This window comes from Magnolia sinica, chromosome 1 (assembly GCF_029962835.1).
Source record: "Magnolia sinica isolate HGM2019 chromosome 1, MsV1, whole genome shotgun sequence".
Lineage (NCBI taxonomy): Eukaryota > Viridiplantae > Streptophyta > Magnoliopsida > Magnoliales > Magnoliaceae > Magnolia > Magnolia sinica.
This window is the reverse complement of record NC_080573.1, coordinates 28,630,762-28,702,850: the sequence shown is the minus strand read 5'-3', so window position 1 is coordinate 28,702,850 and position 72,089 is coordinate 28,630,762. Positions and strand designations below refer to the sequence as shown.

Below are 72,089 nucleotides of genomic sequence, written 5' to 3'. Positions count from 1 at the left end.
CTTGAGGTTTTCCTTAGTCCTTTCTAAGCGTGAGACAAAAAATAATAAAATTAATAATACACTAAATATAAAACACTTAAAAGAAATAAAAATATTAATAGAAAACTTTAAATTTTAAAATAAAATTATTTTTTTAAAAAAATAAAAATACAACATACCTGAACCACACCTGTCAATTGACATGCTAGTGCTGACCGCCAGCTGATCACTATGTTGAAGAGATGTTCACACGGTCGATTGAGAACCCGGCCTCATCTGAAGCCAAAAGTTAAACCCTTCCCAAATTTAGGGAGCTAACCCCATAGGGAGGAGTTGGGATCTGATTCCCCAACATTAGTTGTATATGGGGCCATCACCCAACTCAGGTGGACCACACCACCTTAATTTAGAGGTTTTAATCATGTTTTTACCCATCTTCCAACGGTGTGTGCTACCAGAGTTTTGGATCGGTGTGATATTCCGTGCCAAAACCAGATATTGGGTGGCCCAACTGACGGACGGTGTGGATCTCAGGTAGAAGAAATTTCCCACTCCACGCCATCAGGTCGTTGCCTTTGGGGGACCGAGAGGAGAAATTAGTGATAGAATCGAGATAAGTTTTTAAAAAAAAAAAAAAGGAACGGCTGATATTCCATCCCGATATAGCGGCGGTAAATGGCACCTCATTAAAGAGTGTGAACTGATGTACACGTTCTTCCGCCGCGAACGGCTAAATGTGAACTGATGTGAACTGATGTGAAATTTGGAAGAAATTGATTCGTGCTGAATAGTACTCCTCGGTCTGCACTCAGCAACCATTAACGTCGGACAAGTATACCTCCATCTGAACCGTCCATATTTTAGGTCCCACCTAGGATGGGGTATAACCCAATAATCAGACTAAACCGATTTTCTAAATATAAAATAAATAACCATCAAATTAACGGTTAAGAATGAAAATTTTTCCAGTCCCGAACCATCGAGTGGCAGGTGGTTATGATCAGACATCCAGTAAATCAGATTTAATGGATTTCCCGTGTAGGGCCCACTACTTGGATGGTGTGTATTCTGTCAGATATCTGCCAGCTGTGAACTGTATGCATGTATATGGACACGCGTTCTGAATAAATCCTTTTCTCGCCGATTTAATTCCTCATGTCATGCCGGATCCGTTGAATAGAGGCGCGAACTTTCAACGATGGTTGCGGCCAGCCCAGGCAACAAAAAGCTCTGTGGGGCCCACCGTGATGAATCTGCTCTGTACATCAGAACTCAGAAGTCGTTTTGCAAGTCAAAGGAAAGAATTTCGGGATGAGATTAGATATTTTGCCACGTCGGCAGATATCATGCACGTGCTGGATTCATCTCAACGGCTTGCTTTGGACCGGTCTTAGATCCACATGTGGCCTTATCTTAACCGTCCACTCCTCGGTGGAAGGCCTATTACATGGAATTTGAGTGGCCAGAAATTCTATGGTTATTTGCACAAGGAACGACTGATGATCTATTGGGAATCGTATGTGCTATCGGGAGTCACATATGTGAAATCCAAACCATTCATCAGGTTGGGCCCACTGTCTAAATTCTCCAGGTTAAAACCAAGATGATATGTTCTTCGATTTAGTGACACGTGTGAGAAATATTGACCATCAGTCTTCATTTAATATACACGTGTTGCCTGGTGACAGGCGAACCAACCTATATTCGCATGGTCATGGTGGGCCAACATGGTGAATGGTCCAGATCTTCTCGAATATGATAAGTTGACAAGTATGTACGAATCACGTAAGAATTTCTCTTGCGTAAATTGACGGTGTGGATCATTCGTTCATTTGTTTGTGGACGTATCTATCCACGTGTAGTGCGCAGTAGTGCGCAGTGGATAAAAAGGTTGACTTGGAACGAAAACGATCTTTTAATCTTTTCAATGGTTAGTCTACAATCGATTGTAGAATAAACTTATTCTACAACGTGATATGTGGGACCCACCCTGATCTGTGTACAGAATCCAATCCTTGCATCATCTGCACCGTTCATTGTCTCCTTATAACTAAAAGAATCAGGCCAATCCAAAACTATGGTGTTCAACACCATATAAAATTACTTGGTGTGGCCACCTGAGTCTTGGAATGGCATTATTTAGGGGCTATCCATTCATCTAGTGGGGCAAATCCTCTCAACGGATTGGATGGCATAATAAAGGCACGACGTTCCCCACACAAAGTTTGAAAGTTTCAACGGTTGGTATCTTCATCCTCACTGTTCCCTGTGGTGTGACCCATCGTTTTTCTTTTCAAGAGAAATTTTTTCTATACAAAGTAAAAATGAATGGACACACCTTATGGACGGATTGGATTTGAGCTTTACATCACGGAGAGCCCTACGCACCGTCGCTATCTCGAATAAACTTATTTTACAGATGTCCGAATGTAGTAACCGACACTCCCTCGTGAATACTTTCAACTTTCTTTGGTTATAAGATGATCATTTGACATCATGTTCATCATCTCTTTAGTTAGGCTCGTGGTTTTGTCAAGACTCTTGGTTTTGGTGGGCCCCACAGTCGATGGACTGTGTCCCATAAATATCATCCGTAAACAATCCTAGAAGTATATATGTGTTTTATTCACTTGTCAGTACATTTTTTCAGCTAAGTTAGGGGTGATTGATTTTTCAAGTACCATTTACTTCTATTTATTTCTGTAATTACAAGCATATATAGTTGTTAATGTGATAATGATCATGTTTCCATATCAAAGCGGAATAATAAAAATTATAGTTTTTTTCGAGCTCAAAAGTTTAGGATCAAGTTAATGTTTGTGTTTTCACTTTATTCACGTCTCTATTATCTTTTGAACAGGTTAGATAATAAACGAGTATTAATGTGGACGTTAAGAAAGAAATAACTTTTAACAGTTGACATCCTTTGAATAATTATTTCCTATATTATGGTCTACTTGAGCATTGGATCTGCCTCATTTTTTTGCTCTTGCCTTAAAATGTTAGCGTAAAATGGATGCATGGCATGTATATGTCACATAAATCATAGTGAGGCTCACAAATTTAAGTCAGCCTTTTTATATAGATTTTCAAGACAAAATTCCTTCTCTATTTTCTATTGCAAATTATACAGATTAATGTATTTCTGTATAATGTGAAAACCGAAAATTGTAAAATAATTAGAAATCAGGACAGGCTGAAGCACGTCTGAAACGCTGCCCTTAAAGCGTTATTTGCCCCTACTTAAGTGAATTGAGTATGCTGATAGGTTACAGGCAAACAGCTTCTAGGATACGACGAGCCTAGTGTGGGTCTGCGTTCAGCAAACATGAAGGCCCACCAAATGGAACTCAATTACACACTTTCTGACAGTATTACAGTATAAAGGAAAAAATCCCAAGAGAAGAAGAAAAGAAGAGAAAAATAGTTTTGACTTCTGCACACAGGTCAGTTCAAAACTTCAGCCACTGGTTCAGTTGAACCGTCCTAGACCACACCGCTGGTCTGTTCTTCAAGCTAAGGTTTAAGCCTTGCTACGTTGCTGGATACACTAGAATATATGAGTGGAGAAGGGCTAGCAGTCTCAATTCGTATGGGTTTGCTGGAGTGAGTTGAGATTGTTTGTAAACCCATTCAGGTCCTCCTTTTATAGGCTATGATAGCTAGGGGGTTATGGTCCAGAGACTTAAATTTCATTAAGTCATTTCTAGCTGTTGGAAAACTAGTCATTTTATGGCCGTTTTGACTGTTGTGCATGGGCCATTAAGCTGCTACATGCTGACTATTGCGAGACAACAGTTAGCCGTTTTCTAGCTGTTGGACTAGCCATGCAGCAGTTACAGCTGGACCTTACACTAATGGGTCAGCTGTTACAGTTTCTGCTGCAACAGCTCTTTTCAGTCCCTCTATTTATACTAAGAGATTTCTCTTACAGTCCTTTAGTCTCTCTGCTAACCAGGCACCCGCCATAATCACTTAGTCGCACCGCGACTCACACACGTCTCGCTACGGTTCACTCAAGGTTGCGAAGGAGCGACCCTCTGCGACACGATGTGAACGTGCGAAGTGCAAAGTGCACCATTAGTGCCTCTACAGCCACACTGCCTCACATGCCCATGTCATGCCCTCGCACCGAGCCCAAGACCGAGTCCGAGTCCGAGTCCGAGACCGAGCCTGAGCCCGTGCCCGTGCCCGAGCCCGAGTCCGAGCGCGGGCGCGGGTGTTCCAGTGCTACGCACTGGAACCCGTAAGGTCCATAATCCACGAACTAGGTAGGTAAATATTATAATACTCCACATCCTTCATATAAACCACAGTTTTTGTCTTCTCTTTTCCATGTGGGACTATTCCCAAAAACCTATAAAAAAGTTTTTTTTCAAAATAACTTTTTATATCATATATTATTTTATTATTGAAATATATTTTATTAAAATCAATATTTTTTGCAACAATCCCCCACTTGATTTTATAAAATTATTTTCTCGGTTAAACAATACTGCTAGAATAATCAGCTTATATGCATAAAGAAAGATATCTTTCGATTTTAATATTTCCTTAGTGTAAGTATTTCAAAACTCTGTCGAAATGACTGGTAGCCGCAACTTTAAACCAGTTATTCCTAAATAACAGAATTAAAAATACCACACACATATTCGCTATGTGTTTGTTAAAGTTTCCACAATCTTGCTCAGCACAATTAATGGCCATGTTCTTATCCTAATTCGTGAACGATCCCGAGAGAAAACTCCTAACTCTCATGAAAGGCGGCACCATCTCTACGTTCATATAGGTGAAATCCTTCCAGCATCTCCGTTACTATAAAATACTTGTCCTTACAGACTGGATTTCATTAAGAGTTATAAGACTCAACCCTCTATCGTAACGCTCAACACTTATCTATTATGGATGAGGTTTTATAATTTAGTGCTGAAAACTTTTCACATATCAGTGACTTGTTCTTACCCATTAAACCCAAAATTAGAGATTTTCTGACCTTAGGTTGGGTTACCATCACTGGTGGAACTTTGGTTGAAGAGTTTCAACCTCATCCATCTAGATGTATCCTTTACTACCTCTCTCGGTAGAGGTTTAGTGAAAGGATCTGTCAGGTTATTGCTTGATTTCACATAAGAAATATCAATGATTCCATCTCGAATCAATTGTCTTACATAATCATGTCGAAGACTAATATGTCTAGACTTACCATTATAAGTGCCGCTATAGACTCTAGCTAATGTGGCTAGATTCACTATCACAATGTAGTGACACAGCCGATATAGGCTTTACACAGAAAGGAATTTCTAATAGAAGATCCTTTAGCCACTTAGCCTCTTTGCCTGTTGCAGCCAGGGCTATAAATTCAGACTCCATAGTCGAATGCGTTATGCAAGTTTGTTTCTTGGATCCCCAAGATACAGCTGCACCTCCTAGGGTGAATATCTACCCTGTAGTAGACTTGTTGTCCCCTACACTCGATATCCAGCTCGCATCGGTATATCCTTCCAATACGGCAGGATACTCTGAATAAAATAGTCTTAAGTGTTTGGTTGCTTTTAAGTAACCAAAGACTCTACTTATTGCATTTCAGTGTTCAGTACTGGGGTTACTAGTAAACTTACTAAGTTTACTCACAGCATATGCGATATCAGGTCTAGTGCATTGCATAGCATACATAAGACTCCATATAGCACTCGCATATTCTAATTGTGCAACTATTCTTTCAGTATTTTCTTTTAGCTTGATACTTGGATCAAATGAGGTCTTTGCTTCTTTTATATTTAGATGGTTAAACTTGTTTAGTATCTTCTCAATATAATGAAATTGACACAAAGCATAACCCCCACAATATTTTTTTAACTTTGATACTAAGAATGGTATCAACTTATCCAAGATCCTTCATTTTAAATACGGAAGATAGAAACATATTTATTTCAGTCACACCTTCCATTTTATTACTTATTATTAACATGTCATCAACATACAAACAAATAATAACGATATAACTACCATCTACTTTAGAATATATGCATTTGTCAACTACATTATGTATGAAACCATGAGATAGTATTTTGGAATCAAACTTCTCATGCCACTGTTTTGGTGCTTGTTTTAATCCATACAATGATTTGACTAATCTACATACTTTGTTTTTATTTTCTGGTAGAACGAATCCTTCAGGTTGTTCCATATATACCTCTTCGTTGAGGTCACCATTCAGGAATGCAGTCTTTACATTCATTTGGTGGATGTGAAGATGATGTATGGAAGCTAGCATAAATAATATCCTAATGGATGTTATCATACCTAAAGGAGAGTATGTGTCAAAGTAATATATCCCTTCTTTTTGTCTAAAATTCTTAGCTACTAATCGAGCTTTAAAAGTTTGGATAGTCCCATCAGTGTGATATTTTTTCATAAATACCAACTTACAACCTATGGGTCTAGAACCTGGAGGTAAGTTAACTAGTTCTCTCGTTTGATTTGATAGTATAGATTCCATTTCATCGTTTATAGCTTCTTTCCAGAAAGCTGAGTCTCTAGATGATATGGCCTCTTTATATATTTTAGGATCATCTTCTATAGTCATTACTATATGTATTTTTCTTATAACATTTTCTCTATCTCCTTCTACAAGATGGAAAATGACACGTTGTAAGTCTATATAGTTATCTCCTAGACTCTTCTCTATTCTTGTCCTTTGACTCCTACGAGACTCAATAGGAGCTTCCACTATCTATGGAGCTGTGCTATCTGGTTCTCTATTAGGAGTTTAGATTTCATTATCCTTTGACTCCAAGGATAGTGAGTTCTCAAAGAACTCAACATCTCTTGATTCTATTATTGTATTAGACTTTATGTCTAGAAGTCTATAAGCTTTACTATTTTGTGCATACCCTATGAAGGCGCACTTAATAGCTCTTGGTCCTAATTTAGTTCTTTTTGGATCAGGGGTTCTGCAATATGCAAGACACCCCTACCCTTTTAGATATCCTAGGTTAGGTTTTCTATCTCTCCATGTTTCATATGGAGATATTTTATATTTTTTAAACGGAATTCTGTTTATTATATGGCATGCTGCAAGCAGTGCCTCTCCCCATAGACTTAGTGGTAACTTTGCTCTTATCAGCATTGAGTTGACCATTTCTATTAATATTCTATTCTTCCTTTCAGCTATTCCATTTTGTTAAGGTGTGTATGGCGCTGTACATTGATGTATCAATTCATGTTCTTCACAGAAGTTATCGAATTCATTGGAGAAGTATTCTCCTCCTCTATAGCTACGGAGAATTTTTATTTTTTTATTCAGTTGATTCTCTACTTCTACTTTATATATTTTAAACATATTTAATGTTTCATCTTTGCTCTTTAATAGGTACACATACATATACCTAGAGCAATCATCTATAAAGGTTATGAAGTACCGTTTACCTCCACGAGTAAGAATGTCGTTTAACTCACAGATATCACTGTGCACAAGATCCAATACTTGAGACGATCTTTCAACACTTGGAAAAGGTTTCTTCGTCATTTTGGATCTTATGCACACTTCACATTTTCCGATTTCATTATCTGTGTATGAAATTCAACTATTCTTAGCCATGAACTTCAAGGTACTATACCCTATATGGGCTAGCCTATCATGCCACAGTCCAGCAGATTCAACCATATAGCAGAAGTGCTACTTTCATTCAGAGAAAACTTAACCATTCCGTTATAAGCATATCCCTTTCCGACAAAATTTTCATTTTTAGACAGAATCAGTTTACCTGACTCATACACCAACCGTATGCCTGGTTTTCTCAGAAGATCCCCAGAAACTAAGTTTCGCCTCATGTATGGGACGTGCAGTACATTAGTTAGAATCACTTTCTTTCCAGAGGTGAATATCAATTCGACAGTTCCTTTGCTGACGACCTTCGATCGGACTTCATTACCCATTTGAACTTCTTGACCATCGGTCAATTCCTTATAGGTTTTGAAAGTTGATTTGTTGTACCACACATATACTGTAGCGGCAGTATCATACCACCAACCTGGAACTTTGCCTTGGATGGTATTCACCTCAGTGATCATAGCCACGATATCGCCTTCTTCTACTGCACTTGCCTCTTTTTTAGATTTGCGATAGCGGCATACTCAAGCATAGTGCCCGGTTTTTCCACAGACATGGCATGGGCCCTTGAACTTTCCGTTCTTCTTTTGGATGTTCTTCTTGAATTTTCCTTTATTAGGTTTCAGGGAATCGTCTTTCTCGGGATGTTTGTTATTAGTGTTTTCTACAGCATGTACCTTGGACGAGATATTCCCGTTATCATTTTTTCTATCGCGGTTACGGGATTCTTCCTCAATTCTGAGGTGTTTCTAGATTTGTTCCAATGTATAGTTCTCGGTTTTATGCAGCAACTTCTTTCTATAGTCTTTCCACATCGGTGGCAATTTGGCGATTATAGCCCCGACTTGAAATGATTCAGGAAGATCGATTTTTATCGCTTTTATTTTGTTTACTATTAGCTATAGTTCTTGGATTTAGGGCAGCAACGGTTTATTATCTACCATGCTGAAGTCAAAATACCTGGCGATGAGAAACTTATTGGTACCTTCTTCTTCAGGCTTGTATTTAAATTCCAGAACGGCCCAGATCTCCTTTGCTGATGATGTCTATTGGTACAGATCATACAGGCGGTCGGAGAGAGCGTTCAGAATGTGTCCTCGACACAAGAGTTCGTCTTCGGCTCTTTTGGTGCGGGCAGCTACTTGTTTAGGTGTGTCTTTATCAGATGCTTCAGGTAGTGCTTGCAAATTTGGATCTAATATGTAATAGATCTTCAGCGCCGTCAGGAGAAATTTCAGCTTGTCTTGCCATCTTGTAAAATTGGTTCCATCAAACCGATCAAGGCGTATCAAGTCCTGATTCATCAACTTGATGGATGAAACACTGTCGGCTTCCATCAGTAAAATAATGCTTTAAGATTGTTGGAAATTATATAGATTACTGTATTTCTGTATAATGTGGAAATCGAAAATTGCAAAATAATCAGAAATCAGGACAGGCTGAAGCACGTCTGAAACGCTGTCCTTAAAGCGTTATTTGCCCTTACTCAAGTGAATTGAGTATGCTGATAGGTTACAGGCAAACAGCTACAAGGATACGACGAACCTGGTGTGGGTCTGCGTTCAGCAAACACGAAGGCCCACCAAATGGAACTCAATTACACACTTTCTGGCAGTATTACAGTATAAAGGAAAAAATTCCAAGAGAAGAAGAAAAGAAGAGAAAAATAGTTTTGACTTCTATACACAGGTCAGTTCAAAACTTCAGCCACTGGTTCAGTTGAACCGTCCTAGACCACACCGCTGGTCTGTTCTTCAAGCTAAGGTTTAAGCCTTGCTATGTTGCTGGAAACACTAAAATATATGAGTGGAGAAGGGCTGGATGTCTCAGTTTGTATGGGTTTGCTGGAGTGAGTTGAGATTGTTTGGAAACCTATCTAGGTCCTCCTTTTATAGGCTATGGTGGCTAGGGGGTTATGGTCCAAAGACTTAAATTCCATTAAGCCATTTCTAACTATTGGAAAACTAGCCGTTTTATGGCTGTTTTCTGACTGTTGTGCATGGGCCATTAAGCTACTACATGCTGACTGTTGTAAGACAACAGCTAGCCGTTTTCTAGCTGTTGGGCTAGCCATGCAGCAGTTACAGCTGGACCTTACACTAATGGCTCAGCTGTTACAATTTCTGCTGCAACAGCTCTTTTCAATTCCTCTATTTATACTGAGAGATTTCTCTCCCAGTCCTTTAGTCTCTCTGCTAACCAGGCACCCGCCATAGCCACTTAGTCGCACCGCGACTCGCACACGTCTCGCTCGTGCGAAGTGCAAAGTGAGCCACTAGTGCCTCTACAGCCACACTGCCTCACATGCCCACGCCCTCGCACCGAGACCGAGACCGAGCCCGAACCCGAGCGCAAGTGCGCGCATGGGTGTTCCAGTGCGTAAGGTCCATAGTCCACGGATTAGGTAGGTAAATATTATAATATTCCACATCCTTCATATAAACCACAGTTTTTTGTCTTCTCTTTTCCATGTGGGACTATTCCTAAAACCCCACAAAAAAGTATTTTTTCAAAACAACTTTTTATATTATATATTATTTTATTATTGAAATATATTTTATTAAAATCAATATTTTTTGCAACATTTTCATGTCTTGAGAAATGCTTGTAAAAAATAATGATAGGTTATTTCTTTGTATTTATAGAGAAATTAGAAAATTAAATAATCATGGCTTATTTGGTTTTATTTACAGAGAAATTAGAAAGAAAAGTCAAACACCTTAAGTACCTCCTCAAAAATGAAGCATATTTAAATCTCAAGTGAGCCATGTAATAATTAATGATGATGACATCGAAACCTTCCTAAGGTTGGTTGTGATGTTTATTTGTCATCCCACTTACTTACGAGGTTATATATATCTAAATAAACAGAAAATGCAAATATCAACTTGATCCAACACTTCTACTGTCAGATAAAAAAAATTAACAACATGCAATTAATTCATGGGCTTGAAAAATGGAAGTGTGGTGAGCACCTCAAGACCACTTATGACATAGAAATCAGCACAATTCACTTATTAGGTGGACCATAGGTGTGTGAGAGAAATGGATAATTAAAGAGAAGATGACCAAGAATCTGCATTATCCAACCTATATATGTAATACTAAGGATAGATAAGATAATAAGTTAGGATTAGATAGGAGATTAAAAATAATATTTTAAATAAGGAAATGAACTAGATACCAAATTTATCTCACTTAATTTCAAATTTAAAATAATAATTATTATTTTTATTTTTATTATTATTTTATTAAAAATCACGTGCATTACAAATTTCAACCAACACTTTTATATTGACAAAAAAAAATCCAATGTTTCCTTATATACTTTAATTTGTTTTAAAACTTTGAAAAATGGCTAAATGATACTGATAAAACACATACATGACGATGAGCGGAGCTGTTCACAGTTTCCATGTAAAGGGTGGTGAGCGCCTGGAGATGCAGTTCGCATCTCGGGAAAAACAACACGATCCACTTATCAAGTGGATCGTAGGTGTGTGAGAGAAATGGACAATCAGAGATAAGATGACCAACAATCTGCATCCAGCCTACAAGCGTGATAATCCAGACGAGAAGACTAGCCTGAATTTAGGTATAGGGCACACTCACGGAGTTGCCTGCACACTCATGGCACGTTGGCATTTGAGTCACAAATTTCCTCTTCGAATTCTCTTCGCGCAAATCCCTTCATCTTTCTCGTTATTTATGCATTGGTTCCTTCTCTCCAAGTCAACCAGATTCAGGAATCCACCAAGCACACGGATTACGTCCTACCCCCACCCGGACGGTAATTCGTCCGGGCAGGGCTCCGTGGGGCCCACCGTGATGTAAGTATTTTATCCACACCGTTCATCGCTTTTCTCAGGTCATTTTAAGGTATTATAGGAAAAATGAAGCAGTACACAGCTCCAGTGGACCACATCAAAGCAAGCTGTTGTGATAATGACACCCACTGTTGAAACCTTTATAAGGGCCACCGTGATGTTTTTTTACCACCCAACCTATTAATAAGGTCATGCAGACTTGGATGAAGTGAAAACACAAATTTCAGCTTGATTTGACACTTCTCCAGCTCCCAAGAAGTTTTTAATGGTGGACATTCAATCCCCAGTTTGTGGTCAACTTAAGCCTTGAAACTACCTCAATATTTGGCTCATACCTTCAAATAATCGTATAAAAATGATTAACGGTGTGGATAAAATACCTACATCACGGTGGGCCCCACAGATCCCTGCCGGGACGGATTACCGTCCAAGCGGGGGTAGGACACAATCCGCGTCCATCTGCAAAATACTAAATCGTCACCAACCAAAAATATCCACCGGTTGATATGCGACAGGGAACGGTCGACATGATACGGCCCACCATGATTATGTGTCAAACAACCCGTTCACGAGGTGTGTCCCACCATGATTAAAAATTAAAAGGGCCCCAATAAGGTTTCAATGGTTGGTATTCCTGGACACAGTCTACGGTGGATCACTTACTGTGGGGCCTGCAGTGATGATGTACATTACATCCATGCCATCCATCCGTTTTCACAACTCACTTGAGAGCATGATCCAAAAAATGAAGCAAATCCAAATCTCAAGTGGATCGCATCATAGGAAACAGTGGTGATTGACCATTAAAAACTTCTTATGGATCACAAAAGTTTTGAATCAAGCTGGTATTTGTGTGTTCCGTTCATCCAAATCATTGTGACCTTATCAACAAGTTAGATGGCAAATAAACATTCTAGTGGCATCCAAGAAGATTTTTTATGGTGGCTATTCAATCACCACTATTTATTATGGTGTGGTCCACCTGAAATTTGGATCTGCTTCATTTTAGGGATCATGACTTAAAATGAGCTGTAAAAATGGATGGATGGCGTGGATATAAGTCATATAAATCATGGCAGGCTCCACGAGGATCCATCGAAGCCGGGTCCGGTATCCGTATCCCCACCCGTAACAATCCATTTTTTTTTGTGGGAACCAACCCCACCGTCCACTTGCCTGTGGCCCACCTGAGTTTTGGATCAGCTTCATTTTTTTACCTTATATCCTATCATGGCCAGGTCAAAATGATTGACGAAGTAGATTTATATCATTATTAGTGAGACCCACCATATCTAAAAAAAAAAAAAAATTTAAGGAGAATGAATTATCTTCCGCACGTCACCGCCGACTAACCCACTCTCTCCCTCCTTCTTTTTTGTATGGTAATAGGCACCGAAGCCTCCCACCAAATTGAAATCGTCCCATAATCTCCACTCTTCCATTTCATTACTCACCTCTAAAAAATAAATAAATAAATAAATAAAAGAAACAATCAAATCAAAAGGAGAGAGGGAGAGAGAAAACTTTATACATCAAGAGAGAGAGAGAGAGAGATTGGAGCAGGGCTGGATCTTCAGATTTTTTAAGGTAGGTGATCTTTACGAATCTAGAATTTTATATTTCTATGTTTTTAAATTTAAACTTCCATGTAATTTTATATATAATTAATTAATTAAAATTCTTATAATAGGCTAGTTAATCCTTTAATTTATAAATAAATTATTCTGTATTCTTGGTGTGATTTTAATTCATGTATAAAAATTTTAGATGTTTCCGTCTATTAAATTTTTATTATAAAAAAATAATATATAATTAATTTTAAGAATTATTAATTTTAAATTATTACTAAAAAAATTATTTACATAAATTTATGATTTCAATTTGTTGTAATTTATAGACTCATTTGAATTGAATTGTTTTACCATCAATAATATAAAACTCACTTTAAGTTTATGAATTTATTAATTAATTAAAATTCTTTTATATCTAACTTCAAATTAATTCAGAAATTTGTAAAAAAAATAAAATAAAATAAAATAATTTATGTTATAAATTAATTAACTTAAATACAAATGATAAGAAAATTTGATGTATATAAAATAAATTAATAGCATAAATCCTTTGAAGATTTTAAATTTTTAATTTGAGATATGATTAACATTTTGGAATAATTAATTCAATAAATCTAACATATACAAATATAGATCTAGGACTTTAAATTAGTTGATTTATTGACCTAAATCAAGAATTACCTTAAGGTGTTTAATTAAGTTATAAGTTTATATTATAATTTAATTGGTAATTACTATTTATAAAATTAATAATAATTACATTCACTTGGAATACGAATTCAATTTAAATATTAAGAATTAAATCTATTTGAAATTAATTAAATGAGATTAAGATTATTTATGGAATTGTTGAGAATTATATAATTAGGTATTTAACGATTAATATAAACTTTAGTATATATGGTTAAATAATTATTTAAGTTAGAATTTTAATATTATAATTTTAATATTATTTCAAATTTTAAAAATTAATTAGTTATATCAATATATAAAATATATTAAAAAAATCACAAATTAAAGGCTCAAATAAATTTTTGAGAAAAGTCAACGGCTTTGGCATAATTTTTACACTATTACGAAACACGGCCTGTACCTCAGAAAATCCAAATTTACTGTCGGTACAGTAAACAGTCTTTTTACAATTTTAATGACTAAATTTTTATTAGCATTAAATTTATACACCTTGTATAGATTCTGCATTGTAATATAGAAATCAGATTTATTAAATTATTTTATTACTGATTTTAGAATTGTTCATGTCATTCATGTTCTTCTATTTTTATTGAATTTTAAATTAAAAAAATTATATTTATATCAACAAGTATGGCAATCGTGTCTCTTGGGTAAAAGACCCTAAAGCCAGCAAGTAGGGCAATTGTGTCCCTTGGGTGAAAGACCCTAAAGCCAGCAATTAGGGCAATCGTGTCCCTTGGGTGAAAGACCCTAGAACTCGTTGGATCCTTCAGAGTCTTCTTTATGTACGGCGTATGAGTACAATTGTGTGCATAGACATACGTCAGCAGTATAACTGGATCAGTAGTCTGACTAGCTAACATATAAATGGGTCCCTCACCACGAGGTACCGATGCGTAGGCATTAATGCGACATGACCATACACTGAGTACGGTATTGTGATTGATCCTGGATGTTTATTTAATTAATTATGTTAAATCATCAAGTAGTATCGCTTGCATATCATTTTTACATTCATTTTACTTTATGTTAGCCTAAGTTTTGTTGTTATGTTTATTCCAAATATATTACTTCCTTAAAGACATAAGAAATTTAGAACTTCAGATTTGTGTTTGAGATGATCCTACTGAGTCATTGTACTCACGTTAAATTTAAACCATACAGGTACCGAGTTGGAATATTTCGAGCAGGCGGGCCTATATTATTAGTTGCATTAGGTATAGTTTGAAATTTCAATGTTAATGTAATAAGTTAAGTTACTTAATTTAATTAGTTGGTTTAGTTATGGATGTATGGACAATGTTGTTTAATTAACTTTAAAAAATAATAGTTGTCCTCCCTTATTTTATATACACATAGCCTTGTAGGAGTGAGTATTTATTTGTGCATTAATGATAACATAAAAATTGTAACTCATCTGCTTGGAATTTGGATATTGAGTAGCCCTGCTCAGGTACTCAAATTTTGGAGCGTGACAGTTTGGTATCAAAGTCAAGTTTAGATTAAAAACTATGAACTTAGGGTTGTCTTTCAAATTAGTGACCTAAATATAAATCTCTTTGCTTTTATGATAGGAAAACTAGAAATATAAACTTAAGGATCATTTACATTTATGTTGACATCAAATATGATCTTATTTATATTTTACATTGAACTAACAACCTAAATCTAGACCCTAAGAAATTTTTAAGAATTTTTAACATACTACGGTAAGTTGGACAACAATATTATGCAGAAAACACTTAACTTACAAAAATCATAACTAATTAATTACAACTCCGTTTAAGTCGATTCAAAATTTAAGTTGTAGATTAACAAGTGTATTTTTAGTAAAAAATAATTGAAAAATGTAAATATAGATTTCTCCTACACTAATGTTAAGTTATGTGTATACTAGTCAGAAATCGTCTGTTTCTGGATAGACCTAATTATCCGAATTTTAGAATTTTTTATAGACTTTGTATTATGCTAAAATTTCATGGAATTATAGTAGACTCATAGAAGTATCCTCATAAAAACTTTTACATCAATCTGACTCCTCTAGATATAAGAAACATTAGTGGGAATAATATCCTCAGAATCTAAATTTTCTACACTACAACCTTGATACATGTCATTGCCTAAATTCTCTTAACTTTCATGTGTAAGTTTTTTTTTTAGATTATGTAATCTTTCTTGCAATTTAATAAATTTTTCATACTCCTAGAGACCTTAAATAGTATGTACTCCCTTAATGACACTTAGAATTCAATTCTAGTTACTACAATCTACCTTGGTTGTCACACACTAAGCCTACATGTTTAATTAATCGTATATTATGGCGAATCACAACATTGATGTCGGAGCCTCATCAGGAGCTCCTAGTCCCGATGTCACTGAGAACGAGTCACTTATGGGTGAAATTATTAAAGCCATAAGAGATCTTACAACTCTTATAAGCTATCAGATAAGACAAACTCAAGCGCAAGGTCAAACCCAAACCGTTCATGTATCTAACGAAGGAATAGGAACTTTATTGGAAAGATTCAAAAGACAGAGGCCGCCTGTATTTAAGGGTGAGCCTAACCTATATAAGGTCGAAATGTAGAAGAAATAGATTGATAAGATTTTCACGGTTATAAGGTGCGATGATTAAAAAAAAAAAAATTGGCTATTTATATGCTAGAAAAAGAGGTAGACCGTTGGTGGGACTCAGTCATTAGGATAAACCCAAGAGTTGAAGCCTGGACCTGGGACCAGTTTTGTGAGAAGTTTGACAATAAATACTTTCCTTTGTATGTGAAAAATTAAAAAGTGAGAGAATTTATGAAATTAGAGTAGGGTGATACGACAATGCGTCAGTATGATGCTAAATTCATGGAGCTATCGCGATATGCAACTTTTCTGGTGTCCGATGAAACCCGTAAGACACAAAATTTTGAGGAAGGTTTGAGAGCCTCCATTCGTAGTCGATTATCCCCTTTCGTACAGAAGACCTATACCGAAGTGTTGGAGCGTGCCTTATCAGTGGAGAAAGACATCAACATATATTGGAAGAATCGTGATCAGAAGAAAGACGTAAAGAGTGGTGTTAGAACTGCTACACATATATCTCCAACCCAGCAAGATGCAGTTAAGAAGAAGAGAAAAACACCGACATCGATGGCCAAACCAATGGAAGCACTTCCTGCATCACGATTTTTGGGATTTTGTTATAATTGTGGACTCGAGGGCCACACTTCTCGTTTCTGTTCTAGACCACAACGCACTCAATATCCACAAAGGTCAGGACCATCACATCAGTCTTTCAGGCCTCCCCAGCAACACACACTGCCACTTATGTCCCAACAACCTTCATTACATTATTCTGCATCACAATCGTACTCGAGGCCACCATAGTAAGGACCTTCGTCGGTATATCAGAAACCACCTCAGCAACCATAGCCATAAGTTGTCCTCAACAGTATTAACAGTCGAGGCAGGGAGGTCAAGCGCCATGACCACAAGCTCAAGGCCGAGTATACGCACTAGTACAGTCAGGAGACGACACAGTGCAGTCATACGAGAACTTAGTGCAACAATACGAGGGCCTAATTCAGAGTTATGATGTTCCAGCACAATCTGAGGATGGAGCGACCCAGACTTATGATGATGTCACACTCTTTTTTGAGGATCCATCACTGCCAATAGATGATATTGTTCAGCCTGACAACGAGGCTAGCAGCGATGTAGTCAAAGGTACCGTCGTCATTTATTCATCTTTAGCTAGAGCGTTATTTGACTCTGGAGCATCGCATTCATTTATTTCTTACTGCCTTTTATGCTCGCTTAGGTTATCACCTACTCCATTAGATAAAAAGTTAATAGTAGCAAACCCCCTTAGTAATTCAGTGGAACTAAGTCAGATTTGTAAATCCTGTCTAATCATGATCGAGAACGTGAATTTACCAGCTAATCTTATAGTTATGCCAATGTGAAAATACGATATTATATTAGGGATGGATTGATTATTTTTATATCGGGCTAAAATCAATTATTTTAGGAAGATATTTATATTGAATATCGATGGGCGAGTACCATTACAATTTCATGGAATGCGAAGGAAGGGAGCACCGGTTAGTTTGTCAGACATCTCGAAAGTTAAACCTCAAGGAGTATAACAAATTCCAATTGTTAATGAATTTCCAAAAGTATTTCAAGATATTCCTGGATTACATCCAAAGAGAGATGTTGATTTCACAATCGATCTGTTACCTGAAACTGCACCAATCTCTAGAGCACCATACTGTATGGCACCTGTTGAATTGAGAGAATTAAGGGAGAAACTTCAGCAGCTCTAAGACCAAAGCTTTATTAGGGCCAGTACGTCGCCGTAAGGTGCACCAATATTATTTGTAAGAAAGAAGGATAGGTCTTTGAGGCTATGCATTGATAACCGTCGACTTAATAAGGCAACTATCAAGAACAAGTACTCGTTATCGAGGATAAATGATTTATTCAATCAGTTGAATGGAGCTAAATACTTTTCAAAGATAGACATACGGTTTAAATATCATCAGTTGAGGATTAGAGATGAAGATGTAACCAAGACTGCCTTTAAGACTCAGTACGACCACTATGAATTTCTAGTGCTGCCCTTCGAACTAATGAACGCTCCAGCAGTATTTATGGACCTTATGAACAGGATCTTCAAACCGCATTTGGATCAATTCGTGATAGTGTTTATAAATGATATTTTAATTTACTCCAAGACGCAAGAGGATCATGTTGAATACCTTCGAATAGCTCTTCAGACTCTAAATGAAAAATCAGTTGCATGCCAAAGCTTCAAAATGTGATTTTTGGAATAATGAAGTTTTTGAGACACGTGGTATCAAAAAAAGGAATGTCGGTAGACCCATCAAAAGTCAAGGCAATGTTAAATTGGGAGCAGCTCACCAATGTGACAAAAGTGTACAGTTTTCTCAGATTATTTGGTTATTATAGAAGATTCATTAAGGGATTCTCTAAGATAGCAAGGCCATTGACTAACTTAACTAAAAAGGGCACTTCTTTTAAATAGAATGAAAATTGTGAACAGGCTTTCTTTGAATTGAAGCAGGGTCAAATCTTCAGATTTTTTAAGGTAGGTGATCTTTACGAATCTGGAATTTTATATTTATATGTTTTTAAATTTAAATTTTCATGTAATTTTATTTATCATTAATTAATTAAAATCCTCATAATAAGCTAGTTAATCCTTTAATTTTTAAATAAATTATTTTATATTCTTGGTGTGATTCTAACTCATGTATAAAAAAATTTAAATGCTTCTGTTTATTAAATTTTTGTTATACAAAAATTGATATATAATTAATTTTAAAAATTATTAATTTTAAATTATTACTAAAAAAATGTTTACGTAAATTTATGGTTTCAATTTGTTGTAATCTATAAACTCATTTGAATTAAATTGTTTTACCATCAATAATATAAAACCCACTTTAAGTTTATGGATTTATTAATTAATTAAAATTTCTTTATATCTAACTTCAAATTAATCCAAAATTTTGTATAAAATAAAATAAAAAATTTATGTTATAAATTAATTAACTTAAATATAAATTATAAGAAAATTTGATGTATATAAATTAAATTAGTAGTATAAATCCTCTTGAAGATTTTAAAATTTTAATTTGAGGTATGATTAACATTTTGGAATAATTAATTCAATAAATCTAACATATACAAACATAAATATAGGACTTTAGATTAGTTGATTTATTAACCTAAATCAAGAATTACCTTAAGATGTTTAATTAAGTTATAAGTTTATATTATAATTTAATTGGTAATTACTATTTATAAAATTAATAGTAATTACACTAACTTGGAATACGAATTCAATTCAAATATTAAGAACTAAATCTATTTGAAATTAATTAAATGAAATTAAGATTATTTATGAAATTGTTGATAATTATAGAATTTGGTGTTTAATGATTAATATAAAATTTAGTATATATGGTTAAATAATTATTTATGTTAGAATTTTTATATTATTTCAAAATTTAAAAATTTATTAGTTATATCAATATATAAAATATAAAAAGAAAATCACAAATTAAGAGCTCAAATAAAATTTTCAAAAAAGTCAAGGGCTTTGGCATAATTTTCACACTATTACGAAATACGACCTGTACCTCAAAAAATCCAAATTTACTGTCGGTACAATAAATAGTTTTTTTACAATTTTAAAGACTAAATTTTTATCAGCATTAAATTTATGAACCTTTTATAGATTCTGCATTGTAATGTAAAAATTAGATTTATTAAATTATTTTATTGCTCATTTTAGAATTGTTCATGTCATTCCTGCTCTTATACTGTTATTGAATTTTTTTTAAAAATTATATTTGTATCAACAAGTAGGACAATCGAGTCCCTTGGGTGAGAGACCCTAAAGCCAGCAAGTAGGGCAATTGTGTCCCTTAGGTGAGAGACTCTAAAGCCAACAATTAGGATAATCGTGTCCCTTGGGTGAAAGACCCTAGAATTCATTAGATCCTTCGGAGTCTCTTTTGTGTACGGCGCATGAGTACAATTGTGTGCGTGGATATACGTCAACAGTACAATTACAGCAGTATTAGTCTGACCAATTAACGTATAAATGGGTCTCTCACCATGAGGTATCAGTGCGTGAGCGTTAAAGTAACATAACCATACACTGAGTACGGTGTTGTAATTAATCCTAGATGTTTATTTAATTAATTACGTTGAATCATCAAGTAGTATCGCATGCATATCATTTTTACATTAATTTTACTTGATGTTAGCTTAAGTCTTGTTATTATGTTTATTTCAAATATATTATTTCCTTAAAGACATAAGAAATTTAGAACTTGAGATTTGTGTTTGAAATGATCATACTGAATCGTTGTACTCACTTTAAATTTAAACTATACAAGTGCCAAATTGGAATATTTCGAGCAGGCAGGCCTATATTATTAGTTGCATTGAGTTTATTTTGAAATTTCAATGTTAATGTAATAAGTTAAGTTATTTAACTTAATTAGTGGTTTTAGTTATGAATATATGGACAATATTGATTAATTAAGTTTAAAATTTACAGTTGTCCTCCTTGATTTTATATGCTCATAGGATTGTGAGAGTGAGTATTTATCTGTTCATTAATGATAACATATAAATTATAACTCACGTGCTTGAAATTTGGTTATTGAATAACCTTACTAGGTACCCAAATTTTGGGGTATGACACCACCATTCCCACTTAAGTTTTGGACCGGCCTTACTTTATGGCTCACCTCCCGCGTAACATGAGCTGCAGTAAATGATGAACAGTGTGGATGTTAGATACGAATCTTCTTGGTGGGCCCGCAAACCATTTTTTTCCACAGGCTACCTACAAGTTTTGTAGGAATTCTCGACCGTTGGATAGGATTAGGAAAGCAATTGAAAAGGACAGACTGAGAGATTTTTTTTTTTTGGCAAAGGTACTGGAATCTTCAGCTGCACCTGTTTTACACTGGTTGTAAAACACCCAAGTGAGTGGACCCCACTGCGTTGTATATTCAAAATCGATTCCGTCTATCAGCTTCTATCCTTTATTTTTGTACGTAAGGCCAAAATTCATTGATATCTAGATCTTATGTGGGCCACTCCACCTGGAACAATGGGGATCCAACGCCAACCGTAGGTTTGTGTGTGGCGGCACCTTGTTGTGAATCTTCCATCAAACCTGCTAATCTTCTGTGAATCAAAAGGATGAAAAGAAGAGGAAAAATCAACCGGATATTATATAAGGTGGCCCACACGTTGTGAACTTAACAGTTTTGGAAGCAATTTTAGATTATTTCCATTGATGTGGGCCATATGAAATTTCAATAAAGTCTATCTTCTGTCTGTATGGTCCAATAATGATTTTTCAGCTGATGTACGGATTGGATTTTAATATACAACATGGTGGACCCCAAAGTTTTAATATCCTAGACGTTGCTTAAACTACGTGACCGTAGAGGATTCCGGAAGTTTGGAAAGTTAAGGAAGACTTTGCAAACAATCAAATTTTGCATAATTGACGGGGAAACAATCGAGGGTAGGCTTGGAGCTTAAAATCACGTCAATCTGTGTCTCGTGTGGGGCGCACCACACGCAAAAGTTGAGAGGGTTACTCTCTATTAAAACATTCATAATCATTTATTGGGCCACCAAAGCGTGGTTCACGAATCCAGCCCATCCATTATGTGTTTCCCACTTGGTTGAAGGGTCATTCCAAGTTTCAGATGCATCCAAATTTTAAGTGGGCCCCAACAAGTGCTTTTATATATTTAACCCAGTCTTCACATGATTTTTGATGGTGTGAGCCACCTAAGTCTCATGTACGGTTGATTTTTGGTTTATCCCATTTTTTAAAGGAGACCCATCAAATGCATGGTGCTGATGTTCGACGTACATCATGGTGGGGCCTGTGGTGGGGCCCACAGTCCCTGCCTTTGTTTCAAGCAACGTGACGCTTCCCCTGGACGCTGACAGCAAGTAGCGCCTAACCCTCTTGCTTATTTCGTTTTATAATTTTTTTCACGTCAGCTAATCTCGTGAACGTGCTCGCTTCATTTTCACGTGAGCAGATTAAGTGTTACCGGTGTTTCCTTGACTGTGGGGACCACCTTGAGTTATATTATGTATATCCACTCCGTCCATCAGTTTTTACAGATGATTTTAGGGCATGGTTCAAAAAATGAAACAGATCCAAGTATCAAATGGACCACACTACAGGAAACAGTGGTCATTAAACTCCAAATATTAAAAACTTCCTGGGGCCCACCGTAATCAGTTGATAAGGTCACACATGACAATGAAGGGAAAATACAATATCAATTTGATCCAAAACGCTTGCACCTCCAGGGAGTATTTAACGGTGGACATTCAATCCTTACTGTTTGGTCCACTTTAGATATAGATCTGCTTCATTTTTGCGTGGATATACTGCCCATATATCAAGGTGGGCCCACTGTCAGGGAAACACCCACTGGGTAATACCTGATCTGCTCTCCGTTTTAACTGCCGGCCTGTCTTAGTTACCCACGCGACCATGATCTTGACCGTCCGTTTCTGTAGTGGTGGGCCCATGACATGAAATTTGCGCCGATAGGAGACCCTTGCTAACGAAAGGCAGGATAAAAAAACCGACGGTTAAAAACAAAAGTATGCAATAAACAAGCAAAGTTTCATTCTCTGAAAATGATTTGAAAGAAATGCTATTGTTATTCGCACTAGGAAAGATTGAGGATATGTTGGGAGGCATATGTGAAATCGAGGTTCATGCATGTGAAATCTAATCCGTTCATCGTGTTTTTTCTATAGTGGAAAATCCCTCTGTGAAATTTTGGGGACACATGAAATTTTGACGGTCAGTATCCATTTAATGTACACGTGTTGGCATGCTGACGACCGCACCAACCTGTTGTAGGAAGATGGCATGTTCTGATAGGGCAAGCTGATGAATGATCCAGATCTAGCACAAGCATACCATGTTGGCATGTGTGTAAGATTCACCTAAGCATTTCTCTTGAGTAACTGGACGGTATGGATCATTAATTAAACTCTACCTGTAGCTATCTACCTTGTTCCGTTTGAAAAAGGCGATGCGGGAAGAAAAAGATCTGTTTTTTCCTTTCAGTGAGGCTGCTGATTGTCATCTATCTGTAAATAAACTTACTCTACAACGTGACCTTAATTTTTACATAAAATCCAACCCGTTCATCATGTGTAATCCATCATTTTATCATTGCATAAAAGAAATAAGGCAGATATAAGAATAAAATGGTTCACACCATGTAAAATCGTTACTTAAACCTTTAAAATCTCATTTTGTCTCTCATCTGAGTATTTTAATGGCCTGATTTTTTTATCCGTCCATTCAAACTGGCGAAGAAAATCTTCTGAGTGGATTGGATGGAATATGAAAGAAGAAGAGCCCCACAAAAATCAGAAAGTTTTAATGGTGAGCATCTCTATCCTAACTCTCACTCTTGATGTGACCCACATTTGATTTTTTATGGAGTATTTTTTTTAAAAAAAAAATGGTGAATACAAAAGGGTCCACCTTATGGACGGATTGGATTTGGGATCTACATCACGGTGAGTCGCATACCTTGCAGCGTTGTAGAATAAGCTTTTTTGTTTTTTTTAACACACGCACTCACGCATTAGTGGGATTTCACCGTCGTAGATTAAGCTTATTTTACAAACGTGCTAGGGTAACCAGCGTGCTTTCAATCATCGCTCATGGAAAATTTATATGTATTTTCTTTGGAGATAAGATGATTCAATTGACGTTTTGTCCATTATCTTTATTCAGTGTCCAAACCGTTGATTTTCGTGGGCCCCACCGTCGATGGAGCATGTCCAAAAATATCTTCAATAGGATAATCTAAATGCTCATAACAGTGTCCTCAGCTAAGCCGCACGAGTAAAGCTCCCCACCTGGACATCAGCATTATCCACTCATCAAGTGAGCCATCATACATGTACGAGAACCCATATGACGAGCAGACTGGCCTGGATTTAGTAATAGAGCATGGCCTCGATGGGCCCCACCTGATGAGTTATAGGGATCTTGCACACGTATGTCACGTGCCATTTGTGCCATGATTCTCCTCTTCAAGCTCCCTTCGCGCGAATCCCTTGATATCTGTCTATCTACAGCTTGATTCCTCCGTTGTCTTGCACGTCGACCTGATTCAGGAATCTGCCAAATGATGTATGGTCAACAACCGATAATATAGGACGGGAATCATTTCCACCACCACTGCAAAAGACACCCTAACTCTGTGGGCTTCACGATGTTTTATATTTAAATCAATCCGTCCATCAGATGAGAACCATTATTTAAACCGTTCAAAGAAAATATTAGCATGATCAAAGGCTTCGATGGGCCACAATCTCTAAATCCACCGTGTGTGGATTTCTAGAGCGTTGGATCAGGATTTTTTTTGGTATATTCATTTCAAAATGGTGGGTTAAAACCTAATTAACGACTTTGATAACGGGTTTGATAAAAGATACATATACATACCATGTATGGTTGCCATATTCTCCTTTGTTGGAGTAGTGTGACTGACCTGAGCTGTAGATCTGGCTCTTTTCCATCCTCCACCCTATAAAATCGAGGACAAGACCCGATGGACGGAGTGGATTTTACATTAGGTGCGCCCCCGACCTCAACCTAGACGGTGCATGGCCCTTACCGTGGGGCCCACATTGACGTGTTTATTCTATATCCACACCGTTCATTCGTTTTTCCAGATAATTTTATTACCTAGCATTAAAAATGAAGAACATCCAAATCTCACGTGGACCATACTATAGAAACAGTGGTGATTGAACGACCTACGATTAAAAACTTCTTAGACCTCACTTTGATGTTCCCATAAGTTTTATTTTCCATCCAACCTGTTCATAAGGTCACAAAAACATGAATAAAGGGAAGAACCACATATATTTTGATCCAAAACTTTTGTGGCCCATTTATCGTCAATCACCGCTGTTTTCTGTAGTATGGTCCACTTTATAATTGGATTTCTTTTTTTTTTCTTTTTTTTGTGTGTCATGCCCTAAAACTATCTATAAAAAAGGATGGACGGCGTGGATGTAGAGTAAAAAACATCAAGATAGGCCCCCCGTTAGGCCGGGGCCGCACGTAATCCTCTCCCGTATACGACATGGTGGGCCCCACAGAGCTTGGTAGTTTTACACGCTTGATAGAACAGGTACTGCGCTTGCCGTGTGATGGAGGATTGTCCAATAATATACGACGTTTGATATTTGCCCACCACGTTGCCATGAGAGCCGACGACACGGAAGCGGATTGCGTACCCCTGCCCGTACGGTAATCCGTCCGGGCGGGGCTCTGTGGGGCTCAAAGTGATGTAAGTGTTTTATCCACACCGTTCGTCGCTTTTCTCATGTCATTTCAAGGTATAATACAAAAACTAAAGCAGATCCACAGCTCCAGTGGACCACATCAAAGGAATCTGCAGTGATAATGACTCTCACCGTTGAAACATTTTAAAGGGCCACCATGATGTTTTTTTACCATCCAACCTATTAATAAGGTCATGCATACGTGGATGAAGTGAAAACACAAATATCAGCTTGATCCGAAACTTCTCCGGCTCCTAAGAAGTTTTTAATGGTGGAAGTTAAATCCTCACTTTGTGATCCACTTAAGCCCTGGGGCCTTCCTCATGTTTTGTGTCATACATTAAAATGATCTGAGAAAAATGATGAACAGTGTGGATAAAACACTTACATCACTTTGGGCCCCACAGAGCCCTATCCGGACGGAAGCGTGGATAAAACACTTACATCACGTGTATGTTGGAGATGTACTAGATTAAAGAAAACACAGAAATAACATCTACACTGCAAAGCTCAAATGTTCCAACGTTAGGATCATCCTATCACGTGCAATATAAAAGCATTGGCCGCCAATGCGTTTGATATGTACGCGGACTGGGTACTACCCGGCTGGTCCCTAGCTAGGAATGGACAGGGACTCTGAGGGCCAGTGTGATGTATGAGTTTTATCCACACCGTCCATCCATTTTTACATATCATTTTAGATTACAAACCCAAAAATGAGGAAGATCTCGGTTTTAAGTGGACCACACCACGGGAAGCAGTGGTGGTTAATGACACCCATCGTTGAAACCTTCCTAGGACCCACCGTGATGGTTAATCGCCATCCAACCTGTTCATGAGGTCACATGGGTCTAGATGGATGAAGGTCACACAAAAATATACCTTGAACCAAACCTTCTGTGCGCGCCCCCCCCCCCCCCCAAAAAAAGTTTTCGATGGTAAGTGTTTAATCCCCAATGTGTGGTCCGTTTGAGATTTAGAATTACCCCATTTTTATCGTTGTACCTTAAAATGATATGGAAAAATGGATGGACGGTGTAGATAAGATCCATACATCACGGTGGGCCTTTAAAGCCAAGGACGGGTGAGGGTAGTAACGAATCCGCGTCCTTTGGTCACTGGACCTTCGGGTCTGTTGTAACAATACCGATATAAATGTTTCATCTGTAGCCGTCCAATAAATGTACAACAATATGATAGTAGCATTATCATGTACAGAGTAGATTTTGTTTCATTATACATCTAAACTGGTCCAAATTATTTTAACAATTTTAAATTAATCTATAAGTGCCTGCGTATTAGCCATTACACTCTTCTAAAGTATCCAAGTAAAAATTGCCACTTGGCGCGATTTTCGAAGTCAAAGGCAAGGTGTCATTCCGTGAGACCCGTTGTTTTGTTTGCAAATTGCCTGTGCCGCCTGCTACGGAAAGTTATAACTACATGAGTTAAATCTGCTTCCCATATAAGTTTCCCAATATCAAAATATAGCATGAATCAAAAAATCAGATAGGTATGGTGTTGGCCATGGGACGAGTGGACTTGGCAACCTCGACTCGTCTGACTCGTTCAGACTCAAGTCAACCTTAACTTAGTAGGTGAGCCGATCCAAAGTAAGTAGACTTTGTTCAATTTAAACTCAAACTCAGTCGAGAACTCGACTCAATTCAACTTGAAATCTGACTCAAAAGTTACTTGACTCGATCCAAAAACTGATTCGACTCGAGTTCCAGTAGTATCTATAACTTAAATCTAATCTAACTTACCCACCACACCCAATTCAACCTGTCTCACTTTCTCCTCTTCTAAGCCGGACAGCCACCCTCTCTCTCTCTCTCTCTCTCTCTCATCCACTCCATACATCTCTCACATTCAATAGTCCCGACCCGACAGCCACCAACTCGATATCTTGGTCGCTTATTTCGATTGAGTAGCTCATCTGCACTCACTCACCACCGACTCTTAATAGTCACTCAACTGTCCAAATCAACTAATCAATGTAATTTTATATTAAGGAAAATTTATATTTCATGATTTTCATCTATTCTTATGAAATACATTATGATAAGAGTATTCTAATTTTGTAGTTTTGTAAAATTATAGTTGGATATGATTGAATAGACCCAACTCACCCCTAACTTGACCCGACTCAATCCCTATGACCGGGTCAGACTCATATTGGGTTAGTCCAAGCCAGACCCAGAGGATCAGGTCTATTTCAAAACCGGGTCGGGTTGGGTCAGCCCTAACTTAGTCCGACTCAACTCGATGCCCAGCTCGAGGTAGATCCAAAACTTCGGCGGGCCACACCAAATGAGACAGCATGGATTGAACGCCCATGGTTGGACACCACATGAGGCCCACAAAAGTGTTCTATCAGTATGATATTCATGCACACAGTTTATCAGAGTGGTAATAACCCTATGAATGGTTTGGATGGCATATAAACATCATGATCAGCTTCCGGCAGCTTCCAATGGTGTACGTTTCTATTCTCACTGTTTCATGTGGTGTGACCCACCTGAGTTTTCGACTCCTGTGCTATTTTGATCTTGAGAAAGTGATGGATCGGGTGGATTTCTCACCATCATCCCTGTAATCACACATGGATTCCGACCACAGTGATTTCCTGTGACCATGTTTACTTCTCTTTTGAATCGGATTGCGGAAGTGAATTAGGTGCGGTGAGGCCTACCTTGATTCATGTATTCTACATCATCCCGTCCATTCATTTTGCCTGATCATTTCAGGGAAGCAGATTCAAATCTCAGGTGGACAATATCATAAGAACAGGTGGTGATTGACCACTAAAAAATTCTTATGGCCACGACTCTTTTTTTTGAATCAAGCTGATTTTTTTTCCCCTTCATGACCTTATCAACAGATTGGATGGCAAACAAACATTATGGAAACATTACAGTGGGCCTTAGGAAGTTTTTAATGGTGGGGGCATTCAATTACCACTGTTTCCTATAGTATGGTCCAGCTGGGATTCATATCTGCTTCATTTTTTTTAATTCATGCCCTAAAATGATCTGGCAAAATGAACGGAGGTGGGCTACAAGGTAAGGCCTGCATCGTCTTGGGTGAGGCCCGGTCGCACCCATGACTGACCTCGGTACTGTGTATACATGGCAAAACAGTGGGACCCACCATGAGGTATGTGTTTTATCCACACCATCCATTCGTTCTTCCAGATCATTTTAGAGCATGAGCCCCAAAAATGAAGCAGACATAAAGCCCGAGTGGACTACGCCACAGGTATGTATGCACAGTTACTACATACAATATATAATGTTGTATAATACATACCCGACCTGTTGTCAACCTGCCTTCAGTTCAATAATTATTCAGCCATACAATACTAACCGTCCACTTGGGGGCATTCCCTATCTATAGTGGGCCACCATTGATTTTTTCCATATATAGTTTCTTACGATTTCGAAATCCAGGCCCAACGGTCGATTTGTGTCGCACCATGGATGGAACACGCCTGGAAATCTCAGACATTGGAGGATTGCCTAGTAGGACACAAATTGTAAGGTTAGGATTGTCCAATCAAGGAGATCTTTGGGCATGGCCAGTGCTGTAAAACATTAAAAACTTTGATACTCCGCAGGGTGTGATGGATGATACGCAGGCACTCAGAAATTACATACATGGAATAGAGGTAATTCAAATTAGACTATTCATGGTTATGGGTCCCAGTACAGATGTATCATCTCAAAACATTACCCTTAATTGATCATATCTAAGGATCAGATTGGAGGACACATATTGGACGGTTAAAAACAATAAATATCCAACAGTCCAATTTCAACAAAAAGGTGTCCACGAATCACAGTAAAATTGTTGGGGGAATCAGATACCTCATCTACAATTTCTGAGCACCCGCATATTTACCCACATGCAGCCAGAGTATCAAACAACACAAGAATTAATACCTAAATGATACCCAAAAACTGAAAGAGCGAAGAATTTTTATTTTTATTTTCAGAAGGAAAGAAAATAGAAGAAACGGAAAGGATAGGAGCTAAGGATTGGAGAGCTAGGATCTTTTGAATCTTTCATTACTGTTACAAAGCAGCATAAGTTACACGAACATCCCACAATAGCACATGACATTCACAGTTTTGAGTCTGGAATGTAATCAAGAGTTTTGCTCGTTCCACACGCACCTCCACACGATCCCAGCCGTTCATCAAGTGGCACCCCATTGTCCAGATGCACTAGCCCAAAAAAAGGGGCCATTCCACTCATTAGACGGGCCACATATGTGCAAGAAAATGGATGGTTATGAAATCAGCAAACTGTCCACATTCAATGCCCACTTGTTAGACGACCTGATTCTTGTTGCAGGTCAGCTAACCAATGCGGCCCACCTAATGATCAGCTTGGATCATGCAAATGCAAAGGTACATGTGGAATTAACAAGACTCGTGAATCAATCAATCAGCAAAAAAAAATAATTAAAAATCAAAGGTTTACCCATCTGGAGATAACTTCTTCTTCTTTTGCTTCCCTTGATGCCTGTCCTTCACCTTCTCAACCTTGCCATTTTTGGCACCCTGATCACTAACGGACCCTGCCTGTGCGCTACACATCTGCTTGAGCCCGAACTTTGGCCCGCTGGCCCACATGCTCCTACCCTTGCCCAACTTCTCAATCTCCTGCCGCATGCTCATGCACTCCTTCTCAAGCTCTGACACCCGTATCCTCATGTGGTCCATTCCCACCTTCAACGCCTGGTTCTCTCTTACGGCCATGGCCCACCCGCCACCTTCGCCAGGTCCCCCTGTGAGGCCGCCCCTCAATGGGCGCGACCCACCATCAAGGTTATCGGAGACCAGGAAGCACCCTGCGATCGACGTCCGTAGTTGGAGCTGTTCAAAGAACAGGACTTGGACAATGATTCTGAGTGGGAGCCTATCGTTCTGAGCAGCATGGGTGCAGGCTTCCAAGGAGAGCTTCTGGCAGTCCATCAGCCTGCAAAGCCGTTCCCTCTCAGGGTCCGTCAGCCATGGGTGGGCCTGCAAATTAATGGATGCAGAGCTTAACATCGGAAGAATAGGTTGAGAACAGGAAAATGAATTAACCAATGAAAGGCATAGATCGACAAAGATCATATATATGATACTTGATTGGAACATCATTTTCTAGTTGACCCTATATGGTAAAAGTGACAACTATGCGGCCATTGTTTCCATATCCTAAGCCATTGATCCATTGAGTCACATCATGGGAAAAGCCATGCTCCAATATCCTCCCCTATTAGACAATCCCAGCCATCCATTGAAAATAAACAAGCAGAAATGACAGTCTAAATTCAATGGGGCCCAACAGGATGGTAAAGATTCTCCAACATGGGAGAGCTTTGGGGTAACTACTGTGCAGCATAAGGCCCATTAGTTTAATAACTTGGATCACAAAAAAGGTGGGTCCACTTGTAAAGAGGTGTTTGGGTGGGAGCAAATGCTGGACAGAACAATGTTTACCCTGTATTAACAGGGGGCTGGAAAAGAGAGTCAAAACAGTAGTTCTAGCTCCAGTCTTCAAATTTAAATTATGGAGCAGTGTTACTTCTAAGTCAGGTCCTAAACGTGTTTCTTTTCTAACCGATTACATGGACATCAGGTGTTAGGCACGCGACTTGGGCAGGACAACTAACCACTTGCTCTAAAAGCTCGAACTGATAGAGCGTGACAAATCAATCCATTCATCTCATAGCTAATAGAGCATGACGGCGAATCAATCCCTTTAGCTCATAGCTAATAGCCCCTGTATTAATTACCCCTGGTGAGGAGTCTCGAACACGAGACCTCCCTGTCTGATACCACTTTGATGCAGAACAACTAACCACTTGCTCTAAAAGTTCGAACTGATAGAGCATGGCAAATCAATCCCTTTGTCTCATAGCCCAGGCCCCACATCCCATGGGTTAAGTCCTCGGCCGAAACCCCCTCGTGGGCCCCACATCACATGGGTTTCACCTCACAAGGGCCGCCCACACCGAGTGTGCCCCTGCACACCACAGGCCACCCCACTCAAGCCTGGTGTGAAAATACCCCTGCATTAACTAGCTCAATCCAAACTTATGCCAGAGCAGGTGGGGTTGGACTCCAGCTAGAAATCCTCAACGTGACCCTAGGAGAGGTTGGGCTTGGGTTGAACTCTCCAGCAACCCAACCCAACTTGCATAATTATATATGAGAAACACTAGTGGAGTAATGGCTTTAATACCTCTGGAACTAGAAATTTCAAAGTGTATCTTTTGTATTAGCTTACTAGTTGCTGGTGTTAACCCAACCTGACCTGAGTTGTGTTAGGGTTGAGTATTCGATACCTTAGGTTGGGCTCAAGTTGGGTAAGCTCAATTGGGTCTTGGGTCAGGTCAGGCCTGGGACCAACTCTTCACAATGGGTTGGGTTTGGGTTGACTCACCAGACGACCGACCCACCTGAGTTGCACCCATTATTACTATTTATACATGCATACGGCAAGCTTTACACTAATGTTACCTATATTGCTAACCCCCAATGCTTTCCTTTCCAAATCTGTGGCTCAGTTGTGATAGGAAACACTCTATTTACCGACCTGAGATTATGGTTCTATACTCTTAGTGGTGATTAAGTTGTAATGTAACTTTTATGTTTAGAATGTAAAGATTTATACTTTTTATTTAAAGCAAAAGCATGCCTATAATATAAAACTATGCATGTGGGATCTATAGCAATAACACTCATCATCTCATGTATAAATTACAATATCAATTTATGAGGCCGGGTTCTCTGATTGTTCCGAAGAGGGAAGTCCCTGTTTGGAACTTAGCTGGTAGATGTGTGATGCAGGACAATTAACCACTTGCTCTAAAAGCTCGAACTGTTAGAGTATGGCAAATTAATCCCTTTATCTCATAGCTCAGGCCCCACATCTCATGGGTTAGGACCTCAGCCAAACCCCCCAAATGGACTCGTGGGCCCCAAATCACATGGGCCGCCCACCCCGAGTGTGTCCCCGCATCCCACGGGCTACCCCACTTGAGCCCGGTGTGAAATGCCCTTGCATTAATCATCCCCGGTGAGGAGTCTCAAACACGAGAACTCCCCCGTGGGCCCCAAATCACATGGGTCACCCACCTCGAGTGTGTCCCCGCATTCCATGAGCTACCCCACTCAAGTCCGGTGTGAAAATGCCCCTGCATTAATCACCCAAGGTGAGGAATCTCGAACACGAGACCTCCCGCTTTGATACCAAATTGATGCAGGACAATTAATCACTTACTCTAAAAGCTCGAACTGTTAGAATATGGCGAATTAATCCCATTACCTCATCAACCCAAGCCCCACATCTCATGGGTTAGGACCTCGGCCAAACCCCACTTGTGGGCTCGTGGGCCGCTAATCACATGGGCCGCTCACCCCAAGTGTGTCCCCACATCCCATGGGCTACCCCACTCGAGCCTGATATGAAATGCCCCTGCATTAACGTGGGACTCATGGTTGCTCTATCTAAGCCATTGATCCGACAACCCCCATCATGGATGGCCCCAAAATCCCCCAAATTGGAAGATCTCACCCATCGAATCTTTGGTCTTTCCTCCATTGAATGTGGTTCATTTGTGCATTTCTTTTTAACCTTGCATGCCAACAGCAGGAAGGATAGAATTGACCAATTGAGAGGGTAGTCTAGGAATGTTCCATCCAAGATGGGGCGGTCAGACCAATGGCTTGTATAGAGCGACCATCGGCCTAACATTTACTAAGTTCCACGCAAGGAAGTTCCCTGCTCGGGATGAATGAGGAACTCAACCTCTCAATTTACTTCATCATCATCATCATCTAAGCCTTATACCAACTAATTGGAGTTGGCTACATGAATACTTTAACACCATTACACACTATCAAGGGCCATAACTTTAGTTAACCATAGGTCATCAAGTCTTTTCTTACCACCTCCACCCATGTTCTTTTGGGTCTTCAACTTGTACGAACTCCTCCTAATCGATGCAATTCTCAGTCTCCATTGCACATCACTAAACCATCCAAGTCTACTTCATCTTATTACCTATTGGTGCTACTCCTAAGTTCCCCTAACTGAATTCATTTCTACTTTTATTCTTCCTTGTCTTGCCACTCATCCATCTCAACATCCTCATTTCAGCTACACTCATCCTCTGAACATGTTGTTCCTCAACTGCCCCACATTCTGTCCCATAAAGTATGGCTTGTCTTATAGCTTTCCTACAAATTTTCCCTTTCAGTTTGACAGGTACACGATGATCAAATAAGACTCCAGAGGCACACCTCCATTTCTTCTACCCAACTTGAATTCTATGAGCAACATCCTTCTCAATCTCTCCACTCTCATGAATCATTGACCCAACACATTGATAGTGATCATTTTGGCAAACTTCTTGGTCAACAATCTAAACTATTCCTCATTTTTTACTCTATTGTTACTAAAATTGCACTCCAGATACTCTATTTTAGTCCTAATTTTAAATCCTTTATTGAAGAGAAGTTTGGATTTGGGAGAGATCTTGACTCAAAATGAGGACGGTCCAGAACTCAGAAGTGACAAAGAATCTATAGAAACTTTTTGTTTTTCAAAAATTAGCATGGATCGCAATGCAAATCCATGTATATGCATGGTTCTCATGCAATGACATGGATTTGTGGCGACAAAAATTAACATTTATGTAAGGAGTGAGAAATTTTGGTGAAATCCTAATTTTTTTCAGTTTTATCTTTAAAAATATATGTTTTTCCTTCTAAAAAAATATATGTTTTCCACTGTTAATTAATGTGAAAACGTTATACATTAAGGAGTGTTCACCAATCCATTAATTGTCTACAAATTTTATATATTTATTTTTAAACTAATTTTTTCGACAACATATGGTTAAGCCCTTATAAAATGGAAACTTACCGTGTATAGTTGTTTTTTGCAATATTGTGATTCCTAAATGTCTAACCATGCATCTTTTAACATCTCCTAAGGTTTCACTAAAAGATTCCACCCTTTTCCTAACATTTCCCCAATGATTCCCCACAAATAACAATATTTTTTCCAAGTATCGGTGATAATATCAACAATACCGATACATGGTTCCGTATCCCTGATCATTGATACACATAAGAATGCCAATACTCAAAGCAATATCCATAACCAATGTGAATAGGTATGGGCTTAATGACAACCCCTAGTGCAAGACTAGGGTAATTGGCAACTCACTTTTCTCTCCATTAGTAGTGGTCCTCACATTTGTTACCCCCTCATCATACATATCCTTAATCATGTCAAATATATCCTCTTGAAACTCCTTGAAACTTTTTTCTTTCTAAAACCACCAAATTAATTCTTTAGGGACCCTATCTTATGCTTTCTCCAAGTCAACAAAGACCATGTGGATATCCTTCCTCCTTTTCCTATATTTCTTCATCAAGTGTCTTACAAATATAGCATCAGTGATAAACCTCCCAGGCAAGAAACCAAACTAACTTTCTAATGCATTCATCCGATGCCTTAGTCTTTGCTCAATCACTCTCCTAATGTTATGGCTCAAAAGTTTAATACCACAATAGTTAGTGCAACTCTGTATCTCTCCTTTATTCTTATAAATAGGTACAACGGTACTTCTCCTCCATTCATCTAGCATTTTCTTGGTTCTCACAATCTTGTTGAACAACTTTGTTAACCAACATTACCCAGTATCTCCCATATACTCTCTATTGGAATACCATATGGTCCAAGGGCTTTTTCTGTTTTCATCTTTCTCAAAGCTTTTTTTCACTTAACTCTTTTTTTTTTTTTAAGTACAACGGTACTTCTCCATTCGTCTAGCATTTTCTTGGTTCTCACAATCCTATTGAACAACCTTGCCAACCAACATTACCCAGTATCTCCCATATACTCTCTATTGGAATACCATAAGGGTTTTTTTTTTCTTTTTTTTTTTGTTTTCATCTTTCTCAAAGCTTTTTTCACTTCAACTCAAAAAAAAATTAAAATTAAAATAAATTTTAAATTAAGAAAAAAAAAAAAAAACCCACTTCAATTGTGTTGGTTCTACGAAAGTATCTCTAGTCTCCAAATGTGATTTGAGTTTATGGTTTCCTCTATCCCTATGCTCTCAAAGTGTGTCATTTAATAAGTTCTAAAAACAGCTTCTCCAACTTTCATTGACCTCATTTCCTTTACTAGAACCCCCTGGTTATTGCTCTTAATGCATTTAATGTGATGTAGGTCCCTACCATTCCTCTCTCTCATTTTTGCAAGTTTAAAGACAACTTTCTTACCTTCTCTTGTCCCAAATTTATTGTAAAGATCATCATAGGCCTTAACTTTAGCCTCACTACTTTCACAACAATCTTTTGGTATTTTTATATTGTTCAAAATTTTCAGCATTTCTAGTCCACCAATAGGCTTTTGGAAAATGAATATTTCTCATTAATAGCTTTTTGTGCATCGTAATTCCACCAACAAGTTTACTTGTATGATTAATGTTTCTCTTTACGTAATACTCCTAGAACATCTTTTGCCACTTTCCTAATGCACTCAACCATCTCATTCCACATAATATTTACTTCCTCAACATTCCACTTTTCTTTTTCCATTAATTTATTTCAGAATAACATTGTTTTCTCTCCTTTGTAAATTCCACCATATAATCTTTGGACACCTATTACTTGTACTCCTTTTGTTCCATACTTTAATATAGACATCCATAACCATTAACCTATGTTGTGCAGTCAGAATCTCCTAATATAACCTTACAATCTTTACATATTGATCGTTTTGGTTACCTAAGTAGAAAGAAATCCATTAGGCTTGCATATGATCGACTTTTGAAAGTTACTAAATGTTCATCTCTCTTCTTAAAGTATCTGTTTGCTAAAGCTAGATTGTATACCATCAAAATCAAGAATAGCATCTCACATCTCATTTCTTTGCCCAAAACCATATCCTCCATGTACGCTCTCATATTCTCTACTTTCTTTTCCTACATAACCATTTAAGTCTCCTCCTACGAATATCCTCTCCCCGTCAAGAATTCCTTGCATTAGTCCATCCATATCCTTCCAGAATTGTCTCGACTTTATCCTCTACCCCTACTTGCAGTACATATGCAACAATAACATTAATCATCTCCTCTCCTAACACAAGTTTTATTAATATAAGTACTATCATTTGCTCTCCTAACATCTACAACTTTATCCTTTAAATCTTCATCTACCACTCTCCTACCCAATTTCTACTATGGTACTTTCCTATATACCAAAGTTTATATCCATCAGTTTCTCCAATTTTGACCCATTTCCACCTAGTCTCCTAAAAGCAAACTATATTAACTCTCTTGTGTTTTATCGTATCTACTAACTCCATACTCTTACTTGTCAATGTTCCTATATTCCATGCGACGAGAGAATAGGGACTAGCTTCTTTACCTGGACACATCCAAAATGATGCAGGAACCCTTGCCTACTTCTCACAATAATTGAGCATTGTTATGGCGTGTCACTTCCGAGGAATGCCATAGCCAACTCTTGCCTATTTCTCTTAACACCAAACTTCTAATGCAACACGTTGCATACAAGGAAAGTCCTAACCAATGTTTGAAAGATCGGTATCGGGTTACATATCGCACCCATGGGATATAGATAACGGATACGTGTTGGTTATCGCATGAGATATATCGGTTGTATTGCATATGTATCGTGGTTGTTGAAAACATGGGGAAACATTGGGAAATTGGTCGACTTTTTCAATGAAGCTTGAGGGATCGTTAAAAAGATATCAATACACACTTATAAATCAATACATAACAGGAAAAAAAAAAAAGTGCACATAATGAGTTTTCTTTGTATGGGGTCCTAATCTATACGCTGTCTAATTGAATTGATGCAAGTATGTTCAAAGTCTATTCATATAATTTATAAATGTAAAAAGACGTGTGGAAACACAAGCAATACTTTCAAAAGCAAAAGAAGAATCGTTAGATCAGGTTACATACATGTTTGATTTTATGTTTGGACACACATTGCAACTGATTTACGCAAAATTGGAAAGTTATTTTTATTTTTTCAATTTTTCGCAACTCGGCCCATCTTCTCCAAATCTCGAAATTGAAGCTCTCAATCCATGATTTTTCATGTGAAACATGAAAGAAAAAAAAATCATGGATTTTTAACAATTTGATATTGATTTAACAAGATTTACAGAAAAATGATCGAAAATCGAAAATGCTCACCGGATTGAACATGTGGGATATATCCTACTACTTGTGTGTTTCATATCGCACAGGTGGGATACAAGATATATCGTGCGATATATCAGCCGATTTCGTCAATACTTAAAACATTGGCCCTAACATGAGTTTGGAATGCCATATTATTTGGATTCATGATGAAAGTTATGGCATAAGTTTGACACCTAATGCAACCCTCCTTTATCCAGGCTAAGGACAGGCAACAACAACACAAAACTCACATAGGCACAATGTAATAGAGTACAACTACATAGGTTGATAACAATCAAGCGCTATCTAATAGTCTGTTACAAAACTCCCCTTCTTTCAATATTTCTCAATATGGTCCACTCTGCTTCGGTTCATTGAATATCACTCAAATTTTGTGTTTTGATCCCCAAAATTGGCCTAGATCTAGTTTATTTCTAAGATTTCCAAATGGTTGGAATGAATAAAAAATCGAAAATGAGATAAAATTTCAAAACAGGCCTTCAATGGGCGTGTCGGCCTGTAACAACATATTGGCTCCATAACAGTGCCGATATCGCCCCTTTTTTCGTAACAGAACAATTCACCCTTGTATTGCATAATGGGGGTGACTAGTTTTTTTTTTTAAGGATAATGGGGGTGACTGTTTCCTCTGCATAATGACCGAAATAGGCATAATATGAGCTTCTTTCTTTTCTTTTTTTTTAATACCACGGGTGCAGCAATTCAAAAGGCCAAAAACTCAACTCAATGTTGAGGATGACCATTTCCTCAATGTAACACCTGATATGGTGATAACATAACTATTTTTTAATACCATGGGCGCAACAATTCACAAAGTTAAAAATTCAACTCAATACAATCTCTAGCTAGATCGGGCTAACTAAAGAAAATTCAATAGTCTTCACTTGACTCGGTATTTAATGATTAACAAAATATATTTAAAATAGTTATGAATAACAAAATAAGAATGCTCTAGTGCTCTTGGAGCATTATAATTCATAGTGCTCCGAATGTTCTAAATATCAACGATATTATTGATAATATCACTAATATTATTGGTATCCCTAGGATATCAAAACCGTTGCCATTTTTAAATTTACCAAACATTGCTGATATTTTTTATGACATCGGTGATATTTTGCCTTTTAAAAAAATATCATCAATATTTTGATGATGTTATCAATACTAGTGATATCTTGAGAAGTATTCCTTATAAAAGTTCTCTAGTATTGGCGATGCCAACAATAATATCCCTAATACCAACGATAATATCCTCAATGCCAACGAAACATCCATAAATAGACGAAAATATATAGGAAATTGGGACAAATTTAAAAAAAAAAAATAATCTCCATTTTTGTTGGGGGGGGGTTGTTCCTTAAGTAATTTCAATCACTCTTGATTTTCATTGAATTAGAGTTTGGATTTGGGAGAGAAATCTTACCTCAAATTAGAAATGGACCAGAACTTAAAGTTGACGAAAAATCCACAGAAACTTCTTCTTCTTTTTTTTTTTTCCAAATATTAGCATGGATCTCACTGGAAATCCATGTCTAGGCATGATTATCATGCATTAACATTGATTTGTAGCGAAGAATATTAACATTTAAGTGGAAAATAGAGGGCATTAGGTTAATCCCATTTTCTCCATTTTTATATTAGAAAATGTGTTTTTCATTGTTAATTAATGTGAAAATTTTATATATCGATGAGTGTTGGCCAATTTATTGATTGGCTAAAAATTTAAATATTTAGTTTTGTACTGTTTTTTTTCTGACCACTTTTTTTCTTTGAAAATTAACTATTTCTTTATTAATGTGAAAAGCCCAGAGGCTCCTACTTACAACAATATTACATTCCAGCTATGATGGGCCCATCATCTAGATACAAATCTTTTAAACAAGAAATCCACCAAACTACATTCATTTTTGCCCTCTTATCATCCATTTCCAATTCACTTTGGTCTTGGAAGTGTAGCCATAATACCGCCATTGTCATTAGTTTCCACCATTTGACCTCTTTTTTCTTTAGTTCTTCGCTAGGCCATGTAAATGGGACCTTTGGTAATCAAACCCGACATCACCCAAGGTGACCCAAAGAATACGATAAATCTTCCCCATACTATTAGGGCCTGTTTGATTTTTGAAGTAAATGGTAATTCCCTGGTAAATAAGTAATAATTACTTGCCAGGAATTACCCCATCGTTTCCTGTGCCAGTGTTGACGGCTTAGCTTTTTGGCATTAAAATTGAGGATGGCTGCCAAATGAATATAGGGCCCACTGTGATGTACGTGATGTATCAACACCGTTCATCCTATACGCCAGCCTGATTTAGGCCATGAACCCAAAAATGAGGCAGATCAAAAGCTCCAGTGGACCACACCACAGGAAACAGTGGAAATTGAATGCTTGCCGTATAAAAATTTATGTGGCCCGTAGAAGTTTTGGCTGAAGCTGATATTTTTTGTTACCCCTTATCAATGTTTTTATGACCTCATGAACAGGTTAGATGACAAATAAACATTAATGTGGGCCCAATAAACAAAATAACTTTTAATGGCGGACGTTTAAGGCCATTGTTTCCTATGATATGGGCCACTTGAGCATTGAATTTGTCTCAATTTTGGACTTGGGCCCTAAAATCTCCTGATAAAAAAGATGGATGGTGTGGATATGTCATTCACATCACAGTGGGGTCCAAAAATGCAAGTCAGCTTTTTCGGACCAATTTTCGAGAAGAAAATGCATTTGAAATTCCAAACATGGGAAAAAGGTAATAATGACCTTTTTCAAGGGTATTTCCCTATTCCCTCAAAATCAAACAGGCCCTTAAGGCGAATGGGGAATAGAGTAGGCGATCTACGTCTCAGCCCCTCTCATGCACCACACGTAGCACTTAGGAATAAAATGGAAACTCATTATATGTGTGTGTACACATGTATCTCCTCAAGTTTCAATAAAAAATTCCACCTTTCCCCTGATGTTTCCCTCAATTAGCAATATTTTTTTCCGAGTATCAGCAATAATATCAGTGATATTGATGCATGTTTCCGTATCCCCGCTAAATGATACATATAACGATACTGACACTCTAAAGACTAAGGGCGTGTTTGATTTTTCAGATAACATGTAAATACACTGTAAATAGGTAATAATTAATTACCTAAGTAATTACCACATCATTCCCAATGTTGACGTTGACACTTGCTTTTGAAACACTTAAAATCGAGAACAGGTGTGAAATAAATGTAGGGTCCACTGTGATGTATGTGTCTTATCCACACCGTCCATCCGCCATGTCAGCTAATTTTAAGGCATGAGCTCGAAAATTAGGTAGATCCAAAGCTCAAGTGGACCACACAATAGGAAATAATGGGAATTGAATGCTTATTGTTAAAAACTTCTTGGGCCCCCTAGAAGTTTTGGATCAACCTGGTATTTGTGTTTTCTCCCTTATCCATGTTTGTGTGAACTTATGAACAGGTTCGATAACAAATAAACATCAATGTGGACCCAGTAAAGGAAATAGCTTTCAACGGTGGACATTTTAAGGCCATTATTTCCTTTGATGTGGGCCACATGAGCTTTGGATCTGCCTCATATTTTTGACTCAGGCCCAAAATATTTGGGTAAAATGGATGGACAGTGTGAATATGCTACATATATCGTGGTGGGGCTCACAAATTTAAGTCACGCCTTTTGCAGCTGTTTTCGAGGTGGAAATACCATTGGATTTTCAAACAAACTCATATAGCAATAATTACTTATTTACAGCATATTTACAAATGATATGAAAAATCAAACAGGCCCTAAGTGCTCCTAGTTGCATCTAGACATCTAGATAGTACAATAAATTGATCTGTACTGTTCATTAGGTCCAACGACATTTCCAAGGTAACCATGAAAACATCACATTAATATGACATATACTAACCATTTGAATAAGGGCCTTTAATATGGACGGTCAAGATCATTTGCACAAAAAATAGGTCGAATCAACAATTTGGTTCATCCATTTGTTAGCGACTTAGGGCCCATCATGGATTGCTTATGATTCCAAAGAATTACTTTTGTTAGGCAATCATAACCATCCCATCCACGGATCGCGAAATGGATGGATATAGACATAAGGCCAAATCACAGATGGATTGGATCATCTTACCAATGCAATTTTTGCATGGTAGTGCAGGAAATGTGCTGTGGACATCGATTGGACTGTCTAAGTGAAACCTGTACAACTAGGAGCACTATAACTTATAGTGCTCTGACTGCACTGGAGCATCTCTCTAAAAAAATAGTTAAATAAACTCATCAAGACTTAGTCCCAGAGATGAGTGAGTTTGCTAGTGACTCGGCTTGAATCTCGTAGGGTCAAGTTGACACAGCCAGTTTCTCACCGAATGTTACAACTATGACCAGATTGACCCACATGATCCTACCGGATACCACATATTAGTAGGGCTGTCAAGTGAGTCAACAGGCTGGGCAAGGCCTGGGGTTGACTTAGGCCCAGATTTTGAACTGTTCAGGATGGACCTATTCAAAATTTTAATTTTGCTTGGCCTGAGCCTGGCCCATTGGCAGCCCGACATATTGGAGGAAGTAGGGTACCACGTAGCTGTTCCCATAGAGTGACCGGCCCTCCAGGTAGCCCTACATATTGGAGGAAGTAGGGTACCATGTAGCTGTTCCCATAGAGCGACCAGCCCTCCAGGTAGCTTTGCCCTACCCTTCATCTAATTTCATGTCAAAATTCAGTGCATCATATGCACCTAGAGTCTGTGTAAACCAAATCTCCCACCATCCGGGTGTCAAACTGGCAATTGAAAATGGATTCTCAAATTCCATTTTGAATGTGTTGCAATTCCCAGCCTTCTTTGGATGAGAGATGGGTGTGCACTAAATCCCAGTGCATGTCATGTGGTGTGCACCTAAAGCTTTTCCCTCCTATCTATAAACTACCAATGCAAGCTTTAAATGATTCAAAATACAAGGTATATGAATGATTACCTTCAAGTATATGTCAATTGCACGATAAAGCCCATCATCCAACGGCCTCGCATAATCTGGGACAGCTGCAGCCAGAGCCTGAAACTTCATCGGCTTCAAATTAACGTCTGGTGCAACCTCCGCTAGGTACCCATCAATGAGCTTGGCGACCATCGTTATGGGCGTAAGAGAAGGAGAACCCATCAACTGCCCATCTTCAACTGAACATGGAGATGCCCCTCCAGTTGACTGATCGATGGCTAGGAAATGCTCGAGGATCCGCTGAACACAGTCAACATTGTATAGTGTTTCTATCGAGTAAGAGAAGTTGGGCATCAAGAGATCTTCCAAGGTAGCCTGGTCGAGCTGCATTCCAATCCTCTTCTCCAAGTTCGACACGCATGACGGCCCCACATGCAGAATCATGGCCGTACGAAGTAGCCCAACAAGGAACTTAGTCGACGCCACACCCTTTTGCACGGGCAGCATGCTATCAATTTCTTCAATCAGATGCTTCTGCTCTTCTTCAGATGGGGCGGCTGCTAGGCGGATGCTAGATTCGCCGAGGCTATGACGTCGATTGAGGCCCGGGAGATACTGTTTCGCATAGAAAGCAAGCGAACCTGCAATGGTCTCCTGTTTGATGCGGCGCGATTCCATGGCCGAGATCAGCCTCTTATAAAGGGGGAAGCTCAAAGAGGAAACATCTTCGTACCACCAATCGGATCTAGCATTTCTCAAGCGAGCCCCCGTGCTTATCCCGTTCCATAACACGCTCCCGCCTGGGCTTTGCATTGGACCCCGCTCCATCATGGGCCAACCAAATAGGTTTGGGTCTGTGCATGCTCTCGTGGCCAAGGACTCGATGCATCTTTTCACAATGTGAAGATCTTCGGCGTGGGGGAGAACATCCTCGCACGTTTGAAGGGCCTTGATCGAATCTTTCCAGCTGCGGAGAATAACCTGGTTTAGAAAGAGCTCGGTCTGGGAAATCAAATTACCCTCTCCATATTCTTCCGTCATCTCAAGATACTCGGAAGCACATCGTAGATGAACAACATTGGCACAGGTGAGTTCTAGTTTCACGCCATAGCAGAACTTGGCAACTAGTTCGAATGCTTTTACACCCCCGGGAATGTCTGGAAGCCGTATAATGGAGTCCTCTTCTCCATTGTCGGATGCCTCTCCAATCAGTCTTTCGAGAACGCCACTCCTAGACATCAATGGGAACTGCAAGGGAATGAGGTAGCAATGTCAGCTACGAGTAGTTTGCTGGCAATCCTAATTTGTTACATGCGAAGTGCATGGATCGGCAATCTAGACAGTTGATCAGATGTCAGATGAGCCTCACCGTTGATGAGTGAGCTCTCCAAAACCTCCGAGACTCGGGAACCTAAGTTTCATAAGGCTTTCATCTTTTATCTTTTTTTCCGAGAAAGAATACTGTATTATGATTTTAACTCTATTTGTAGGCAACCAATCAAACGGTTGGGATCTTCCAGTCTGGGAGACTTTCTGGGCATCCCATATCCATTCACAGATGAACCGTCTTGGATCACCAAATTATGGGCCTCACATGTATGGATCCTGCTCATCAGCAAAAAAATTTTGCTAACTCTCAGGATACAATAATTCATCTCTACGAGAACAATGAGAAAACTCATTAACTTCAGGACAAAAAGGAAAGGATACGTCCAAACATGCTATGCCTATGAGGGTGATTAACTGTGCTCGCTTTTGGAAATAAGCAGTATCGCTCTTAAGCAAAAATGAGATTTTCAACGCAAATTGATCAAAGCCAAGCATATAATATCATTTATTCAGAGAAGAATCTTCAATCTGCCATTGACCAGCTAAACTTATACTGCTTAATCACAATTTTCAAGAAAGTGCCACTTTCACAATGCAAATATTGCATGGAGGGCATGGGGCCCACCAAGTAATCTTGGTTTTCAGGATCCCCTGCCCAAACAGAGCCTTAGCAATTCAGTGCGTGCTGCGAGTTGAGACAATTTAGTAAACGATAGCAACCCGACAAACTGGTGATTAGTTCAGTTTGGGCATGGAGTCAGACCATCCAGTCAGTGGACCACCTCTTTGATGAGCCATAGCCCCGAACACACCAATTGGAAGTTCATAGCAACTGATCATCATACTTTTGAATGGTCAAGAGAAGTTCAGATTACCAGTCTAGAAGAATGATCTACAGATCAAAATGGTCAGAAACAGGTAATTTTTACATCAAGGATTGCTTGTGATTCTAAAGATGGGATCTAATAATGGGTTATTGATAAGTTTCATAAAATGGATGATAAGTTTCAGTTTGGAATCTTTGGATTGATCAATGGATTTGCAGATCCTATCAATAATGGGTTATTGATTTGATTTATTAAACAGTGCTTGACCCACTAGATCCAACCTCTTTAGAAAATATTAACTTTCGGTTTACTTCATAAAACATAGAGCATTGCTTTCATCTCACATGGACGTGAAATTCTGGAATATTTATATCACACAGCTTTCTTGAATGGGTTTTTGGAGCACAAGCCCTTAGATACAAGAGAAATCACTTCCACATACAAGTTTTATTTTCATGAATACTTCTGCATATAAGTTATTGAGTTAGAGAGATGTTCCAGTGCTCTCATAGCACTATTAAGTTACACTGCCCCTTGTTGCATTGGGACACTTAAACAGTCTAATCAATTAATCTAGACTGTCCATTAGGTCCAAGTCCAACACACATTTCATGGGCCACCATTAAAATATCACATCAATCTGGTGATCTTAACCATCTGATCAATGGCCTTTAATATGGACGATCAAGATCATATGTACAAAACTACTAACTAACAATTTGATCCATCTATCTGATAGTTCCCATCAAGGATTGCTTGTGATTCTAAAGAATCATTTAGGCAGTCCTATCCATCCCATTTGTGGGTTGGAAAAAGGATGGCCACAAAAAAAGGGCCAAATATAGGATGGATTTGATCATCCAATCAGTCTTACTTTTACATAGCCCTTGAGATGTGCCCTAGACTTAATGGACAGTTTAGATCTATCTGTTGGACTGTCCAAGTAACCCGATGCAACTCGGAGCACTATAACTAATGTTCTGAAAGCATTGGAGCATTACTTATCAAGTTATCAATAACTTCCATATAATTTATTATGATATGTTTCGAGATCATCATATTAGTCCAAACAACATTATAAGGGGCATGCACCTAAAGGCCTAAAAATATGATCCACATGATACATGGAAAAGAACTAACCTTGTGAAGATGAAAGGACATCTCTCCAACTTCGACAATAACATCGCTAGGTAGGCCAGTTGTACAGAACCTGCAAGATATAGAAGACCAAAGATATGAACCACATGGGTAACACCCCAGTAGAAGAGCAATTATCAAGTATGAGTTCTTGGTTAATATGCTTAAGGGTAGTGATAGGCCAGGCCAACCAGCTTTGGGCCAGGCATGGACTTGTTAGCTAGACCAGTGGCCTGGGCTCGGGCTGACTTTATGGTATGCATGCGATGTACATTGATTCTGAATCCCCTTCTGATGGCACGTGCGAATGAGGTTCAAACCATCCATCAAGAGGGCCTCAACAAGGACAGTCGCAGAGTATGGCCCAAAAAGACAAAAAGCAGACCATTAGATGATCCTAACCTTCCTGTGTGGAGGCCTGCCTGCAGTGTTAGGTGTAAACATTTCCTCACTAGACTCAAAGTTTTAGGTTGGACCTTCAAGAGTTGCAGCAGGAAAAGGCCTTTGAGAAGTTCTTTTTTCCCCTCATTTTTTGTAAAATTGGGACCCCATCATTAATTGATCAAGACCATAGATGTTATAATACCAAATGCAGATGGGGGATGATCCAAAAATATCCCAGATTTGAAGATCCAAAAGACAAATATGTGACCATTGATGCATTTCTTTCTTAACTGTTTGTTTGTGGGTTCTTGATCAAAGGGTTAGGAGCATCTAACCCCGGATATTTTTTTGGAATTCTCCATCGGACAAGTTCAGCAGTCTGGATGACTGAAACATGGGCCCCATTGGTTGACTTGGCCAGGTAAGGCCCATGCATGCCTTGAGCCTTGGACCTAACAGCCTGTTGCCACCCCTAAATAAAGTAAAACTTCTCGTCTTGGGGGGGGGGCTCTTGTGGGCAATCAATGATTACTAAACACCATTGGATAGGAGGAATCCACCATGGATTGCACACACCACAAAAATCAACCTGACTGGATGATCAGGGCTATTCTTCAAAATGCTGCAAAACAGATGCTAAGCCCATTTTTTACTCTTGCCATCCATTCTTCAGTCAATAGAACTTAGGAGTACCACCGAATAGGTAAGAAGATACGGGAAAGTAGACTTCGATGGTTTGGTCAATGTAACAGAGACCAAGAACGGCACCAGTTAGGTGTGAGTGGCTTCAACTTGAAGGCTCTACAAGGGCAAGGGGAAGGGCCAAAAGGATGCGAGTGGAAGTAGTAACAAAAGACTTGAAAACCCATGGTGTTAATGAGGACATGATCTGCGCTAAGTGAAATGGTGGAATAGGATTCATGTAGTTGAACCCAATTAGTTGGGATAAGGCTTACATGATGATCATTTTGCAGATCATTTTGCAGCCACTTGTTCGAATGGTTATGACCATCCAACCAGGATAATTTCTGGGTCATATGCAATTCATGGTGGAACCCTCCCATCCAATAGTCACAATCATGGTGATTGTAGGTGGGCCCCACATAAAAATTTTCACCATAATAAGGTACAGAAAATTCTTACCAGTTCATAGCGTCACAGTAGAATATGGAATAGGATTCGGAGCAATGACACATCTTGCAATCCAAGCCTTATACTTGTATGCAGTATGCTAGACATGGACAGAGGCTCACATGACAACCTCAGAAATGGCAATATGAAGATGGTTCCATAGCTATACGAGAACAATTCTTGGAATCAACACGTCTACCTGTCCGAAGCTGGGGTAAGGTAGGAAGAGTGAAGTGATGTGGGCAGAAGGCCATTAAACTTTTTTTTCTGACCAAATCATCTCTTCTTGCTTCGGATCTTGCGATGGAAACGAAATTTGAAGAAGCGGCCCCCAAACAGCTAGGCAAAAGCTAGGATGATGATATGATGAAAACCAATGATTTACTATTATATGAGTTTGCTGATTCTGGACATGTGATGCCATCGCAACCCAATCCCACACATGCACGCTCCACACATGTGCACAAGAAAAGGCCGAATTTCCTTTTTTAAATTGTTTCTAGTCTCCTTTATTGTTTCTATGTTAGGAAATATATTTTATTAGATTTTCTACTTATAGGTTTATTATTTTAGAGATCTTGGCTAGCAAGGAATTCTTTTTTTAGATTCCCTAAATTGTGCTAGGGATTTTCTCAATAAGAAAATCTAGCAAGCTTCTCCTTATCAATAATTCACAGGTCATAAGAAGTAAGATAGTTGAATGAGATTTCTTCTTTGAGAAAAATTTATTCGCTTCTCTACAGTAGTGGTGTTGAGGGGCATTTGTGATCTCAAGCACAATACTAGAGAGTTATTGAGCTTCTCATAGTCACTGCTTCTTTCTCATGTGATTCAAACTTTCAATCTGGTATATTGAATTTCATTACAATTAGTTTCTTTATTGACCTAGTTGCATCAATGTGTCTATAGCTCAACCACTGCACTCCCGCATGTGCCAACATAGCCCATCCCTACCATAACACTCATCACAGTTCCAAATGAACACCAAACAAACCAACACCACAAAGGAGGAGAATAGCTCTGTACCCAGAAGAGTGCTGCTATGGCACTCACAGGAATTCAATTTCATATGCCACTCTCCCCACATATACCAACGTGGCACGTGCGTGTGAGAGCCAGGCCATTCATCAGGTGGGCCCACCATGATTGTGCAGTGGCCTGAAAATCAGCCCATTCAGTTTATAAAGTGGGCCACAAGCAGATGACAGATGTATACCACTGTCAATTTATTTTGACCGGCGTTCATCAGGTGGGCCCACCATGAATGTGCGCTGGCCTGGAAATCAGCCCATTCAGCTAATAAAGTGGGCCAGAAGCAGATGACAGATGACAGATGCAGACCACTTTCAATTTTTATTTTATTTTTTATAATGACGGGTATCCCCACCCCTTTTTTTAAGAAGAGACTAATCCCTGTGGATGCACGCAATCTCCCACAAACCACGTGCATTAGGTAAAGAATGAGGACGGAAATCAAACTCGCGTCAGTGAATTTATTTTGACCGTCCTTTTTCTTTGAGATAAATTGCCCACAGCCCACCTGATAAGCAGACCAGCCTTTTTTCTCTTCTTCTTTTTTTATCTTTTTTGTGCCACAGCACATGCATATGGGCCACACCAGATGAAGAACAAAGATCTCATGTAGGCAGCCATCGTGTGTGTCTACCTAGACCGAATACATATGCAGAACAAAATCCAAAAAACAGAAGGGCATGCAACTCCAAGTAAAAACAATCTCATCTCAACATAGAAGTTAACATAAATTCAAACAAATAAGAAAACATAGATCGAAAAGATGCAGGGAGGAATCGACATACCAGGCCTGCCCCTGTCGTCGGAATGCATCAGCTTTCGATCCCAACTTCATGCAAGCCATTTCAACAAAATCCAGCAAATACAATGGATGTTTAAGGCCTATAAATTCTACAAAAAGAACTGACCTCAGGCCATAAGAGCCCCTGAAGTCCTGAAATTCCAACCCCAATTCAATCCCAAGAACAAACAAAAAAATTTAAAATCACCAACAAATTCACCCCTAAACCCATCTTTAAAAAGACATTATCTCACTCTAACTTGTAGCAAAGAGCATGCCCTGTAAATCCGTTCTCAAAAAATGTCAATCTAATCCAAACTGCACAAACCCAACACCAATTTCGAGGGGAAAAACTACAATTTTCAGTCTTAAAACCACCCTAAAACTCAAAGCCCACTTCTAAAAAACCAGAAAACCACCCAAACGCTTCTCCCCAAAACCACCCAAAAGACTGCCAATCTCAGCCCAAAACACCCTTACCCAATACCAAATTCAAGACAAAAGCTACAAATTTCAGCCCCAAAACCACCAAAACTTTAAAACACCCAAATACTTCTTCCAAACACCACCTTACCGAATACCCAATTCAACGCAAAATCTACAGATTCCAACTATAAAACCACCAAAAAACCAGAAAAACCACCCAAATGCTCTTCAAAACCACCAATCTCAGCCCAATACACCCCTACCCAACACTAAATCCAATCCCAAAACTGCAGCTTTCAAAAACCCACTTCTAAACCACCCAAAAAATGCAACTTCAAAATCCAAGGGTAAGAACAAAGCCATGAAACAACTCTCCCAAAACCACCCAATAAAGGAACAAAATCCACTTCCAAAACCCTCAAAAAACCACCCCCAATAGAAAACCAGATTCAGGTCAACCCCTGCGAACTTCTACCCCAACAAGCCACCTGTTTGCCCAAAAACCCACCTTTTCTTTTTACCAAAAACACTCCAAAATCCTTGAAATTGCCGATTTTAATACAAACCCCTCCCACATATTCCAACTTCCGCCCCTGAGAAGAGAAAACATCAAAAACTCCTCATAAACCCCCCAAGTATTAGAATTACCAAAACACCCTTGGAAAACGATGAGACTCTTTTCTGTTACTGCCCCCGCAGCCCCACGACAGAAGACCGTGAGAAAATGGGCATTTCAGCTAACTAGAAAATAGAACTCCATACGCCCCATCTTCAAGCGCCAAATACAAACGCACCACACGTGCCAATTTCAGATATAAGTGTTAGATCCAGGACGTTCATCAGATGGACCCATCAATTCATGTCATTTTTGTAAATTTCATACTGGCCTTCTGATCAGATGAGATATAAGTGGATGTGTGAATGTAGACTAGTTGGTTCTTTTTCATTTTTGTAATGTATGCACGGAGGACCGGATTGTGATCTGATGAAAATTAACTAAAGGTCCTCGTTGTTGACGCGCCATGTCCTACACACGTGTCATATATTGTGCATGTGATGCGTTTTGTATCGTTCGCGTAAGATGGAGCATTTGGAATTAGCATTGGTGTAAAGCATTGGAATATCTAGTCTACATGCATTACTAGCTGTGCCAGCCTACTCTCCTAGTGCCAAATTCAGCATGTTCGTGCAAGATTTGATCCGTTCATCACGTGAGAATTATTTGGTAAATGGTGAAATTTTCCTATGAGGATGGTTAGTTCATCCAGTGGCCACACATGTGTAGACTTAGATCCGTTGGTCAATTTTATGATCGTAGTTCTTCTTACACATGTTGTCCATCTAATTACTATTGTACTAGTATAAATTTTGGGTGACGGCTTAAGTATATCGGGCCAATGTATGAACGACCAAGATTGCATAAGCACTTTCAAATGGAATTTCTTGTAAGACATGCAGAAAGTTCATACAAGACTTCGATTAGGTACTACCCCCTCCCGTCCATCTCTGAAGGGCCACCGTGATGTATGGATTTTATCTACACCGTCCATTCGTTTTTTCTCCTATCATTTTATGGTATATTTTCAAAAATAAATTAGTTCCAATGCCCAAATGCACTACACATTTGGGATTAAACATTTACCATTGAAGTTTTTTAAGGGCTACAAAAGTTTTGGATCAAACGGATATTTGTATTATTCCCTTCATCCTCGTCTACGTTACCTTGTGAACAGTTCAAATAGCAATTAATCATCACAACGGGCCCTAAGAAGGTTTCAACAGTGGGTGTCATTATCACCTCTACTTCCTGTTGTGTGGTCCACTTGATCCTTGGATCGGCCTATTTTTTAGTCTTTTTCCCTAAAATTGATATGGAAAAATGGAAGGACGGTGTATATAAAACCCATGCATCAAGGAGGCTCCTCGTATATTCTGTCAGCTCCTGGCTAGTACACACATGGCAGTACCCAAGCCCCGTCCTCCTAAAACACAAAAACCCATATCCCCGCCTCAATGTCAGTGTGAAATCCACTCTTTTGACCTGCTCCCATTAGGGAAAGGAGTCAAAAAGAAAAAAAAAATGCCCAAATCAAACGTAAGTGGGTAACACCAAAAGAAATATTGAAGAAAAAAACACCCTCTTTAGAACCTAAGCTATTTTCATCCCCACTGTTTCTTATGGTGTGGCCAGCTTGGGTCTTGTATCGTCTTCTATCTCTTTCAATCTTTTTGTATCGATTTCACACGGAGATCGTGGTGGGACGCAGGAAAGTTAGGATCCCAGGAGATTGTGCAGCGGGGCGCTCGAAACCTAGGTGGGACACACTGTGATGTCTTTAAAGAATCCACTCCGTCCATCCGTTTTTTTAGATCATTTTAGGCCATGGGGTCAAAAATCAGCCGAATATAATACTCAAGTGCACTGAAAACGTGAGAACTAAACTTCTACAGTTGAAATATTCGAAGGGCCACAGAAGTTTTGAATCAGGCTAATATTTGTATTTTCAGTTCATCTCAGTTCATCCCAGTAGGAATGACGTTATGAACGGTATGGATGGCAGGTAAACATCACTGCTGACCCAGGGATATTTCAACGGTGAGAATTTCCCTACCCATCTCTAATACTGGTCAATTTTCGTCTCAAGGCCTAATATGATCTCAAAAAACGGATGAACGTGTTGGATTTTTTACAAACATCACAGTGGACCCCACCCAAGTTCCTGCCAAAGGCTTTCCCAGGACATCCGCATCCGTACCGCGGGTAGCCATCGCATTTATCGAGAACAGCTCATTTGCTTCTAGAATTGGCTTTGTTCCGAAGAATCCGTAGAAACGGGTACATCCAAAAAGATACTAGCAATCAATTCAGAATACTATATAAGTGTCTAGAAAGAACGGTTATCTGTTTTGTCCAGTTGGGCCATGTGTTACTTGATTAGAAATATCGAAATTAATTAAAGGAAGATCTATTTCGTAGCTTCAAGTGCCACCTGATTGGTGGACCGCTCGTTTTTTACTCAGGTGGGCCATGCATACAGTTCCAATGACCGATCTCCATCTTTGGATTACTTGTCCAGTTTTAGGCCATGAGCATATTAGGTTTGTCTGGTCGGCATGGATCTTGTGTGTGGCACATCCATGGTGGACCCCACTTCATGAATGATACAGTCGTTGCATGCATCTAGATGGACGTTATGGATTGTGAGATCCATGGAAGCGGATTGGCTGGTGTACCACACACCACCGACCTGGTTGGTTTGGGCGCTTACGTTCCTCAAACTCCGAGGTGTACGAACGGTTCAAAGGAGATCAAAGTTAAATGGACCCCAAAATGATTTATTTATTATATCCACACCGTTCATCCATTTTTAGAGATCATTTTAGAGAATAAGCATAAAAATCAGTCATATCCAAATCTAAAGTGGACCACACCATAAATAGCAGTGAGGACAATGATTCTCACCGTTAAAACTTTCTAAGGTCTCACATAACGTTTATTTTCCATCTAATCTGTTCATGAGGTCACAAAGATCTGCATGAAGAGGAAAACCAAATATCATGTTGGTCCAAATCTTCTATGACCACTAAAAGGTTTTCAATGGTAGATGTTCAATACTCCACTTCTTTTTGTATTGTGGTCCATTTGATCTTTGGATCTGTTTTGTTTTCTGTTCAAGCCTTGCGACGAGTTCTAAAAATGAAGGGATGGTTTGGATGTAACACATACATTATAATGGGGCCGACAGAACTTGGTGACGTACCCACACTAACCAGGTCGGTGGTGTGTGGTACACCAGCCAATCCGCTTCCGTTGTGTTGCCAGCCACCGGGTTTGTAGCTTTCCGAATTCAGGGTTAAAAAAAAAAAGGTATGGCTGATTAAAACAAGAGAATATGCAATAAAACGGGACCTCAAATTGCAGGCATGGTGACAAATCTCTTTGCACGAGATATTTCTCATTTTGATGTTTGCCTGCGATGTTATCGTGTGTATATATATATATATATATTATACATTAGTAAGTGCATTCAAATATATACAATTGCAAAATGAATTATTTTAATTTCTAAATAATTTTACATTGAAAAATGCAATAAAATTAGAACTCCCAAGATTTTTAAATAAATAATATAAATATGATCAATTTTCTGCATAAAAAGCAAGATATTCGAGACATTGGCAACATTTGAGAGGAAAAAAAAAAGAGAGAGAGAGAAGAACTTTAATACTCCCCCAAAGTGCAAATGATGATACACAGGCATTTAGAAATTAGTTTGAAATTGTGTATATTTCAAATTAAATTACCCAAATTTTGGATCTTAATTTAGATTTGTTATGGACGAAAAACCATGCTTATTTGATTTATTTTCTTATTAGAAGACATTTATTATGTAGCTAAAAGTAAAAACGACTAAAGTCCACCTCCAACAGGATATTGTCCAAGAACCAGACGTTAGGATTGTTCAATAAATCCAATATCGAGGTTTTAGCTAAAATCAAGTGTGTTTTTAGATTTAGGGCCATTTTGTTAAATTGGAAGTTTGAAGCCTGAATCTAAAGTTTGAATATGAAGTTGAAAACCTAATATTAAATTTACAACAACATGTTTGTTAACTAACGTATAAAATGTTTGGAATATGTTAATTTGACACATTTGACTTTATAAAACAATCATGATTAAATCTCTACCATTAAAATATTCATGGATTCAATCAAAAGGTTTATTTACCAACCTGCTAATAAGGTTAAAAAAACAGATGAAAAAACCACAAATATCATCTTAATCCAAAGCTTTTGGAGCTTGCAAGAAATTTTTAATGTTCATTTACCACTTTTTCCTATACGGCCCATATGAGATTTGGATTTGCTTCATTTTTTGGATTATGCCCAAAAATGAGCTTTCAATATGAATGCATAGCATGAATGTAGTCACATACATCATAGTAGGCCTCACCTCATAGATAAGGTCCCACCCACCTTTGTGGATCCAGATTGCATTCTATTGACGTCAGCAGACCCTAGTTATTAGACGATATTGTGTGGCCCCCATCATAATGTATATGTTTTATCCACACCATCCTCCAATTTTCAAATCATTTTAGGGATTGATTGCAAAAACAAGGATAATCCAAATCTCATGTGGCATATAACTTTCTTGGCCCATTAATGGTCACTTACCACTATTTTCTATAGTATGGCCAACTCGATAATTGAATTTGCTTCGTTTTTTGTATAATGTCTCAAAATGATTTTAAATAAACAGATGGACAAAAGTAGATATAGGATACATACACCAAGGTGGGCCCACAGTTACGGCCAAGGTTGGTGGCATGTGGCACACCATGCAACCGCCAAACCCCATCACTCAGGAGCCGATTAGGTGAGATCCCGGATCCACCACTGTGGGTGGGACCCCTAACTGTGGAGTTCACAATGATGTGTGTACCTTAAATCCACACCATCCGGTCATTTTGAAAGTTCATTTTAGGACATTATCCCAAAAAATGAAGCTGACACAAATTTTATGTGGACCACACATGGGAAACAGTCATGATTTAATCATCACCATTAAAAATTTCACAGATTCCACCAAAATGTTTATTTGCCATCCAACCTATTGATAAGGACACAAACACCTAGATGAAGAGACCATACAAATATCATCTTGATCCAAGACTTTTATGGCCCACAAGAAGTCTTTAATGGTCAATCACCATTGTTTCCTGTACCATGGGTCCATATGAGATTTTGAGATGCTTCATTTTTCAGACCATGCCCTAAAATGAGCTTTCAATATGGATGGACGGTGTCGATGCAGTCGCATACATCATAGTAAGCCCATAGTCAGGGGTCCCACCACCTCTGTGGATCAGGTTCTCACCTAAGCCGCCCCCCAAATCCGTACTACCCCATTCGGTCTAGCTAGAAATGGACGGTTCTGTCAAAGGGTTCTATGGGGCATACCTTGATGTATATGTTTTATCCACACCGTCCATTCATTTTTCCATATCCTTTTAGGGAAAAGGACAAAAAACAAGCTAGAGTTAAGGCTTAAGTGGGCCACACTACGAGAAATAGTGGGAGTTGGGTGCCTACCATAAAAAAAAATTATTGGGGCCACATAAGCCTCTAATCAAGCTGATTTTTGTGTTTTCCCTTCGTCCTAGTTTGTGTGACCTTGTGAAGAGGTTAGATAGCAAATAAACTCCAAAATGCACCCTAAGAAGGTTTTAATGGTAGTCATTCCATTCCCACTGGTTTCTATGGTGTGGTCAACTTGAGGTTTGGATGTGCCTCATTTTTTTTAGATCGTGATCTACAATGATATAAAAAAGTTGATGGGTGGTATGGATCTAACACATAAATCATAGTGTGCTCAGAGAAGTGTTACACGTTAAAAGTTAAGTTATGTTTCACGCAAAGGAGAAGGTGCAGGGCAATTTTATAATTTTTAAAAAGAATACACAGAGCGCATTCTCCATTCACCATTAACCTAGACCTTCATTGCTAAAAAAAATTCAGCCAAAATACACAGAGCACTTTCCATATTTCATGTTAACAAACAAAACTAAATGTCGAGTGCTTTCCGGATTTCGCATTAAGTCAAAATTTTCAGTGTTACCACACAAGCCCTTAGTCTATATAATTTGAGTTAATAAATAGCAAGTTGATAATTTTATGAGTGTCGATCTATTCAATTTTATGAGTACCTGCAAGTTTTCAAGATCTCCTAAATATCTATAGAATTAGCAAATTTATAAAATAGACAACTCTTTTATTTAGAAAATCCTATTATATATATTTTCCTTCTTTGATTAGGGATTTTATTCTCTTTTCTCTATGTGTATACTTTTTATTGTATAGATCCAATATATACAAAAATTCAATCCCTAAATTCCTACCTCAATCCTTAGTTTCTTGTCATGGTACCATAACGTCTCCCATTACCCGATCCGGCATCACCATTTCGAACCCATCGCGAATCTCATACCTTGCCAATCCATCACCCTCATCCCTGACCCACTATCGGAATCTCAACCTCCGACTGTGAGGCTAATTATAACTATGTACAATTGGAGCAAGATTATCTAAGGACACCAGGATATCTCATGGATCACGAATTGCCTTACGGGGTGGATCCATAAGATATTTTCCAGCCACTAGGATATCTCATGGATCACGAGTTGCCTTATGGGGTAGATCCATGAGATATTTTCCAGGCATGCCATCTACTCTAACACCCCCCCGCAAGTGTAACGGTTCTGAAAGAACCGAGAGCTTGGACTTGAGAAGAGAGAAACGGGCGGAACTTAACGGTTTAGTGAGTACATCAGCAAGTTGGTCTTCAGTGGAGACGAACCGGACATTAAAGGCTCCATTGGCCACATGATCACGGACAAAATGAACATCGATCTCAACATGTTTCGACCGAGTGTGACATACCGGATTGACCGATAGATAAGTTGCTCCAAGGTTATCACAAAGCACTGTAGGAGTGGATAGGGGGAGTCCTAACTCACGAAGGAGAGACTGAAGCCAGAGAACTTCGGCGGCTACATTGGCAACTCCCCGGTATTCGGCCTCGGTGCTGGATCGTGCCACTGTAGATTGTTTCTTTGAACTCCAGGAGATAAGATTTTTGCCAAGAAAAACACAATACCCATTAGTGGATTTTCGATCATCAATAGATCCGGCCCAGTCTGCATCAGTATAGGCTGTAAGACCTAATGTGGACTGAGAGGAGAAATAGAGACCATGTGTAATAGTAGATTTGAGATAACGGAGAATCCTCTTGACCGAGCACCAGTGATCCTCTGTAGGAGATTGCATGAACTGGGCGACCTTATTGACGGAGAAGGCAATGTCTGGTCGAGTGAAACTGAGGTATTGGAGGGCCCCAACAGTACTTCGAAAGAGGAAAGGATCGGACAAGGGAGTACCTCCAAACTTTGATAGCTTGCAGGACGTGGCCATGGGAGAGTTGACAGGCTTCACACCATCCATCTTGAGTTTGAGTAAGAGATCGCGAATATACTTTTGCTGAGATAAGAACATACCATCCGGAGTACGGTGACACTCGACTCCCAAGAAATAGTGAAGTGGGCCCAAGTTTTTTAGAGAAAACTCCAAGCCAAGATCCCTAATAAGATGATCGACTGAGTCGGAGTTATCCCCTGTGATGATGATGTCATTCACGTAGATGAGAACCAATTAGAGATTGGACCCAGACCGTCGGATAAATAGAGAAGTATCAGACTTGGATCCCACGAAGCCCATGCGAACCAAGTAACTACTGAGATGAGAGAACCAGGCCCGCGGGGCCTGTTTGAGGCCATAGATGCTGCGATGGAGTCGGCAGACATGGTTGGGCCGAGCCGGGTCAACAAACCCTGAAGGTTGTGCCATATAGACGGTCTCTGCAAGAAAGCCCTGTAGAAAAGCATTATTAACATCGAGTTGGCGCAAGGTCCATCCTTTGGACACGGCAAGGCTGCAAACAGTTCGGACGGTAGTTGGTTTCATGACAGGGCTGAACGTTTGTCCATAGTTAAGTCTCAGTTTTTGGTGAAACCCCCTGGCCACAAGACACCCCTTGTACCTGTCCACCGAACCATCCGGGTTGTGTTTCAACTTGAAGACCCACTTGCAACCAACGAGGTTCATATCATGATGGTAGGGAACAAGAGACCAGGTACCATTCTGGAGTAGAGCATTAATCTCGGTGTCCATGGCCTGACGCCACCGAGGATCACAGTTTGCTTGTGTGAAACAGGTGGGTTCGACGGGCGAGGTGTGCAGATCAGTCATGAGACAAGTGGGTAGTGGGTACCGGGTGGCAAGCCAGACTTTAGGTGTTCTTGTGTTATCCTGAGTCCTGGTGACCATTGGATGATTTCGGATGAGAGGTGGATTAGTAGGAACCACAGGAGAGGGAGATACCGAGGAGGGAGTAGTATCGGAAGGGGGATCAGGAGATGGAGTGGATGAACTAGTGATAGAAGGATTAGGGAGGGACTGGTGTGAAGGTGGAGGAGAGACACAGGGATCTACTGGACCGATAGAGGGCGCCGGTGTAGCAGACAGAAAGGAGTCTGGGACAGGCAGGGGACCAATGGAAATTGGAATTGGTGATTGGGACGGGGACAGTGGAGAAGAGAGGTTAGGCGTGAGGCCGAGGAATGGGAAGGTGCATTCATCAAAGACAACATCCCGGGAGATGTACACACGCCCAGTGGGGATATGTAAGCACTGGTAACCTTTGTGGGATGCGGAGTACCCTAAGAAGACACATTGCACAGAGCGGAAGTCAAATTTATGTGGATTGTAGGGGCGAAGATGAGGGTAGCAAGCACAGCCAAACACCCTCAAGGAGAGGTAATCAGGTGATTTCTGAAATAATTTTTGGAAAGGGGAAAGGTTGTGTAGGACCATGGTTGGCATTCGGTTGATAAGGAAAGATGCAGTCTGAAAAGCATATGGCCAATAAGAGAAAGGTACATGGGACCGAGCGAGGAGGGTCAAGCCAGTCTCAACGAGATGGCGATGCTTCCGTTCCACAGTTCCATTTTGGGCACTAGTGTGTGGGCAGGAAACACGATGAACAATACCATGAGAAGAAAGAAATGATTTAAATTTTAGGAATTCACCACCACTATCGGTCTGCAGGACCTTTATTGAATGACCTAAGAATTTTTCAATATAATTTTTGAAAGTGACAAAAACTGAAAAAGTCTCGCTTTTATTCATTAATGGGTAAAGCCAAACATATTTGCTGTAGTGATCAACAAAGCTAACGTAGTAGCGATGACCACTTACAGAAGGTACATGAGATGGACCCCAGAGATCTGAATGAATAAGTTCTAGAGGAGCAGTAGCAACCGAAGATGAAGAGGAAAAAGGTAAACGATGGCTCTTCCCTTGCTGACAGGCAGCACAAACCGAAGGACCCCCACGATCAGGAAGAGAGGGAAGCTTATGTTGAGAGAGTAGACTGGAGACAATGCGACTGGTGGGATGACCAAGGCGCTCGTGCCACACCAAGGAAGAGATACATTCACCAAGAAGAGCATGAGGAGAAGCAACAAGACTCTTGTCCTCCAGAGAGAAGGCATATAGACCGTTCTTAAGGTGTCCTCGCAGCAAAGTTTTCCGGGTGGAGAGATCCTTGACAAGACAAAAGTCAGGATGAAATTCAAGTAAGACTTTATTATCAGCAGTGAAAAGACTAACAGAGAGAAGATTCTTAGTGATATTGGGAACGAACAAGAGGTTATGTAACGCAAAGGAGGAAGATGGAGAACTCAAAATAGAATAACCAGTAGAATGGATAGGCAGACCTGTCCCGTTACCCATGCGAATCTTGTCAGGGCTATGATACTCAGTCGGAATTATCAGGTTCGCCATATCAGCAGTCAAGTGATGTGTAGCACCAGAGTTAACATACTAGTTAGGATCGGAGGAGCTACTGCTACCGACCAAGTGCATGAGAGCAGTCGGGTTAGAAGGTGGGGTGGCTTCATCATAGTGATTGTAGCAGTGGTTGGCGTGATGGCCGAACTAGTTGCAGATCTGGCACTGCGAGCGACTACCAGCTGTCTGATATTGGGGGCCACCCGAGGTCGGATGTAGAGAGGAGTACCGACCACACCCACGATCGTGTTTCCGACCCCATCCTCGACCATGCCCATGGAAGGAAGACGAAGGCGGGGCGAAGAAGAACCTCGAAGTCTGTGGAGTAGTGTGAACTGCAGGTGCAGGAGAGATGAGGCCGGTGGACTCAGGGTTAGGGAGGGTGCGCCCACGATGTATCTCCTGACTGAGCATGAGGCCGATCAGTTCTTCAGAGGAAATAGGGTCGACTCGTGTGTTGATAGAGGTGACGAACGAGTCATATTCAAGAGACAGGCCACTGAGGAGGGTGGACACGAGGTCGGAGTAAGTGACGGGATTTGCCACGGCAGCGAGGTTGTCCACAATAGACTTGACAGACTGGATGTATTCGGACATAAGTGTAGCACCCATTTTGACAGTGTGCAACTGATACTTAATTTGTTGTACGCGAGCTCGGGAGGACGATGCAAAGATCCTTTCCAGAGCACACCACACATCACGAGATGTGGTGAGGCCGACAACATGGGCCATGACCAGTTCAGTGAGGGAGGAGATGAGCCAGCAGAGGAGCATTTGGTCCATTTTGATCCATCTGGTGTAGTTAGGATTGAGGATAGGCAAGGTAACCTTCTCTGTTGGAGGGAGGAAATGGTCTGGACATGGAGAGGTGCCATCGATAAGGCCTTCAAGATCATGGAGTTTTAGTATGAGAAGGAACTGGGAACGCCATACCAAAAAATTGCCTTTGTCAAGTTTGATGTTGAGGAAGTGGGTGATGTTAGAAACAGATGGCGACAAGGAGGAAGATGAAGTGCTTGACATGGTGGATGCACTCGTAATAGCTCTGATACCAAGATAGATTGAGATGTAATCCGATGCATCTCATGGAGGTGCACGATTTTTATTAATAACTTGAAAGGTGAACAATCAACCACTGATTTAGAGGGTTGTTACAAGATATATAAGGTAGGTGAATATTGTGAGGCTAATTATAACTATGTACAATTGGAGCAAGATTATCTAAGGACACCAAGATATCTCATGGATCACGAGTTGCCTTACGGAGTAGATCCATGAGATATTTTCCAGACACCAGGATATCTCATGGATCACGAGTTGCCTTATGGGGTGAATCCATGAGATATTTTCCAGGCATGCCATCTACTCTATGGTACCATAACGTCTCCCATTACCCGATCCGGCATCACCATTTCGAACCCATCGCGAATCTCATACCTTGCCAATCCATCACCCTCATCCCTGACCCACTATCGGAATCTCAACCTCCGACTGTCACCAACCCTACTATCGTGGATCCTACCAACAACAGCCAACATTCACTTCTCCAATTTTGGCTTACTCAAACCCATTAGTGCTCAGTCACGACCCACCTCCAGTGGTTGTGGTCCACCGATAATGGTGACAGCTCCCAGCCAATCATGCTCGAAACCCTTGCACCAGGCAACAACTCCTAGCCGATCGTGCTTGAGACCCTTGCACCAGTCGACCACTCACAACTCTTGTTTGGTTTGGTCCAACACACAAGTATCAATTTTGTGCTATTACTTTTGCTTGGTGGTCCGCAAGTGCACATTGATATGTGCATGCACGCCCATCCAGAGTCTCATTTTTTTTGTGATTCGATAGTCGACATAGCATTCTCCTCCTTTCCAGTTTCTTAATTAGTGGCTCTATTCTAGTTTGCCATATGGACCATTATTCTACTACTCTTTAATGGCTACATCATCTTAATACATCGGGATTGATCAATTATGTATCATCCCCATATTTCTTGCATTCTTCTTATCATCCTAGTGCAATTCTTATTTCTTCTCCTATCATAGGAGACAATTATCCCACATGGGAAAAGGTAATGAAAATGGCCATAAATGCTAAAAACAATTTGGGATTTGTTAATGGAACTTTAAGCAAGCCATCCTCCAATTCATTGGACCTTAATGCATGGGAAAGGTGAAACCATATGGTTTGTTCTTGGATTCTTAATGCTATTGACAAAAGTCTCACAAATAGCATTATATATGGTGGCACCCCTCACGAAATATGGTTGGATCTGGAGGAACGTTTTTCACAAAGCAACAATCCTCGAATACTTCAACTCAAGCGGGTGATTTGCACTCTCTGGCGAGATTAACAACTTCTTGTCAATTACTACAATACATTAAAATCATATTAAAATGAACTAAATACTCATGTTACTATCCCTAAGTGTACATGTGGAGCTTTCAAGGAACAAAAATATTTTCAAGAAATGGAATGTCTTTATCAATTTCTAATTGGTTTAAATGGAACTTATACTTCCATTCGAATTCAAATTTTAGCAATTGACCCTCTTCTAAGTATCAGCAAAGCCTATACCATCATCAATCTGGAAGAAAAGCAAATGCTACTTCGTTTAGCATCACAGAATGATCTTGTTGCTATGACAACTAATGCACCTTATGGTACTCAATTTTTCTATGGATCAGTATGTGGATGTGGATGTCCCTACTGTGATCATTGCAAAAAACTTGGTCACACCAAGGACAAATGCTACGCTTTAGTGGGATATCCACCTACTTAGAGTAAAGGAAAAAAATTAACCCATGAAGAACTTTTGGTGGATCGTTATCTAATGTTATGATCCAAGCACTACAAAATACTAATCAAGACAAGCATATAGACGCGACAGTTCCTTTGCCCACCTTAACAACCGAACAATACAATCAGTTGTTGTCATTGTTGAATGCCACAAAAAATTCTATTGCTGCCAATCTTGTTGATAACTTATCTTTTTGTTCCTCTTCCACTACATGGATAATAGATAGTGGAGTCTCTGATCATATGACACCCACCTTATCTTCATTCACTAATTCTATACCAGCCTCTAATGCTAAACATGTCAAATTACCCAATGGTGATGTCACTCCTATTTCGCATATTGGCTTTATTACTTTATTCTAAAATTTAATTTTACATGATATTCTTTGTGTTCCAAATTTTCACTTCAATCTTTTATTTGTTAGTAAACTAACATAAAGTTTAAACTGTGTCACCATATTCTTTCTAACATTACGTGTCTTTCAGGACCTATCATCAAAGAAGCTGATTGGAGTGGGTGAAGTGCGAGCCATCATCTACCACTATGTTCCATCTTCAACTCCATCACCTTCAGCCATGCCAGCCGCCTAGTCACTAAGATCCAACATTTAGCACATGCAGCTTGGACACCCGTCCAACCTCCGTCTCTCTCAATTATCTTTGAATTTGAATAACACTTTTTCTTTTTCTTCTCCTTGCGATATCTGTCAACTTGCTAAAAAAATCCATCATCCTTTTTTATCCTAGTAATAAAAGTAATGTTCCTTTTGATTTAATTCATTGTAACATTTGAGTGGTTATCCAACACCTTCTCACATTGGTGCACATTATTTTCTCACTATTGTTGATGATTACCGAATCCGATGCTGACCCTCAACAAGTACCCCATTATTGGTTCCCGGCACCCATACACCAGGTTCCGATCCTGGGATCCTAAAAGGAGGATTTCAAACATGATTTTGTTTTAGTATAAGCATAACCATAAGCATAACCCACGAACAATAACCACATGAACACCATCACAAAATCCACTATGATAAAAAACTTTAAGTACAGTGCGTATGAAGGGAAATACAAGATAAAGATAATAACAGAAACTCCAAAAGCTCGATTGCACGCTCCAACTGAGATGAGGCTATGAATGCATCCTCATGTCACCTGCACGCATCAATCGTGTATAAGCTTATAGAAAGCTTAGAGGGTGGTGTAAGTATGTGCGCAATATGAGCGTGTTCAGAATACAATGTCAGAGTAATGCAGAATCATGCTGATGAGTACATGAATACAAGCAGTCGTACCAAGGCTATGCGGTGCAAGATATGAATGCTATCGGCCATATCAAGACCATGCGATGCATGATGCAACTCAAGCATACCAATCCTCATCCAAATCCACATACAACTCATCAAATATCAGTACAGTTCTCATTCTGGATAATCACCGGAGTTTAGTACACTCCAAATGGCACTGCCCCTCTCCCAGCCGCACAGTCCAAGTGAGCGTAAGAAACCTCACTATCCGCCTGGCCAATAGTCTGTCAATACCTATCCGGCACGTCGATAGCGGACCCATTCACGAGCTGGTTAAACTCAGCCTAGTAATGCCCCCTACCCTCGGGCGAGTAAGGCCACACCCCTTTTCAATCTACCACGACACAGTGGGAGATGCAATCTCCTAGTATTCGGCCCTCGTGCGCTCATATATTCACTCGGTCTCGACGTTGAAGTCATCCTTTAGTACCATCGGATTTAGAAATTTTCACCCAGGGACATCTATGCCACCCCGATGCTTAGTAACAATATTTTCGGTGTCCGATCCTGCTATCCATGATGTGTTTGTGGAGGTCATAGCCCTAATGTCGCTAGGGCGTATAGAAATCATGTCATACAAATGTGAAGTGCATGAATCACACTACCAGTTATGCAACAATCCATACCGCGTACTCATGAAGGGCAACTTCGCCTATCAGGGAGCTTATAAACAATTTTTTCGAAGGCATAAGCTATGATCAGTCACTCCTCATATCAAGCATACATATGATGCATATGAGCATGAATCATGGATCTATACTAAACATGTTATATGATGCTGGGCTCTGTTCATAATGACGATGGGCCTAGACAGCCTACACACTACAAGTATGGGCCTATCAATGGGCCCTAGGAGAGTGACAATGCGGACATTTAATCAACATCATCCTTACAATGTGGACATCAAACCATCATTGCTCCCAAGGCATGGCCGCCAAAACATCGTTACATAAACCATGGTGGAATCACACATTGCAATGGGCCTTATGTACATCCCACTGGGCCTCGACCCATGGGCCTCAGGTACATCAAATGGGCCACATCACATGGGCCTCATATATATATATACATATATATATATATATATATATATATATATTTCGAATAGGCCGCACCAATTGGGCCTTACATACATTGCAATGGGCCAATCAAATGGATCGAATCAAATGGGCCGATCAAATGGGCCAAATCAAATGGGCCTCATGTATACCAATCGGGCCCACCCTTATGTGTTTTGAGATCCTATTTATTCATAAGTTGAAACAAAGATAGATGAAGTGAAAATAAATATAGTTTAATTGGAAAACTACTGTGGCCCTTAGGAGTTTGAACGGTGGACTCCACCGTCCACTATTTAAATGGTGGGGTCCACTTGGACTTTAAATTTGATCCATTCTTTTGTTCAAGCCATAAAAATGATATCTCAATATGGTTGGACGGTTTGGATACAACGTATGCACCATGGTGGGCCCCACCGTTGAAACAATGGACGGTGTGAAGTACATACATCATTGCGGGGCCTACGGGCTTGCTGCCGTCAAAAGGGGCAGCTATATCACTGCTGCACATGCAGCTTGCTACATTAAAAGGGTAGAGGTGGGTCCCACGTAGGGCCCACCATCAAGTATATATATATATTATATAATATATAATATATATATACTATCCCCACGTCCAGGCCCTGGATGGCCTAGACGGTTGTATACATTAGTGGATCCCATGTGGGGCCCACCATAATGTTTATCAGCCATCCAAACCATTGATAAGGTCACAAAGACCCTGGATGAAGAGGAAAATAAATTTTATAATGATCCAAAACTCCTATGACACCCAAAAGGGTTTCAATGGTAGACATTCAATCCAACTATTCCTATGACGTGGGCCACCTGAGTCACGTATACGGCTAATTTTTGGGTGGCCCATAGCTAGGAGGGAGGCCCACCAAATGCATGGTATTGATGTTCAACTCACATCATGGTGAGGCCTGAGGTGGGGCCCACTGACCAGCGTCCATAAAGTAGCAGACGCTGCTTGCTGCAGCATCCAGAGACGCTGACAGCAACAACGTCTGCTGTTGCATTTTTTTCTGTTTTCGGGTGGTTTTTCATAGGTGGGGCCCGCATCTAGGAGATCTAACCCACTAGTTGGGTTCTATAGCTCATGACGGACCAAAGGAGCCTAATATATAATATATTTTGGTAGGTAGAAACATCAAGGTGAATTGAACGGTAGAAATCCCTGTTTCTATGCTATGGCCTGCTAGAAAAATCAGATTGGCCTCATATTTTAGCTCAACGTCTAAAATGGACTAAGAAATAGGATGGACTGCGTGGATATCGCTTGTACATCATGGTGAGGCTTGTATGAATGGTCCACCCGAGGCTTATTGAACCAAGCTTATATTTTTGTTTTCATTACACGTCCAGCGTACCTGGACGCTGGAACCGAATTTGCGCGTGACCTAGATTCTCGTGCTGTCAACCCGACTCGACTCAACTCAAGACTCGTACCTTAGCCACCGCGTCGCCGCCGCGGTTCCGATGCGCGACTCGCGCGCGATGCGATGCTGCAGTCGAGAGTTGTGGGCGAGTTCGGTGCGAGAAACGCCGCGCGTGCGAATCCCGAGAGAATCTCTACAAGGTGTCACATCAATCAATCAATCCCATCAATCCCATCATGTCAAGTACACATCAACTTTCACCCTTTCCCAAGCAACCCCCAAAGTCAAAAAGCTCTTACACAACCCATGCTTTTCTTACACCTTTAGCCAAAAAAAGTCAAAAAGTTCTTACACTCCCATCCCTCTCTCCCATCCATCACTCCATCACCCATCACTCCCTCTCTCTCTCCCTTACAAGTCTCTCTCTCATTTTCAACTCTCCCTTAAGCAAAAAAAATTCATACGTATGAGTCCTCCCATGGTGAGAAAATTGCATTTGTGAGGCCCACCTTTCCTACCCCTTCATCTCTCATCTCAACCATCCATTTTTCATCTTCCTCCATCAAAGAGAAGCACAAGGAGCTAAGGAAGCCAAGGGAGCAAGAAGATCAAGTGGTGGGTGTTTTGATAGGGTAGATTTTGATGTTTTTAAGATGGGCCAAGTGAGGCCAACCGATCAATGGTTTGGATCTCACTTTGGACCCTAAGATGTGGCCGATGGCCCACTTGGATCATCATGATCATTCCATGATGGGGCCATTCTCCATGGACCCCATCATGATGTTTATTTCCTTGCATGCTTAGGGTCATCTAGACCGTCTCTTTTAGTGGAGAAGGGATCTCCACCGTTGGATTTCGATTTCATGGACCCACATGTAATGGGACCCACTTGATGTATGATTTAGTGCAAGGGAGGGCCCATAGTGTCGGGGTCCCTCCATCACGCGGGTCTCACTCTCTATCCCTCTCTCTTTTATTTTATTTTATTTTATTTTTGTGATGATAATGAGGTTATGTGGCCCACTTGAATGGACCCCACCATGAAGTAGGTATTCTATCCGGCCCATTTATAAGTGGGGCCCACCTTATATGTGTAGCACCCACACCATCCATCACTTGGTGGCCCACCTAAGCAGGGCCCACCTCCAACCAATATAGAAAGTCCAGCGTCCAGGGACGCTGGACGTTGCTGGAAAGACACAAATATCAGCCTTTTTCCAAAGCTTTGGGGTGGTCCACTTGTGTAGGCCCCACCTTGATGTATGTATTAAATCCACACCATCCATTCCTGTCTCAAGCCCTTTTTAGGCGTTGACCTGAAAGATGGGATCCATCAGACCTTCGGGCGGGCCATACCATACCAAATGGTGGTTTTTACCATTGAAACCTCCCCTGATTTCCTATACTCCAAAATATGTCCAATATTGGACTTGTTATGCTCGTGGTGAGCCGTGGGAGAACATTGGACGGAATGGATTGCCTAGATGTGGACCCCACCGCTGAAAACCATAAGAAAACAGAAATAAATAAATAAAAAAATTACAACACAGCAACTACTGCTGCTGTGTCAGAAAGGCAGCAGCGCTGCCAAGCACGGCTGTAGCCGTGGGCCCCACCTTAACGTTCATTTGTCATCTGACCTGTTCATAGGGTGGGCCACCCTCTGACGTGGGCCCACCCCAAACATCAGCCTAATCCAAGACTCAGGTGGACCACACCGTAGGGAACAGTGAGATGGAACCTCTATCATTGAAACCCCATTTGGGCCCACAGAAGTTTAGGATCAGCATGAAATTTTTTTCTGCCCTTCACCTAGGTCCAAGTGACCTTATCAACGGTCTGGATGGAAAAATAAATGTTATGGTGGGCCCCACATGGAGCCCACATAGATGTATGTGTTTGACCGTCCACCTGGACAGTGGACGTGGAGCCCACTGTGATGATTTTTGTGGAGCCCACTATGATGATTGTGTGGAGCCCACTGTGATGTTTGGGCCCCTTGTGTGCGTGCGTGTGTGGTGTGTGCGTGTGTGTATATTTATATATATATAATATTATATTATATAATATTATATGTATTATATATATATATATATATTATATTATATCTTATTTAATATTATGGTGGTGGGAGGCCCACCACAGTTACTTGCGGCCCATGATTGAGGCCCACTTTGATATGCATGTAAAGCCCATGGGTCGAGGCCATTGATGTATTAGGGGCCTATGGGTTATGGCCCATTAAAAATGTTTTGGGGCCTATGGGTTTAGGCCCATTTGATGTACATATGGGGGCCCGATTGGCGAGGCCCATTTGATATACATAAGGCCCATGTGAGTAGGCCCATTTGATGCATTATAAGGTCCACGGGTTATGGCCCATTGCAATGCACATAAGGCCCATTGGTGTGGCCCATTGATGTGGCTCACTTGATGAACATGAGGCCCATATGATACGGCACATTTGATGTATTGAAGGCCCAATGGGATATACCTAAGGTTCATTGCAATGTACAGTCCCAACATAATTTATGTAATGATGTTTACGTCGGGCTATGCCTTGGGAGCAATGGTGGTTTGACGTCCACATTGCAAGTATAGTGTGGTTAAATGTCCGCATTATGACTTTCCCTAAGGCCCATTGTTAGGCTCGTACGTCTAATGTGTAGGCCGCCTAGGCCCATCTTTGTTATAATTATCATCTATCCTATATAGCATGTTTAGTTCCATGATTCATGACCATATGCATCATACGTATGCTTGATATGAGAAATGACTGATCATCGCATATGCCTTCGGGCAGATTGTTTAGGGGCTCCCGTACAGGGGGTGTTGCCCTACATGAGCGCACGATACGCGCAGGATTGCTGCATGACTGAATAGTGTGATTCATGCATTCGCATTGTGTGATATGGTTACTGTACGCCCTAGCGACATCAGGGCCGTAGCCTCCACAGACGTATCGTGGTTGGCAGGATTGGATACCGGAAATACTGTTCTACATGGGGTGCGATAGATATCCCTGGGTGAAAGTCCCTAAACCCTTATGGTACCAGGAGGTTGCTCCAACGTCTAGACCGAGTGGATGCATGAGCGCTGAGTGCCGATTACCAGACGGTTGCGCTTTCCACCGTGTCGTGGTCGGTTGGAAGGAGTGCGGCCTTACCCGCCCGAGAGTAGGGGGCAATGCTAGCCTGTTCGACCGGCTCGAGGAATGGGTCCGCTATTGAGGAGCCGAGCCCGATATTGGCGGCGGATAGTGAGGTTTTTCCACTCACCTTATTGCGCGCGATGGGGCGGCAATCGGCTTGGAGTGTACTAGCCCGGTGATATTCCTGATTTGAGCCGTATTGACATGTGGACTTAGACGAGGATTTGTATGCTTGACTTGCATTTCGCATTACATGGCCTTGGTATGGCCGACATCATTCTTTGCACCGCATGGCCTTGCACGGCTATGGTATTCTTGGCATTCATCGACTTGTTCCGCATTACTGATACTGTATAGCCGCATTACCACCTTGAGCGTACACTTTCACCACCCTCTAAGCTTTCTATGAGCTTATGCACGACTGCTGCGTGCGATGACGTTGGATCGCAGCAGCCGAGGCTTAGGCGCGTGGTAGATCATTTTTGGAGTTTTGTTCATCTTCATTGTATTTCCCTTATGCTCATTGTATTTGTAAAGTTTTTGATTATAGTGGAAATGTGATGGAGTTTTGATTGTTGTTTGTGGGTTATGCCTTTGGTTATGCTTATTACGAATCAAACGATGTTGAAAATCCTCCTTGTAAAATCAGATTGGCCTCATATTTCTGCTTAACAGCTAAAATGAACAGATAAATAGGATGGATGACTTGGATTTGGTTTGTACATCATGGTGAGGCCTGTATGAATGGTCCACCCAAGGCTTATTGAACTAAGCTTATATTTTTGTTTTCATTACACGTCCAGCATCCCTGGACGCTCATACTTAAGGTGGGCCCTACTCAGGTGGGCCACCATATGGCTAGATGGTGTGGATAAGACAAACACCATGCGGGGTACATCTGGGTGGGCCACACGGCCACATCATTAAAAAGAAAACAAGGAAAGAGAGAGAGAGAAAGAAGGACAAGAGAGACGGTGAATGGAGGGGCCCCGCCACTATGGGCCCCTCATGATTTCAACACATACATCATAATGGGTCCCACCTATAAGTGGGCCCCAAAATAAGAATCAACGGTGGATCACCCACCTCTTTCACTCCTCCTTAATCCCTTAGCCTCCTTAGCTCCTATGCTCAACTTTTAATGGTGGATGATGGAGTTTTGAGGGTGGGGATGAGAGATGAGAGGGTGGGCCACACTTGTTGATTTGGGAGAGCTTGCGAGGGCTTGGACGTGTAGTATTTGGGTTGCTTGGGAGATTTTTGAGAAATGAGAGAAAGGGAGAAAAATAATAGATAAAAAGATGGATGAAGTGTTGGGTGTAAGGAAAGGAGATGGGGAAGCATGGGCTTAGTTGAAAATTATGTAAAAGAGGGATGGTGAGGGGAGAGAGAGGGTTGACTTGTGGGAAAAGGAGTAGGTTGCTTGTACTTGGGGTAAGGTGGTGTACTTGACTTGATTTGATGGGACATGTTGTAGAGATTCTCTCAAAATTTTGAATGTGTGACGTTTCTTCAGAATGAACGTGGACCCACATCTCTTGGCCTGGGTATCGGTTCGGTGTGCGAGTTATGGTGTTAGAACCGCGGCGACAGTGCGATATCTGTCAACTTGCTAAAAAAATCCATCATCCTTTTTTATCCTAGTAATAAAAGTAATGTTCCTTTTGATTTAATTCATTGTAACATTTGAGTGGTTATCCAACACCTTCTCACATTGGTGCACATTATTTTCTCACTATTGTTGATGATTATTCTCGTTGTACTTGGGTTCACCTTATGCGTTTTAAGTCTGAAACACATAATCTACTAAAAAAACCTTTGTATTATAGTTCGAACTCAATTTCACTCTCAAGTCTGCAAAATACGCACCGACAATGGAACTGAATTCCTTTCTAATTCCATGCAAACTTTTTTAATGAAAACGAAATTATTCATCAACAAACTTACGTTGAGACTCCTCAACATAATGGGGTTGCTAAACGTAAGCATCGACATATCCTTAAGGTTGCTCGTGCTTTATGTATTCAAGCATATTTACATCTCTTATATTGGGGTGAATGTGTCCTTACCACTACTTAATAAATTGAATACCCACTCCCAACTTGGACAACAAAACTCCATACAAATTGCTTTTCA

General features: G+C 39.8%; 1 protein-coding gene across 1 annotated transcript; it reads right to left on the bottom strand.

Moving 5' to 3' along the window:
- Nucleotides 1-29,558: 29,558 nt before the first annotated feature.
- LOC131243645 (BTB/POZ domain-containing protein At1g30440-like) lies at nt 29,559-50,515 on the bottom strand. Its single transcript, XM_058243137.1, has 4 exons — nt 49,422-50,515; nt 46,093-46,162; nt 42,836-44,044; nt 29,559-30,616 (listed from the first exon to the last, which is right to left on the bottom strand). Exons 1-4 carry the CDS (start codon nt 49,478-49,480, stop codon nt 30,071-30,073), a joined length of 1,884 nt encoding a protein of 627 aa, XP_058099120.1. The 5' UTR covers nt 49,481-50,515; the 3' UTR covers nt 29,559-30,070.
- Nucleotides 50,516-72,089: the final 21,574 nt, after the last annotated feature.

What these genes read in the sequence shown, in the direction of transcription:
- LOC131243645 (XM_058243137.1), bottom strand. Translation starts at nt 49,480, where the DNA reads ATGGCTTGCATGAAGTTGGGATCGAAAGCTGATGCATTCCGACGACAG. An exon ending in TGTCCTTTCATCTTCACAAG is followed by an intron (nt 44,045 to 46,092) that starts GTTAGTTCTTTT and finishes ATTCCCTTGCAG; the next exon opens with TTCCCATTGATGTCTAGGAG. An exon ending in CAATTGACATATACTTGAAG is followed by an intron (nt 30,617 to 42,835) that starts GTAATCATTCAT and finishes ATTAATTTGCAG; the next exon opens with GCCCACCCATGGCTGACGGA.